The sequence below is a fragment of the Salvelinus alpinus genome, chromosome 30, assembly GCF_045679555.1.
Source record: "Salvelinus alpinus chromosome 30, SLU_Salpinus.1, whole genome shotgun sequence".
In the NCBI taxonomy this organism is placed as follows: Eukaryota; Metazoa; Chordata; class Actinopteri; order Salmoniformes; family Salmonidae; genus Salvelinus; species Salvelinus alpinus.
In genome coordinates this window covers 41,820,587-41,892,675 of record NC_092115.1, presented here as the reverse complement: position 1 = coordinate 41,892,675, position 72,089 = coordinate 41,820,587, and the positions used below count along the sequence as shown (strand labels likewise).

The window sequence follows — 72,089 nt, the reverse complement described above, 5'->3', positions numbered from 1 at the left end:
TCATGACATCCGGCTCAATACTCAATCTAGCCTGGCCGATACGAGGAGCTGGTATGTACCGCACCGGGCTATGCACACGTACAGGAGACACCATGCGCTCTACTGCGTAACACGGTGTCTGCCCGTACTCTCTCTCTCCACGGTAAGTACAGGGAGTAGGCGCAGGTCTCCTACCTGACTTCGCCACACTCCCTTTTAGCCCCACCCCCAATAAATTTTTGGGCTTGACTAACAGGCTTCCTACCGCGTCGTCGTGCTGCCTCCATTCGCCGGTATCCCTCCGCACATTGCTCCATCGAATCCCAGGCGGGCTCCGGCACTCTCCTTGGGTCGATCGCCCATCTGTCGATCTCCTCCCAGGTATTATAGCCCAGATGCCTCTCCATTTTCTGTTTCCGTGCTAGCTCCTCAAAACGCCGCCTCTCTGCTTTCGCTGCTCCAGCTCAGCTTTGGGGCGGCGATATTCTCCTGGTTCTACGCTGTCCAGAATTTCCTCCCAATTCCTGTAATCCTGTTTCTGCCTTGAATCACGCTGCTTGGTCCTGTTGTGGTGGGTGATTCTGTAACGGTCGTCTTGTGGTGAATGAGCGGACCAAGGCGCAGCGGGTGATGAATACATAATGAATATTTATTAACAGAACGACGAAACACGAAAACTCTTTAACAATCTACAAAACAAATAAACGACGTAGACTGACCTAAAACATGAGAACTTACAAATACACGAAGAACGCACGAACAGGTACAGACTACAAACAAACGCTACAGTCCCGTGTGGTACGAACATACATACAGACACGGAAGACAATCACCCACAAACAAGCCTACCTTAATATGGTTCTCAATCAGAGGAAACGTCAAACACCTGCCTCTAATTGAGAACCATATCAGGCAACACCTTAAACCCAACATAGAAACACATAACATAGAATGCCCACCCCAACTCACGCCCTGACCAACTAAACACATACAAAAACAAGAGAAAACAGGTCAGGAACGTGACAGGTGAACAAGGAGTAAAGGAGGGGTCTGAGCACGTACTATTGTGGGGCCCCTGTGTTAAGGATCAGCGTAGTGGAGGGTTTGCAAGTTGAAGTGGGTCTAGGGTGTCAGTCACAGTGGAGGTGATATGATCCTTAATTAACTAGCTCCTCAAAGCACTTCATGATGACAGAAGTGAGTGTTACAGGGCGATAGTCATTAAGTTCAGTTACATTTGATTTCTTGGGTACAGGAGCTATGGTGAATCTGTATTTATTAATCCATTTTCAATTCAGGCTGTAACACAACAAAGTGTGGGAAGTGAATGAGTGTGAACACTTTCTGAAGGCACTGTATAGAGTATTCAGACCCCTTCACTTTTTCACCATTTTGTTACCTTATGGCCTTATTCTGAAATTGATTAAATAAGAACATGTATTCATGAATCTACCCACAATACCCCATAATAACAAAGTGAAAACAAGTTTTTAGAAATGTGGCAAATGTATTAAAAATAACAACAGAAATAGCTTATTTACATAAGTATTCAGACCCTTTGCTTTGAGACACGAAATTGAGCTCAGGTGCATCCTGTTTCCATTGATTATCCTTGAGATGTTTCTACATCTTGATTGGAGTCCACCTGTGGGAAATTGTATTGATTGGACATGATTTGGAAAGGCTCACACCTGTCTACATAAGCTCCCACAGTTGATAGCGCATGTCAGAGCAAAAACCAAGCCATGAGATCGAAGGAATTGTCCATAGAACACAAAGAAACAGGGCAACGTTCCAGAACACAAAGAAGCAGGGCTATATTCCAGAACACAAAGAAACAGGGCTATGTTCAAGAACACAAAGAAACAGGGCTACGTTCAAGAACAAAAAGAAACAGGGCTACGTTGAAGAACACAAAGAAACAGGGCTACGTTCCAGAACACAAAGAAAAAGGGCTACGTTCCAGAACACAAAGAAACAGGGCTACGTTCCAGAACACAAAGAAACAGGGCGACGTTCCAGAACACAAAGAAACAGGGCAAGTTTCAAGAACAAAAAGAAACAGGGCTACGTTCAAGAACAAAAAGAAACAGGGCTACGTTCCAGAACATAAAGAAACAGGGATACGTTCCAGAACACAAAGAAACAGGGCTACGTTCCAGAAAAGAAAGAAACAGGGCTACGTTCCAGAACAAAAAGAAACAGGGCCATGTTCCAGAACACAAAGAAACAGGGCTACGTTCCAGAACACAAAGAAACAGGGCTACGTTCCAAAATACAAAGAAACAGGGCTACGTTCCAGAACACAAAGAAACAGGGCTACGTTCCAGAACACAAAGAAACAGGGCTACGTTCCAGAACAAAAAGAAACAGGGCTACGTTCCAGAACACAAAGAAACAGGGCTACGTTCCAGAACACATAGAAACAGGGCTACGTTCCAGAATACAAAGAAACATGGCTACGTTCCAGAACACAAAGAAACAGGGCTACGTTCCAGAACACAAAGAAACAGGGCCACGTTCCAGAACACAAAGAAACAGGGCCAAGTTCAAGAACACAAAGAAACAGGGCTACAATCCAGAACACAAAGAAACAGGGCTACGTTCCAGAACACGAAATTGAGCTCAGGTACATCCTGTTTCCATTGATTATCCTTGAGATGTTTCTACATCTTGATTAGAGTCCACCTGTGGGAAATTCTATTGATTGGACATGATTTGGAAAGGCACACACCTGTCTACATAATCTCCCACAGTTGCCAGTGCATGTCAGAGCAAAAACCAAGCCATGAGGTCGAAGGAATTGTCCATAGAACACAAAGAAACAGGGCTACATTCCAGAACACAAAGAAACAGGGCTACGTTCCAGAACACAAAGAAACAGGGCTACGTTCAAGAACACAAAGAAACAGGGGTATGTTCCAGAACAACTAGAAACAGGGAAACGTTCCAGAACACAAAGAAACAGGGCTACGTTCCAGAACACAAAGAAACAAGGCTACGTTCCAGAACACAAAGAAACAGGGCTACGTTCCAGAACACAAAGAAACAGGAATACGTTCCAGAACACAAAGAAACAGGGCTACGTTCCAGAACACAAAGAAACAGGGAAACCTTCCAGAACACAAAGAAACAGGGCTATGTTCCAGAACACAAAGAAACAGGGCAACGTTCCAGAACACAAAGAAGCAGGGCTACATTCCAGAACACAAAGAAACAGGGCTATGTTCAAGAACACAAAGAAACAGGGCTACGTTCAAGAACAAAAAGAAACAGGGCTACGTTGAAGAACACAAAGAAACAGGGCTACGTTCCAGAACACAAAGAAACAGGGCTAAGTTCCAGAACACAAAGAAACAGGGCTACGTTCCAGAACACAAAGAAACAGGGCGACGTTCCAGAACACAAAGAAACAGGGCAAGTTTCAAGAACAAAAAGAAACAGGGCTACGTTCAAGAACAAAAAGAAACAGGGCTACGTTCCAGAACACAAAGAAACAGGGCTACGTTCCAGAACACAAAGAAACAGGGCTACGTTCCAGAACAGAAAGAAACAGGGCTACGTTCCAGAACAAAAAGAAACAGGACCATGTTCCAGAACACAAAGAAACAGGGCTACGTTCCAGAACACAAAGAAACAGGGCTACGTTCCAAAATACAAAGAAACAGGGCTACGTTCCAGAACACAAAGAAACAGGGCTACGTTCCAGAACACAAAGAAACAGGGCTACGTTCCAGAACAAAAAGAAACAGGGCTACGTTCCAGAACACAAAGAAACAGGGCTACGTTCCAGAACACATAGAAACAGGGCTACGTTCCAGAATACAAAGAAACATGGCTACGTTCCAGAACACAAAGAAACAGGGCTACGTTCCAGAACACAAAGAAACAGGGCCACGTTCCAGAACACAAAGAAACAGGGCCAAGTTCAAGAACACAAAGAAACAGGGCTACAATCCAGAACACAAAGAAACAGGGCTACGTTCCAGAACACGAAATTGAGCTCAGGTACATCCTGTTTCCATTGATTATCCTTGAGATGTTTCTACATCTTGATTAGAGTCCACCTGTGGGAAATTCTATTGATTGGACATGATTTGGAAAGGCACACACCTGTCTACATAATCTCCCACAGTTGACAGTGCATGTCAGAGCAAAAACCAAGCCATGAGGTCGAAGGAATTGTCCATAGAACACAAAGAAACAGGGCTACATTCCAGAACACAAAGAAACAGGGCTACGTTCCAGAACACAAAGAAACAGGGCTACGTTCAAGAACACAAAGAAACAGGGGTATGTTCCAGAACAACTAGAAACAGGGAAACGTTCCAGAACACAAAGAAACAGGGCTACGTTCCAGAACACAAAGAAACAGGGAAACGTTCCAGAACACAAAGAAACAGGGCTATGTTCCAGAACACAAAGAAACAGGGAAACGTTCGAGAACACAAAGAAACAGGGAAACATTCCAGAACACAAAGAAACAGGGCTACGTTCAAGAACACAAAGAAACAGGGCTACTTTCCAGAACACAAAGAAACAGGGCTACATTCCAGAACACAAAGAAACAGGGCTACGTTCCAGAACACAAAGAAACAAGGCTACGTTCCAGAACACAAAGAAACAGGGCAAGGTTCAAGAACAAAAAGAAACAGGGCTACGTTCAAGAACAAAAAGAAACAGGGCTACGTTCCAGAACACAAAGAAACAGGGCTACGTTCCAGAACACAAAGAAACAGGGCAAGGTTCAAGAACAAAAATAAACAGGGCTACGTTCAAGAACAAAAAGAAACAGGGCTACGTTCCAGAACACAAAGAAACAGGGCTACGTTCCAGAACACAAAGAAACAGGGCTACGTTCCAGAACACAAAGAAACAGGGCTACGTTCCAGAACACAAAGAAACAGGGCTACGTTTCTGAACAAAAAGAAACAGGGCTACGTTCCAGAACACAAAAAAACAGGGCTACGTTCCAGAACACATAGAAACAGGGCTACGTTCCAGAATACAAAGAAACATGGCTACGTTCCAGAACACAAAGAAACAGGGCTACGTTCCAGAACACAAAGAAACAGGGCCACGTTCCAGAACACAAAGAAACAGGGCCAAGTTCAAGAACACAAAGAAACAGGGCTACAATCCAGAACACAAAGAAACAGGGCTACGTTCCAGAACAGGAAATTGAGCTCAGGTGCATCTTGTTTCAAGTGATTATCCTTGAGATGTTTCTACATCTTGATTAGAGTCCACCTGTGGGAAATTCTATTGATTGGACATGATTTGGAAAGGCACACACCTGTCTACATAATCTCCCACAGTTGACAGTGCATGTCAGAGCAAAAACCAAGCCATGAGGTCGAAGGAATTGTCCATAGAACACAAAGAAACAGGGCTACGTTCCAGAACACAAAAAAACAGGGCTACGTTCCAGAACACAAAGAAACAGGGCTACGTTCCAGAACACAAAGAAACAGGGCTACGTTCCAAAACACAAAGAAACAGGGCTACGTTCCAGAACACAAAGAAACAGGGCTACGTTCCAGAACACAAAGAAACAGGGCTACGTTCCAGAACACATAGAAACAGGGCTACGTTCCAGAATACAAAGAAACATGGCTACGTTCCAGAACACAAAGAAACAGGGCTACGTTCCAGAACACAAAGAAACAGGGCCACGTTCCAGAACACAAAGAAACAGGGCCAAGTTCAAGAACACAAAGAAACAGGGCTACAATCCAGAACACAAAGAAACAGGGCTACGTTCCAGAACACGAAATTGAGCTCAGGTGTATCCTGTTTCCATTGATTATCCTTGAGATGTTTCTACATCTTGATTAGAGTCCACCTGTGGGAAATTCTATTGATTGGACATGATTTGGAAAGGCACACACCTGTCTACATAATCTCCCACAGTTGACAGTGCATGTCAGAGCAAAAACCAAGCCATGAGGTCGAAGGAATTGTCCATAGAACACAAAGAAACAGGGCTACGTTCCAGAACACAAAGAAACAGGGCTACGTTCAAGAACACAAAGAAACAGGGCTATGTTCCAGAACACAAAGAAACAGGGAAACGTTCCAGAACACAAAGAAACAAGGCTACGTTCCAGAACACAAAGAAACAGGGCTACGTTCCAGAACACAAAGAAACAGGGCTACGTTCCAGAACACAAAGAAACAGGGCTACGTTCCAGAACACAAAGAAACAGGGCTACGTTCCAGAACACAAAGAAACAGGGCTACGTTCCAGAACACGAAATTGAGCTCAGGTGCATCCTGTTTCCATTGATTATCCTTGAGATGTTTCTACATCTTGATTAGAGTCCACCTGTGGGAAATTCTATTGATTGGACATGATTTGGAAAGGCACACACCTGTCTACATAATCTCCCACAGTTGACAGTGCATGTCAGAGCAAAAACCAAGCCATGAGGTCGAAGGAATTGTCCATAGAACACAAAGAAACAGGGCTAATTTCCAGAACACAAAGAAACAGGGCTACGTTCAAGAACACAAAGAAACAGGGCTATGTTCCAGAACACAAAGAAACAGGGAAACGTTCCAGAACACAAAGAAACAGGGCTACGTTCCAGAACACAAAGAAACAAGGCTACGTTCCAGAACACAAAGAAACAGGGCTACGTTCCAGAACACAAAGAAACAGGGCTACGTTCCAGAACACAAAGAAACAGGGCTACGTTCCAGAACACAAAGAAACAGGGCTATGTTCCAGAACACAAAGAAACAGGGAAACGTTCCAGAACACAAAGAAACAGGGCCATGTTCCAGAACACAAAGAAACAGGGAAACGTTCCAGAACACAAAGAAACAGGGAAACGTTCCAGAACACAAAGAAACAGGGCTACGTTCAAGAACACAAAGAAACAGGGCTACGTTCCAGAACACAAAGAAACAAGGCTATGTTCCAGAACACAAAGAAACAGAGCTACGTTCCAAAACACAAAGAAACAGGGCTACGTTCCAGAGAGGTCACATAGGGGGTCACATCTGTGATTCAAAATAAAGAGGAGGCAATACACACCAAAATAAGTCATGGCTTATTGGAGCTATTTTCAACTAAATGTTGATTCAAACTGTATACTGGTAGAGGGGGGTAAATCAATAGTTCTACACACTGCCTCTTACTTTACAACAGAGTGTGTTCTCAATCACCTACCTGGCTTATTAAATTATAGATAAATAAATAAAAGCAAATCCAGAGAGTCTGACCTCAGTGGTACCATAGCGTCTCCTACCAGCCTCCGGAACAAGCTAAGAAGGTTTTAATGTGGGCCAGATACAGTCCCTGTGCATTGTGAACGCAGTATGTTTTCTCTGTGGCCAACCTGAAAGGTTTGTGAACATAACCCTCAGTCACAGCTCCAGGCCCAGTGCAGGAGGAGGATTGCATCAGAGGTGGAAAGTGGAACAGGACCAGTCCTGGCCAGTAAACTGCTCTTTAATTGCTGTACAACTGAGAACACATTGGTCTGGAAAACAAGGGGCCCATTGTAAGAGCAAGTTCATCTCAACACACTTCATATTTTCATCACACCACTTCTCCCCGGCCCTGCTCTACACACGCACGCACGCACGCACGCACGCACGCACACACACACACACACACACACACACACACACACACACACACACACACACACACACACACACACACACACACACACACACACACACACACACACACACACACACACACACACACACACACACACACACACACACACACACGAGTCCAGTACATTCCCAAGCTAACACAAACAGAACAATTAGGATACAGGAACTCAGCAGTTAACCCTAAAAGCAGCAGCATAAAAAATATAATCAGTTTGAAATCCTTTTTTTTTTATCCTACTGAAATTTTATGACTTTGTCAAGCAAGTGATCCTGTCTTTCTAGGCCATGGTAAAGTCAAATGCTCTCAAAACTCATTTGCACTCATGTGTCAAAGACCTCGCAGACATGCTGCTTATTATCATTCGACCACCACCTTGCTTCTGTATATCGTGAATCAGTTAAGGGAAACAGACAGCTAAAGGGACTCATTGGGACTCACCTGGATAAATAAACACTAACTTGATGGTTACTTGTTCCTGGTTTTGGGCACTAAGCTTCACTTCCCTCCTCTCTGACTGAGTGTCGATTGTTGACTGTGAGATGAGAGGAGCCATCCACATGCATACACACACACACAGCAAGAGTCCAGCAGGAGTCCAGTGCATTTCCAAGCTAACACAAATGGAACAATTAGGATACACGAACACAACAATTAACCCTAAAAGTGGCAACAACAAAATGACATCAGTTTGAAACCCTTTTTTTACCCTGCTGAAATTTTAAGTATTTCCCAACATCACCCCCCCCCCCCCCCCCCCACATACACACATCATTTAATTAAAAATAATCTCTCTTTTGTATAATAGTGGTTAGCGGTTCAGCTGAATATGTTGACTAAATAGTCCACTTTGTGATAAAAGCACCAAATGTAACATAGAGGTAACAGCCAGAATAAAATAAACACCAACATAAAGTATCTTATGGCTTTGGGCCACGAGGACTGTGGCGATCATGACATTTTGTCAGCTGGTCATTGTCATGCAAAAGACTGCCGGTCTCACGGTAATTCCGTTAATTAGCATAAACACGTTTAGAAACTCCAGTCCTCCACACATACAAGCCACATACAAGCCGCTTATGCATGCCTTTGGAACATCTACATTTAAAAAAAGTCTAATAAATATAAACTCGGCAAAAAAAAAGAAACATTCCTTTTTCAAGACCCTGTCTTTCAAAGATTATTCGTAAAAATCCAAATAACTTCACAGATCTTCATTGTAAAGGGTTTAAACACTGTTTCCCATGCTTGTTCAATGAACCATAAACAATTAATGAACACGCACCTGTGGAACGGTCGTTAAGACACTAACAGCTTACAGACGGTAGGCAATTAAGGCCACAGTTATGAAAACTTAGGACACTAAAGAGGCATTTCTACTGACTTTAAAAAACACCAAAAGAAAGATGCCCAGGTTCCCGGCTCATCTGCGTGAACGTGCATTAGGCATGCTGCAAGGAGGCATGAGGACTGCAGATGTGGCCAGGGCAATAAATTGCAATGTCTGTACTGTGAGATGCCTAAGACAGCACTACAGGGAGACAGGAAGGACAGCTGATTGTCCTCGCAGTGGCAGACCACGTGTAACAACACCTGCACAGGATCGGTACATCCGAACATCACACCTGCGGGACAGGTACAGGATGGCAATAACAATTGCCCGAGTTACACCAGGAACACACAATCCATCAGTGCTCAGACTGTCCGCAATAGGCTGAGAGAGGCTGGACTGAGGGCTTGTAGGCCTGATGTAAGGCAGGTCCTCACCAGACATCACTGGCAACAATGTTGCCTATGGGCACAAACCCACCGTCGCTGAACCAGACAGAACTGGTCAAAACTGCTCTTTCATTGAGGGGTGATGGTCGTATTCACGTTTATCGTCAAAGGAATGAGCGTTACACCGAGGCCTGCACTCTGGAGCGGGATCGATTTGGAGGTGGAGTGTCCGTCATGGTCTGGGGTTGTGTGTCACAGCTTGTTGTCATTGCAGGCGATCTCAACGCTGTGCGTTACAGGGAAGACATCCTCCTCCCTCATGTGATACCCTTCCTGCAGGCTCATCCTGACATGACCCTCCAGCATGGCAATGCCACCAGCCATACTGCTCATTCTGTTCGTGATTTCCTGCAAGACAGGAATGTCAGTGTTCTGCCATGGCCAGCGAAGAGCCCGCATGTCATTCCCATTGAGCACGTCTGGCACCTGTTGGATCAGAGGGTGAGGGCTAGGGCCATTCCCCCCAGAAATGTCCAGGAACTTGCAGGTGCCTTGGTGGAAGAGTGGGGTAACATCTCACAGCAAGAACTGCAAATCTGATGCAGTCCATGAGGAGGAGATGCACTGCAGTACTCAATGCAGAGGTTGGCCACACCAGATACTGACTGTTACTTTTGATTTTAACCCCCCCCTTTGTTCAGGGACACATTATTCCCTTTCTGTTAGTCACATGTCTGTGGAACTTGTTCAGTTTATGTCTCAGTTGTTGAATCTTGTTATGTTCATACAACTATTTAGACATGTTAAGTTTTCTGAAAATAAACGCAGTTGACAGTGAGAGGCCGTGGCTCGGGTGGTTGATGTCCTTGATTATCTTTTTGGCCTTCCTGTGACATCGGGTGCTGTAGGTGTCCTGGAGGGCAGGCAGTGTGCCCCTGGTGATGCGTAGGGCAGACCTCACCACCCTCTGGAGAGCCCTTTGGTTGCGTACGGTGCAGTTGCCGTACCAGGGGGTGATGCAGCCCAACAGGATGCTCTCAATTGCACATCTGTAAATGTGTGTGAGGGTCTTAGGGGCCAAACCAAATGTCTTCAACTTCCTGAGGTTGATGAGGCGCTGTTCCGCCCTTCTTCACCACACTGTCTGTGTGGGTGGACCATTTCAGTTTGTCAGTGATGTGTACTCCGCAGAACTTGAAGCTTTTCACCTTCTCCACTGCAGTCCCATCTATGTGAGCAGGGGCGTGCTCTCTCTGTTGTCTCTTGAAGTCCAAGATCAGCTCCTTTGTTTTGTTTTGTTGACGTTGAGGGTGAGGGTGAGGTTATTTTCCTGGCATTACTCCGCCAGGGCCCTCACCTCCTCCCTGTAGGCTGTCTCGTCATTGTTGGTAATCAGGCCTACTACTGTTGTGTCGTCTGCAACCTTGATGACTGAGTTAGAGCCGTGCGTGGCCACACAGTCATGGGTGAACAGGGAGTACAGGAGGGGGCTGAGCACACCCTTGTGGGGCCCCTGTGTTGAGGATCAGCGTACTGGAAGTGTTGTTTCCTACCTTCACCACCTGGGGGCAGTGTGACAGAAAGTCCAGAACCCAGTTGCACAGGGTGGGGTTCAGACCCAGGGCCCCGATTTTAATGATGAGCTTGGAGGGTACTATGGTGTTGAAGGCTGAGCTATAGTCAATGAACAGCATTCTTACATAGTTCTTCCTCTTGTCCAAATGGGATAGGGCAGTGTGCAGTCCATTGCATCATCTGTGGATCTTTTGGGACCCTATGCAAATTGAAGTGGGTCTAGGGTGTCAGGTAAGGTGGAGGTGGTATGATCCTTAACAAGCCTCTCAAAGCAATTAGTCATGACAGAAGTGAGTGCTACTGGGCGATAGTCATTTAGTTCAGTTACCTTTGCTCTTGTTGGGTGGACATCTTGAAGCAAGTGTGGACAGCAGACTGGGGAGGGAGGGATTGAATATGTCCATAAACCCTTCAGCCAGCTGGTCTGCGCATGCTCTGAGTACACAGCTAGGGATACTTCGCTCCGTTCATCTTTCCCTCTATCCTGACTAGTCTCCCAGTCCCTGCCCCTGACAAACATCCCCACGGCATGATGCTGCCACCACCATGCTTCACAGTAGAGAGTTCAATCTTTGTTTCATCAGACTGATGAGTGTCCATTAGGTGCCTTTTGGCAAACTCCAAGCGGCCTGTCATGTGCCTTTTACTAAGGAGTAACTTCCATCTGGCCACTCTACCATAAAGACCTGATTGGTGGAGTGCTGCAGAGATGGTTGTCCTTCTGGAAGGTTCTCCTATCTCCACAGAGGAACTCTGGAGCTTTGCCAGAGTGGGTTCTTGTTCACCTCCCTGACCAAGGCCCGTCTCCCCCGATTGCTCAGTGTGGCTGGGAGGCCAGCTCTAGGAAAAGTCTTGGTGGTTCCAAACTTCTTCCATTTAACCCTTGTGTGGTGTTCATGTTTATGTTATTCCCCCAATGTTCGCGGGTCTGATGCACCCACAACATTATTGTTTTTTTAAAACAATACAACCATAACAACTTATGTAAAAATACTTCATTCTTAGATGTTGACTTATATCAATTACAAGCAATATAGACAGCATACACGGTTAATATTTGCCATTTACCTCTGCTAGATCACATTCGTCAATAAAAGCGCTATTCGTAAAAAAATAATAATAATTATAATCAAGACGGATGGAGTAAATCATGTTTATCTTGAACAAATACAAATGCAGCACTATTGATGTTTATTGCTTTGAACTGAACTAATTGGAAGGACAAATTTTACATACAGTATTTTGAACACAAATTAAGGCCAGTGTCACGCCCTGACCGTAGAGATCCTTTTTATGTCTCTATTTTGGTTGGTCAGGGCGTGAGTTTGGGTGGGCATTCTATGTCTGGTGTTCTATGTTGTCCTTGTTTTGTATTTCTGTGTGTTTGGCCGGGTGTGGTTCTCAATCAGAAGCAGCTGTCTATCGTTGTCTCTGATTGAGAATCATACTTAGGTATCCTGTTCCCACCTGTGTTTGTGGGTGGTTGTTTCCTGTTTAGTGTTTGTTTCACCTTTCAGGACTGTTCGTTTGTCGTTTTGTCAAGTGTTTCATATTTTAATTAAATAATATGAACACTTACCACGCTGCACCTTGGTCCTCTTCTCCTTCTCCCGACGACGTTCGTTGCAGCCAGTCTACACATCACATGAGGGACAGAGTTTTACTGTGTGTGTTTTACAAATGTATTTCTTGCAGTTGATGCATGTGTACTGTGTCTTCTTGTCCTTCTTGGGTCCACACACATCGCAGCGCTTCTTCTTGTGCTACCCAGATGCAATCTAGAATGACGAAAACACTCATATATAGTTACAGCAGACCAAGGTAGGAGAGTCAGACACACACATGCAACAACATCACTCAGACTTACTTCCTGTATTGGAGTTGTTGGTTCTGTGGGTCGGGTGGTTGAGGCACCAGCATCCTCCTCCTTAATCTTCCTCACGATGGCTGCAGAAGCTGGGGTCCTTGGGATATGTTGCCTCCTCTGGAATTGAGGTTTTACCAATGCTCGAGAAAGAGCTGTCTTGTCTGGAGCTTCCCTCTGTTCCAATCTGGGTTCAACGGCATCCAGATGACAAACGTGTTGTACGCCAAGATGTCCAAGATGTTGAAGAATGTCACAAGTGGCCAGTCCTTCTTTTGCAGCTGTAGCCTAAAGGTGTTGACTAAATTGTCCACCCTTCCTTTTGTGGCATTGTAATCCATGATGATTTCTGTTTTTTCATGTTCCTGGTCACAGATTCTCCCATCCCTATGCAGTGTACGCATGAGTACCACATTTTTGTCTTCCTTTGGCACGTAGAACACAATGTAGGTGTCGGCCCTGAACACAAACTCAGGAATTTATAGGCCTGTTCTGTGTATTCAACAGCTAAGGTGGGAGCTCTGGCTTGTTTTTCGTACTGTTCCTACCATCGTCAACTTCCTCTTGAGGGGCTTCTGTCCCAGCTTGTGCGAAGTAAAAACGTTTTTGCATGTGAGTCCCTTTGTCACATCCAGGACAACCCCCATCCCTTGGTTCATCTCAGGGGCTCCTCCATCTGGCTTCCCTGTATACACTTGCAAGTTCCACGCATATGATGAAGCAGCATCACAGGCAGCCCAGATCTTGATTTCATATTTTGCTGGTTTAGACGGTGTATACTACCTGAAGGGGCAGCAAATGGCATAAGCTGCTCATCAACAGTAACGTTGGGCCCAGGGTTGTAAAACAGTCCACCCGCTTGTCCCACACATACCTGATTGCAGCTAGCTTATCTCTCCGCCGTCGAGCTAGTCCGGTGTCTCAGTTATCGAAGCGGAAAATCCTGGAAATATTGTTGCCAGTTTCTTCTTCCAACTGGGATTCTGTGTATTCCAGTTGACGCTCCTTCCACACTAGCTTCTCTCTCTGAAAAAAATATTTCTAAGGCCCTCTGAGCACAGATTATTTTTGCCATAATGATTGATTGTGATAAGGAGCCACACATGCAAAGTTATTTATACATGCACACACATGCAAAGTTATTTATACATGCACACACATGCAAAGTTATTTATACATGCACACACATGCAAAGTTATCCCCCAATTTGCACCTGGCTGAGGTAGAGTGTGGTAAAATACTGCATTTCTTTTTACAATGTATCGAAATAATGTATCGACATATTGTATTGTAATAACATTGTGCAGGTGGAAACAACAGGCGGAGGAATTTTTACTTGTTTTCACCTACACACACACACTTTCCCATGCTTTTTTTTACCCTCGGGCCAGTGGACCCAAACACCACATACTGTATGTAATATAAATGTGTAGTGTGCACTCAATCAAATTGTTTTATTTTTCTTCACAGAAAATGAGCTAAGGCCAATGAGTCTCTTGTTGAAAAAATAATGAATTGTATTATTTTTATTTTAGTAAACATTGAAAATGGGTCCCACAGACCCGAACTATAAGGGCACAAGGCGAGACCCAGATACAGACACAGGAGGCAGATGGTAGAGTCCAAGATGTTTATTAACAATCCAAAAGGGATTGGCAAGAGAATGGTCGTGGACAGGCAAAAGGTCAAAACCAGTTCAGAGTTCCAGAGGTACAGAATGGCAGGCAGGCTCAAGGTCAGGGCAGGCAGAACGATCAGGCAGGCAGGAATGGAGTCCAGAAAAAACAAGCAAAGTTCAAAATCGGGAGGACTAGAAAAGCAGGAGCAGGGGAAAAAACACAGTGGTTGACTTGTACATACAACACGAACTGGCACAGACAGACAGGAAACACATGGATAAATACACCAGGGACACCTGGAGGGGGTGGAGACAATCACAAGGACAGGTGAAACAGATCAGGGCTGACGGGCTGGTCCTGGGGACCAGTGTTGTAGCTGAGCAAGGGAGAGTGTTCCTATGGCATATTCCACCCAGACCAGTTGCTGACTCCAGGTGTTGGGGTTACTGGCAACCAGACACCGGAGTGCCGTCTCCATATCTTGATTGGCTCGCGCCGACTGGCCGTTAGATTGGGGATGAAACCCAGAGGACAGGCTGGTTGACGACCCAATAAGGGTGCAGAACGCCTTCCAGAATTGGGATGAGAACTGAGGACCCCAGTCCGAGACAACGTCAACCGGGAGTCCATGTATCTGGAAGGACGTGCTGCACCATAAGCTGGGCCGTCTCCTTGGCGGAAGGTAACTTAGGAAGAGGGATGAAATTGGCGGCCTTGGAGAATCTGTCCACCATCGTCAGGATGGTGGTGTTGCCATCTGACGGAGGAAGCCCAGCAACGAAATCCAGAGAAATATGGGACCAGGGGTGATGAGGGACATGAAGTGGCTGTAGGGGGCCAGACAGAGCTTGCTGTGAAATCTTGCTTTGTGCGTATACCATGCATGCTGCGACGAAGGCCGAGACATCAGGAAACATGGTGGGCCACCAGAAGCATTGACGGAGGAAAGCCAGGGTCCGAGTACCAGTATGAGAGGTAAGCCTGGAGGAGTGAGCCCATTCCAGGACCTGAGACCGGACCGCATCAGGCACAAACAGACGGTTAGCCCCCCCCCCCCCCCACTCCCTCAAAACATACATGTATTGTGTAACATGAAGTCCTATGAGTGTCATCTGATGAAGATCATCAAAGGTTATTTCTGATTTTGGTGACTCCTCTCTTTGGCTGGAAAAATGGCTGTGTTTTTCTGTGAATAGGTGCTGACCTAACATAATCGTTTGTGGTGCATTCGCCGAAAAGCCTATTTGAAATCGGACACTGTGGTGGGATTAACAAGAAGTGTATCTTTAAAATGGTGTAAAATACTTGTATGTCTGAGGCATTTTAATTATGAGATTTCTGTTGTTTTGAATTTGGCGCCCTGCACTTTCACTGGCTGTTGTCATATCGATCCCGTTAACGGCATCTCAGCCGTAAGAAGTTAACAGGAACAGTGCTGTGGTAACTCTACCAATGGAGCGTCTGTCCAGTGCTCTAGCATCCATGGGAAAAGAGAGAAGTTGAGTGGGAATACCTCATTCAGAAACTAGAGTAGCGTCCATAAAACTCTCATCTTCCCCAGAGTCAATGAGCACCCGTAGAGATTTAGACTGGTCTCCCCACAGCAGTAAAACAAAGGAGGGAGTAAAGTTAATGGGATTAAGAAGATTCCCAGTCTGGCTCACCAGAGTACTTGTGCCTACTATAGAGATAGGTCTCTTAACTGGGCAGGTGGCTATAATGTCCTGCAGCCCCACAGAACAGACAGCTGTCAGCCTATGTGAACGTTGCTTAGGCGATAATCTAGCTCTGCCCAGTTGCATAGGTTCCGGAGTATCTGACTCACCCGTCGCTGATGATTCTTGAGGAAGCTCGGGTGGCTTCGGATTCTTTCAGAAAAATATCCTTCGGGGACTGCGCATGAACGAGTGTGACGCAGGCCAGACCTCCTCTCACTCCTGCGTTTCCTTAGCCGCCCATCTATTTTAATGGTGAAGGCGATGAGGGAATCGAGGTCCACCAGCAATTCCCGAGCGGCTAGCTCATCCTTTATCTCCTCAGATATTCGTGAAGGAAGGTATCAAAAAGGGACTCCGGATTCCAGGCACTCTCGGCAGGCAAGCATGCGAAAGTCAACAGCGCAGTCTGCCACGCTACAAGAATTTTGAAGTAAATCCAGCAGTTTTTGTGCCGCCTCTCTGCCGGATACCGGAGAATCGAAAACCTTTCTCACCTCTGCCATAAAATCCTCCAGATGATGACAAATGGCTGATTGGTGCTCCCAAACAGCCATCGCCCAGGAGATCCCCCTTCCCGACATTAGCGTAACAATATATGCTATCTTAGATCGGTCCGAAGGAAACAAAGATGGCTGTAGCTCAAAAATAAGGGAGCATTGAGAGAGAAAACCCGGCAGGTAGCAGGATCCCCAGAGTATCGCTCCGGAGGAGGTAAGCGAGGTTCTCGGGGAAAAGGTTCACAGGTTCACAGGGAAAAGGTTTCTGAGTTGTTGGGGGTTCTCAGAGGTGGTAGGCTGCCTATGACCTAACTCCCTGATTTGCTCCATAAGAGCATTAAACCCTTGGTCGTAGCGTTCAGTCAGGGAATGAAGCCCTTCCAGAAGGTCCTGAAGTAGCTCCTCATGCCTCCCAGTGGTGGCTCCCTGCAGGGAGACAGCGTGGCGGAGCTGGTCCAGGTCTGCTGGGTCTGTCATGGCCACTCCGTACTATAAGGGCACTAGGCGAGACCCAGATGCAGATACAGAAGGCAGATGGTCCAAGATGTTTATTAACAGTCCAAAAGGGGTGATTCAGATCAGGGCGTGACATGAACACCACACAAGAGTTAAGAACGATGGAGGCCACTGTGTTCTTGGGGACCTTCAATGCTGCAGAAATGTTTTGGTATTCTTCCCCAGATCTGTGCCCCGACACAATCCTGTCTCGGAGCTCTACGGACAATTCCTTCAACCTCATGGCGTGGCTTTTGCTCTGCCATGCACTGTCAACTGTGGGACCTTACATAGACAGGTGTATGCCTTTCCAAATCATGTCCAATCAATTGAATTTACCACAGGTGGACTCCAATCAAGTTGTAGAAACAAGGGTGATCAATGGAAACAGGATGTATCTGAGCTCAATTTCGAGTCTCATTGCAAAGGGTCTGAATACTTACGTAAATCAGCATTTCTGATTTGTATTTATTTCTAAATCCTAAAAACCAGCCCTAGCCACCACGAGCCAGAATAGTTTTAAAACCTCTCTGGGTACGCTTGCGTCCCACTTGGCCAATAGCCAGGGAAAATGTAGAGCTCCAAATTCCAAAAAATTATATAAAATCAAACTTTCATTAAATCACACATATAAGATACCAAATTAAAGCTACACTCGTTGTGAATCCAGCCAACATGTCAGATTTCAAAATGGCTTTTCGGCGAAAGCATAAGATGCTATTATCTGATGATAGCACAACAGTAAACAAAGAGAGTGTAGCATATTTCAACCCTGCAGGCGCAACACAAAACGCAGAAATAAATTGTCCTTTTGTTCGATTAATTCCGTCCATATATGTCCAAAATGTCAATTTATTTGGCGCGTTTGATCCAGAAAAAAACAGCTTCCAATTTGCGCAACATCACTACAAAATATCTCAAAAATTACCTCTAAACTTTGACCAAAACATTTCGAACTACTTTTGTAATACAACTTAAGGTAATTGTAAACGTTAATAATCGATCAAATTGAAGACGGGTCTATCTGTTTTCAATACAGGATGACAACAAACTAACGATACTTTTCTAGTCTTGCACAACTCTCAAACAGTACAGATAACGTTACACTGATTCCAGATGGCCGTTCTTCTTCATTGCACAAAGGAATAACCTCAACCTATTTCCAAAGACTGGTGACATCCAGTGGAAGCGGTAGGAACTGCAAACAGGTTGATTAGAAATCTAGTATCCCAATGAAACCTCATTGAACAGACGGTGACCTCAAAAAAAAAAGAAATCTGAATGGTTAGTCCTCGGGGTTTTGCCTGCTACATAAGTTCTGTGGTACTCACAGACATGATTCAAACAGTTTTAGAAACTTCAGAGTGTTTTCTATCCAAATCTACTAATAATATGCATATCTTATATTCTGGGGATGAGTAGAAGGAAGTTGAAATTGGGCATGCTATTTATCCAAAAGTGAAAAAGCTGCCCCCTATCCTAGAGAAGTTAATGTACCTTGGCATAGATTCTACAAGAGTCTGATACTCTATTGGAGGGATGTGACAACATAACTCAGTCAATGTCTCTATACCAGTCAATATAACTCAGCCAATGTCTCTGTACAAAGCTGAGAGTCTCATCTTTTAGATGCACTTGGAACTGAGTTGATTTGCCATAGCGTTCCAAAGTTATAGCTAAAAGTGTGACGGCACCGGCTCCCATGTTGTCTTTAACGCCCTTATCGGTGGCTATCTTAGGTTGTACCAGTACGTCAGATTAGCTCAATCGCCAATTTCTCAACCTCTGAGTATCACAGAAACACACCACTTTGATTGAATAACAGAAACATTTTCATGACACGTTTCTATGGATGAAATGTATCTAAATAACTGTTAAAAACATAAAAAAACAGCCCAAATCTTCTATTTCTAATAATAAAATGTGACTATAAATGTGTGAAAATGTTCTAATATATGTTTATTTGGGGGAAATAAAACCAATAACTTGTGTTACAAAAACGTAATTAAAGGAAAAGTCTTACTGCTTGACAGACAGCCTCTCTTTGCAATCATTACCAATTTGGGGTAAAAAATTACTCCTGTGGCGCTTTTAAGACAAAGTACAGTAGGTTGGCACTTTTAGAGTTAAAATACAGGCTCCCAATCCAACACACTCACACACAAACACGCACGCTTCCTTGCACACAAACACACACACACACACACACACACACACACACACACACACACACACACACACACACACACACACACACACACACACACACACACACACACACACACACACACACACACACACACACACACACACACACACAGACACACACACACAGACACACACACACAAACACAAACACACACAGGCACAGTCGTTTTGGTCCGATAGCTTACAGCCAGCTCTTTGCCCAGCATGGCGAGGGGATAGAGGTACACAGCTTGGCTCTGTCCTTGGATAATAGGAGACATTGCTTGGGTGTTTCAGTGCACTGGGGAGCTGTATAATGAGGTATGGAATATGGATGAGATGATGGCTGTGTTTGTGTGTGAATGTTTTGCGGTTGGGGAGGTGGTGGTGGTCTGGTAATCAAAGCCAGATGCTGAGTAGACTATCGTCCCCCCGGAGAGAGAAGGGCTGTACGTGTTTCTGTGTCTCTGTGTGAGTGTGAGTGTGGAAGTGTGTGTGTGTGTGTCTAAAATCTAATCTAATCTCATATTTTTCCAAACCATAATGGCAGACCAGGGATGTCATGCAAGCTGGAATGAGCTCATGCCTCGTATGGTTTGATCCGTAAATCAGATGGATTACGTAGAAAAACTCTCCCGACAAGTACATCTTCGCAAAAAACATACATCTATTGATCAATGACTTGTTATTCAGACCTCATGTATGCATTAAATCTATTTAGACATGTTAAGTTAAAAAGTGACCTGGACTTATTTAAGCTATTGGCCCATTTAGATGTAATTTAATTTAGAGCCGTCCATTTAGATTTTTGGAAAGGGCTTTTATTTTTGTACAAATGGTTTTGTGTACCTTTCTTTGTTTACAATGCCATCAGTGTTGCATAGACTGACCTGGAAATCCCCATATAATTTTGTTCGGTATTTAAACTACACTGTAAACCCCAAGGCATTTTTAACTCAAATATTTCAAGTAAGTTGAACTCAAAGTCAGTGAAACTGAACTGAAAATAAAAATACAACTACATGAAAAGTCATCATTATTTTTAAAGTAGATTTTGTTTTTAAATTGTTTTTAATATCTGTGTTTTTGCATGTACATTGAGTGATTGATTGATCATTTTACGCTACACAATGATAAATAACATATATTTATCATATACATACGTATACTAACCATTACTGAAACTGACTTCTCATTTAGTTCTGAATAAATAATGACTTTTCATTGACTTCAAGCTCAACTTACTAGTCGTATTTGAGTTAAAAATGCCTTAGGGTTTACACACTGGGGTTTACAGTGTATGATGAATCTGAAAGTTCTGACAAAAAAAAGTGAATACATTACTAAATCTAATCAACCTATGAATTCTATCCGAAGAGGACATTGTGTTGATCTACAAAATGTAACAAAGTCCCTCCTGTGTGTGTGTGTGTGTGTGTGTGTGCCTGCCATGAGGCCATCTGACATGGAAAAACCTGAACAGTGTCCCAAATCCAGGCAAAGTGATGTCAGTTCTACTAACACAATCACATTCACAGGTGGGAAAGATTAAATATGAAGTAATCTAAGAAATGGAAAGCATTCAACTGCATGGTGCTACCAAGATCTCTTCAGCTATTAAACAACTAAGACTCTCCCCAACAGTTCTTTAAAACCAGACGCCTCTGGTGTAGTGTACACACACACTTCAGAGAGAGATAGTGAGAGAGAGGGAGGAAGGGAGTGACAGACTGGAGTCTGGGGATATCGCTGACATTCTGGAGCTCACACTAGAACTCCTTTTCATTCGAGACCTCTTGTCAGTCTTTGCTTCTTCCCCCTTGGTTACAACTGGGTCCCTCTGTCTCACCTCACCCCTCTGTAACGATGTCCTCCCCCTCCTCCTGTGCCCCCTCACCACTATACCCTCCTCACCTTCTACCCCAAACCTGAGAGGGTGAGTAGTCATACATACCTGACAGAAGGACTCTAGAACCACACGAGGGAATGTGTAGGTTGAACTAACAAAAGAGTAGAAGAAAAAGTGAGTGTTGGGTATTGGGACTATATACTGTCGAGTGAAATGTTCTTCCATTCCCACACCTATTTCTTTATGAGTTCATACTCCTGGTCTTAATGTGAGACAAGATACAGTAGCTGATTTCATCACAGGGAGCCCACCTGTGACCCGAATTAAGCGTCTATGTCCCTATATCTCAGGGTGGCTATAGGAGTAGTCTATAGGGGTGATAGGCTCAGTTGGTAGAGCATGGCGCTTGCAACGCCAGGGTTGTGGGTTCATTCCCCACGGGGGGACCAGGATGAATATGTATGAACTTTCCAATTTGTAAGTCGCTCTGGATAAGAGCGTCTGCTAAATGACTTAAATGTAAATGTAAAAATGATAGGTCCTCTGTGAGTTTGCATACTGTATGACACACTCACACATGCACTTGTGTATGGGGGAAAATACTTCGTGACGTTTTTTAAATGGATCTGTAACAATGTGCTCTACTCATGGGGGACAATGGAAGTTTAGACTTCATCAAGGTGCTTCTTCTCCACCCCATGTGAAAGCCCACTAACCCACCGCTCACCAACCAGCCATTACCATGTATTTCCCCTCTCTCTGTGGAGATCACCAGTGACTCTCTCCTACCAGTCGTGTGTATATCGGGGGTTAATTTATCGCTGTCCATGGTCAGATGTTAACGGCCAGGATTTATAGTATAAGTGAGTGAGGGACCCTTCTTTTCAATTCTCGCCTAAAATGACATACCCAAATCTAACTGCCTGTAGCTCAGGCCCTAAAGCAAGGATATGACTATTCTTGATACTATTTGAAAGGAAACACTTTGTAGCTTGTGGAAATGTTAAATTAATGTAGGAGAATATAACACATTAGATCTGGTAAAAGATCAAACAAACCAAAAAACATGTGTTTTCTATTTTCATCTTTGAAATACACGAGAAAGGCTATACAGTGACCTAGGTATAATTTAGATGTTGTCCACAAGATGGAAGCAGTGTGTATGCAAAGTTTCAGATCCATTGAAGAATAACATGCCTACATAATATTTTGTGTCAAGTCTCCCAGGTGTCCTTCACGAGTATGCCCACATGTACCCAAGTGGCAGAATTGTTCCATTGATACATTTTCAAGTACAGACATGCTCAAATTCTTTGGTACCCCTCCACAAAAAACAAAGAATGCACAATATTCTCTGAAATAACTTGAAACTGACAAAAGTAATTGGCATCCACCATTGTTTCTTCCATATTTAATAGAAATCACACTTTGCTTTTGATTTTTTATTCAACATAATATTGTAAATAATAAAACAAATAAATGGCATGGACAAAAATTATGAGACCCTTAACCTAATATTTTGTTGCACAACCTTTAGAGGCAATCACTGCAATCAACCGTTTTCTGCAGCTCTCAATGAGACTTTTGCACCTGTTAACAGGTAGTTTGGCCCACTCTTCCTGAGCAAACTGCTCCAGCTGTCTCAGGTTTGATGAGTGCCTTCTCCAGACTGCAAGTTTCAGCTCTTTCCATAGATGTTCGATAGGATTCAGATCAGGACTCATAGAAGGCCACTTCAGAATAGTCCAATGTTTTGTTCTTATCCATTCTTGGGTGCTTTTAGCTGTGTGTATATTGAGTCATTATCCTGCTGGAGGACCCATGACCTGAGACTGAGACAGAGCTTTCTGACACTGGGCAGTACGTTTCGCTCCAGAATGCCTTGATAGTCTATAGATTTCATTGTGCCCTGCACAGATTCAAGGCACCCTGTGCCAGGCGCGGCAAAGCAGCCCCAGAACATAACAAAGCCTCCTCTAATGTTTCACTGTAGGTATGGTGGTCTTTCCTTTGAAAGCTTCCTTTTTTCGTCTGTGAACATAGAGCTGATGTGACTTGCCAAAAAGCTCTAGTTTTGACTCATCTGTCCAAAGGACATTCTCCCAGAAGGATTGTCAATATGCATTTTCGCAAATTCCAGTCTGGCTTTTTATGTTTTTCTTTCGAAAGTTGTGTCCTCCTGGGTCTTCTTCCATGGAGCCCACGTTCGCTCAAAAAGCGACGGATGGTGCGATCAGAAACCGACATACCTTCACCTTGGAGTTCAGCTTGTGTCTCTTTGGCAGTTATCCTTGGTTCTTTTTCTACCATTCACACTATCCTTCTGTTCAATCTGGGGTCGATTTTCCTCTTGTGGCCGCGCCCAGGGAGGTTGGCTACAGTTCCATGGACTTTAAACTTCTTAATAATATTTGCAACTGTTGTCACAGGAACATCAAGCTGCTTGGAGGTGGTCTTGTAGCCTTTACCTTTACCACGCTTGTCTATTATTTTCTTTCCGATCTCCTCAGACAAATCTCTCCTTTGCTTTTCTCTGGTCCGTGGTCAGTGTGGTGCACACAGTGACACCAAACAGCACAGTGACTACTTTTCTCCATTTAAATAGGCCGAATGACTGATTACAAGATTGGAGATGTGTGATACTAATTAAAGAAAAAATGTTGTTTGAAATATCACCATAATCCAATTATTTATTATCTTTTCTAAGGGGTACCAACAAATGTGTCCAGGCCATTTTAGAATATCTTTGTAGAATTAGCAATAATTCATTTCTTTTCACAGCTTCTTTGCTTTATTCTATGACATATACAAGGCATACAAGTATACATTATAAAATAGCTTTTAATTTCATCACTTTTCAGGAGGAATGAGGCATTATTTCACTGAGCTGTGAGGGCACCAACCGATTTGAGCACGTCTGTACATAACTATAGAGAACATACACACATTCTATGATAATAAAAATATAAGTTTACACACTCCCAGGAATCTCAGATATGACGGATAATTAGCTTCCCTACAGAAAAGACACTAACCTTCACACATCTAGATGGCCGGGCGGGGTGGGTGTGGAGCCAGAGACAGTGGGCAGTGGGGTCAAACTGTAGAACCCAGTTCCTACATATGAATGTGTGGGGGATGGAGGACTTAAATGTGGTGTTTTTGAAGTTGTCTCCCACGGCCACTATTGAGGATAAAAAAAGATATATATTACTATTACTTATTTTTATTTAACCTTTATTTTAGCAGGGGGTGAACACTGCATCAATACATCAAATACACAACACATCTATAAACACATATATTTAGGATAAAGAGTGTGGGGAACACAATCACTATAATGAAATATGTGGATCAATAGGCAATAACACGCATAGACTATACTAATATATTGTATGCCACAGGTCTATATATTATATATACATATATAGAAATCAAAGACAAATATCATAAATTAATATGCAATCATGTAAACAACTGGATTAGCAAGAGAAGCAAAAACGTATTTTACTTACTGATCTGAAAAAGTCACGTTACTATCTTCTCCTTTCTTGCGAGCAGGACTCCTCGTGTCACTCTTAATTTCTGCATTAATCTCATTCAAATGTGTACACTTGAAGTTCGATTTAGCGTTTATACTCTTAGTAGACATGTTATACTTCTTACATTGGCAGAAAACGTTGTAATACTAATCAAGCTGTGTGTAATGCAAACTCTTCTTCTTTCTCTCAATTTTCAATGGACAATTAATCTTGTTGTGCGCGGGATTAGTACAATGGCTTTTACTTATACAAAGGACCATCACATACTCATGCAAAGCCCTTTTGGCTATCTAGCTAGCTATGTTTCAAAATGATAGGTGGTCATTGGACCAAGATACAGTCAACAAAGTGAACACCGCCCGTCTCATTGGTGCGTAATGATTTCTGTCCTTCGTGGGCTAAGAAAGGTGTTGTGTAGCCAATACATAATGTAGAATGATGCAGCAAATTTTGGTTGCCTTCTAGTGTCTAAGGATTGCACAGAAACCAAACTTGACTGGGTGAAACAAGGTTTAAGGTTTATATTACATCGATTGTTTTGTGGCAAGTTGAAAGTGATGGAATTCAAGAGAAATGCTGTATACAACATGGATCATGTTAGGATATAAAAATTGATTTTATTAAACAAATCTATGCTACATTTTATCTCTGGGACCCTCTGGATGACAAATCAGAGCAAGATTACTGAATATAAGCAAATTATTTACCTTCAGAGGTGAATGTATCATACCAGTTGCCATGATAAAAATGTTTTGTTGTTGTGCACTATCCTCAAACAATAGCATGGCATTTTTCCGCTGTAATACCTACTGTAAATTGGACACTGCAATTAGATGAACAATAATTTAAACTTTCTGCCCATATAAGACATGTCTATGTCCCGGAAAGTTGGCTTTTGTTTCCAACGTCATTCTAGTCACATTATCGCATATTGAGCAACAACTGTCCTGATTTCAGGACACCGATCCTTAATGCATTTATTGTGGTCGTTGATACAAGATTAATGAAAACTAACTTAAGGCTACATGAAAACTAACAATCACATGTGCACACACACGCATACAGTATGAACGCAAGAGCAAACACCCTCCTTCTCCTCCCTTACACACCATGAGGCGTCAATGGCCCATGTCCATTGGCAAAAGCATGGCGAAGGTAACTCAACATACTGTGTCTCCATCTAATAGAGCTGATTGTGTACACACGTAACCCAGGCCAATTGCTTTCCTCTGGCAGCAGCTGCTAACCTGGAGAGAAATCCTCATGCATATGAAATCCACAATAAGTGAAATAAATACTTCCTTTTCCATCTCCCTCTCTTTATAGAGAGCGGGTAATTTCCCAGGTCACTACTTTGAGAATGGATCAGGTGTCTTAACTCTGGGATAAGTGGCTGATGTCACAACCCAGGAATCTAAACTCTCTCTCTCTCTCTCTCTCTCTCGCTCTCTCTAGTAGCTTTATGGCTGCATCTAATAAGATAATGTCCAGTAAAAGTGCCTTAGAAAGAGCCAGTGATGGGTCACAGCAGGGTTAAAGTAATGAAACTAACTGAGTGGTATGCTGTTTCGCTAAAGTGCTTTCATTAAGTCAGTCTCTGGTGGCTCTATCAGCAAAGGACTGCAGTGTGGGTCACATAGCCTACTGTATTGTGGGACCATAGTTGACAGTTGGGCTCAGGGAGTTCTCTAGGCTGAGAAGTCTTAAGTCTGGAATGAATTTCACATCTTCACATTAACAATACAGTAGAAGGCAATACATGGATGCAATCGTTTTGTTTTTTTCTCTCCCCAGTTCTCTTGGATGTACAGTATGAAAACTATTTGGCGAGATAGATAAGCTGTAAAACAGCTGTAAAACTGGATAAAGAGTTACCTGTCTAACAGAACACAGAGGGTGTTTAATGGAAGCCTCTCCAAAATAATCCAGGTGGATTCAGGAATTCCCCAGGACAGCTGTCTTGGCCACTTATTTTTTCCAAACTTTACTAATGACATGCCAATGACATGCTTTACTAATGACATGGCTTTGAGTAAAGCCAATGTGTCAAATCAAATCAATTCAAATTGTATTAGTCACATGCGCCGAATACAAGAGGTGTAGACCTTGCAGTGAAATGCTTACTTTCGAGCCCCTAACCGACGGTGCAGTTTAAAAAAAAAATACAGATAAGAATAAGAGATAAAAGTAACAAGTAATTCAAGAGCAGCAGTAAAAATAACAATATATACAGGGAGATGACGGTACAGAGTCAATGTGCGGGGGCAGCGGTTAGTTGAGGTAGTATGTACATGTAGGTAGGTAATTAAAGTGACTGCATAGATGACAACAGAGAGTTGCAGTGTTGTGGAGAAGGTCGTGGGGGCAATGCGAATAGTCTGGGTAGCCATTTGACTACATGTTCAGGAGTCTTATGGCTTGGGAGTAGAAGCTGTTTAGAAGCCTCTTCGACCAAGGCTTGGCGCTCCGGTACCGCTTGCCATGTGTTAGCAGGGAGAACAGTCTATGACTAGGGTGGCTGGAGTCTTTGACCATTTTTAGGGCCTTCCTCTGACACCGCCTGGTATAGAGGTCCTGGATGGCAGGAGGCTTGGCCCCAGTAATGTACTGGGCCGTTCTCACTAACCTCTGAAGTGCCTTGTGGTCAGAGGCCGAGCAGTTGCCATACCAGGCAGTGATACAACCAGTCAGCATGCTATCAATGGTGCAGCTGTAGAACCTTTTGATGATCTGAGGACCCATGCCAAATCTTTTCAGTCTCTTGAGGGGGAATAGGTTTTGTTGTGCCCGCTTCATGACTGTCATGGTGTGCTTGGACCATGTTAGTTTGTTGGTGATGTGGACACCAAGGAACTTGAAGCTCTCAACCTGCTCCACTGCAGCCCCAGTCGATGAGAATGGGGGCATGCTCGGGCATCTTTTTCCTGTAGTCCACAATCATCTCCTTTGTCTTGATCACGTTGAGGGAGAAGTTGTTGTCCTGGCACCACACGGCCAGGTCTCTGACCTCCTCCCTATAGGCTGTCTCGTTGTTGTCAATGATCAGGCATTTTCCGATGACACCACTGTTGTTTCATCGGAAAATGTAATAATGGTGTTGGAGTTGTGCCTGGCCGTGCAGTCATGAGTGAACAGGGAGTACAGGAGGGAGCTGAGCACGCACCCCTGAGGGGCCCCTGTGTTGGGGATCAGCGTTACCTACCCTCACCACCTGGGGGCGCCCCGTCAGGAAGTTCAGGAACACCTTGAAGAGGGAGGTGTTTAGTCCTAGGGTCCTTAGCTTATTGATAAGCTTTGAGGGCACTATGGTGTTGAACGCAGAGATGTAGTCAATGAATAGCATTCTCACATAGGTGTTCCTTTTGTCCAGATGTGAAAGGACAGTGTAGAGTGCAATAGAGACTGCATCATCTGTGGATCTGTTGGGGCAGTATGCAAATTGGAGTGGGTCTAGGGTTTCTGGGATAATAGCGTTAATGTGAGCCATGACCAGCCTTTCAATGCACTTCATGGCTACAGACGTGAATGCTACAGGTCGGTTGACATTTAGGCAGGTTACCTTAGTGTTCTTGGGTACAGGCACGATGGTGGTCTGCTTAAAACAAGTTGGTATTACAGACACGGACAGGGAGAGGTTGAAAATGTCTGTGAAGATACTTGCTAGTTGGTCAGCGCATGCTCGCAGTACACGTCCTGGTAATCCGTCTGGCTGGTGCTCTCATGCCAGTTTCAGTGTTATTTGCCTCAAAGCGAGCATAGAAGTAGTTAGCTTGTCCAGTAGGCTCGTGTCACTGGGCAGCTCTCGGCTGTTTTTCCCTTTGTAGTCTGTAATGGTTTGCAGTTCCTGCCACATCCGACGAGCATCAGAGCTGGTGTAATATGACTCGATCTTAGTCCTGTATTGTTGCTTTGCCTGTTTGATGGTTCGTCGGAGGGCATAGCAGGATTTCTTATAAGCTTCCGGGTTAGAGTCCCGCTCCTTGAAAGCGGCAGCACTAGCCTTTAGCTCAGTGCGGATGCTGCCTGTAATCCATGTCTTCTGGTTGGGGTACGTACGTACGGTCACTGTGGGGACGACGTCACTGATGCACTTATTGATGAAGCCAATGACATATGTGGTGTACTCCTCAATTGTATTTCAATTTTTATTTTACTTTTATTTAACTAGTCACGTCAGTGAATAACAAATTCTTATTGTCAATGACGGCCTAGGAACATTGCCATTGGAGGAATCCTGGAACATATTCCAGTCTGTGATAGCAAAACAGTCCTGTAGCTTAGCATCTGCTTCATCTGACCACTTTTTTTTATCTAGTCACTGGTGCTTCCTGCTTTAATTGTTGCTTGTAAGCAGGAATCAGGAGGTTGGAATTATGGTCAGATTTACCAAATGGAGGCCGAGAGAGAGCTTTGTATGCATCTCTGTGTGTGGAGTAAAGGTGTTCGATAGTTATTTTGCCTCTGGTTGCACATTTAACATGCTGATAGAAATTTGGTAAAACTGATTTAAGTTTCCCTGCATTAATGTCCCCGGGCTACTAGGGGCGCCTCTGGGTTTTTGCTTATGGAGGAATACAGCTCATTCAACGCTATCTTAGTGCCAGCCTCTGACTCTGGTGGTATGTAAACAGCTACAAAGAATATAGATGAAAACTCTCTCGGTAGGTATTGTGGTCTGCAGCATATCATGAGAAACTCTAGATATCGTGCACCAGCTGTTGTTTACAAATATACGCAGACTGCCGCCCCTTGTCTTACCAGACGCTGCTGTTCTATCCTGCTGGTACATCATATAACCAGCCAGCTGTATGTTGATATTGTCGTCGTTCAGCCACGACTCGGTGAAACATAAGATGTTACAGTTTTTAATGTCCCGTTGGTAGTTTAATTTTCCCAATAACTCGTCCATTTTATTGTCCAAAGATTGCATGTTTGCTAGCAGAATTGAGGGGAGTGGGGGTTTACTCGATGGCCTCCGACTCCTCAGAAGGCAGCCCGCCGTCCAGCCTCTCTTTCTACGCCTCCTCATCACGCAGATCACTGTGGTCGGGGCCTGATCCCGCGTAAGCGGTATGTCCTCAGCCTCGGGGTCGTCAGAGTTGTGAAAGAAGAAAAATACTTCTGCTAGTCCGTGGTGAGTAATCGTAGTCCCGATATCTAAAAGTTATTTTCATCATAAGAGACGGTAGCGTCAACATTATGTACAAAAATAGTATAAAAATAAGTTCCAAACAACGCAGATAAACAAACAAAAAAAAACTATCAGTTGGGGCCACGTAAAACGTCTGCCTTCTGCTCCGACGCCATCTTGCGTCTACCTATGTATGTGGATGACTCAACACTATACTTGTCACTATACTTACAGTGAGTGAAATAACTGCTGCAGTTAGTTTCAGTATGGGTGACAAGGAATAAGTTATTTCTAAATATTGACAGAACTTAAAGCATTGTATTTGGGACAAATCATTCACTAAACCCTAAACCTTAACTAAATCTTATAATGAATCATGTGGAAATTGAGCAAGTTAAGGTGAATAAACTGCTTGGAATAACCCTGGATTTTTAACTGTCATGGTCAAAACATGTTGATACAACAGTATGGAGAAGTCCATAATAAAGCGCTGCTCTGCCTTATTAACAACACTATCAACAAGGCAGGTCCTACAGGCCCTGGTTTTGTCGCTCCTGGACTACTGTTCAGTCGTGTGGTCAGGTGCCACACAGAGACCTCAATTACAATAGGCTCAGAACAGGGCAGCACGGCTGGCCCTTAAATGTACACGGAGTGCTAACATTAACAATATGCATGTAAATATCTCATGGCTCAGAGTGAAGGAGAGATTGGTTTTATCACTACAAGTGTTGACATACTGAATGCACCGAGGTGTCTGTTAAAACTACTAGCAGACAGCTCGGACACCCATGCTACACTATTCCACATCAGGTAACCCATGCATACCATACACCCATGCATACCCTACAAGATATGCCACCAGAGGTCTCTTCACAGTCCCCAAGTCAAGAACAGACTATGGGAGGCGCACAGTACTACATAGAGCCATGACTACATGGAACTCTATTCTACATCAGGTAACTGATGCAAGCAATAGAATCAGATTTAAAAATACAGCTTATGGAACAGCAGGGACTGTGAAGCAACACAAACATAGGCTCAGACACATTCATGCATACACACATGATAACATACGCACTATACACACACGTACACATGGATTTTGTGTTGTAGATATGTGGTAGTGGAGTAGGGCACACACTTAGTGTGTGCTGAAATCTGTTATGCATGTATTGTAATGTTTTTTAAATTGTATAACTGCCTTAATTTTGACAGACCACAGGAATAGTAGCTGCTGCCAAGGGGATCCATAATAAAAACAAAATGATCACGTTTCAGGTAAGACCCAGATGTAGACAACATCGAATTAACAACAGTTTATTAAAAGGCTAGGCATCCCGCTAGCGGGACAACTTCCGTGAAACTGGAGGGTGCGCAATTTAAATAAATAATCATAAAAATGTGGGATATTAAACATTTATGAACGTACAAGTGTCTTATATCGATTAAAATATTAAATTCTTGTTAATCTAACTGCACTGTCCGATTTACAGCAAGCTTTACAGTGAAAGCATGCCATGCGGTTGTTTGAGGACGGCGCCCCACATCAAAATATTTTTACTTCAGCACAGGTTTCATAAATTCACAAATAGCGATTAAATATTAACTTACTTTTTGAAAATCATCCTCTGATTTTTCATCCAAAGGGTCCCAGCTATAACATGTAGTGTCGTTTTGTTAGATAAAATCCTTCTTTATATCCCAAAAAGTCAGTTTAGTTGGCGCAATCGATTTGAGTAATACACTCTTTCAACATGCCAAGATAGGAATCCGAAAATCTTCCCCTAAACTTTGTTTCAACAAGTCAAAATATGTTTCTATTAAATCCTCAGATACCCTAAAATGTTTTTAAACAAAAATATTTCATACGGAAAGAAGTATGTTCAATAGGAAAACGATATTAGCAGGTGCGTGTCCTCTTCCTAGCGCTCACATACAGAAATTTCCAAGTCTGTGTCTCTGTGGTAAAACTCATTATTCTTACCCGTTTTGGAAGAAACAAGCCTGAAACCTTGAATTTTGAGTGCTGACACCCAGTGGAAGCCATAGGGATTGCATCCTGAGAGCTAGATTTCAGAATGTCCGTCTACTTTCCATTGTAAAACCTCATTCAGGTTGGATTTTCTTTGGATTTTTTCCTACTTTATCTATTGTGTTATAGTCTCCTACATTATTTTAACATTCATACAAACTTCAAAGTGTTGTCTTTCCAATGGTACCAATTACATGCATATCCTGGCTTTAATTTGGGCACGTCAGTCAGGCGGAAATTGAGAAAAAAGCACCCTAGCCCTATTAATCCAACAGGGGAAGGCATATATATTATGTCCCCCACTTCTACAACCAAAGTTGCACATCAAGGAATACATCAAATAACATACACTTATCCACACACACCCTTATGCACACGCGCACACTCACGCACACTACTGACAAATGCATGCATTCCATATATAATATCGTTGTATCTCATTGAACCTATTTAATGTTGTTACACAATGATCTCACTGTACCAATATACGTCTTCATTTTTATGTTTTGTTTACTTATCAAAATGCTTTTTAGATCATCACATTATTATAAATAATAGAACATTTAAATTATTTTATTTATATTTACATTTACATTTACATTTAAGTCATTTAGCAGACGCTCTTATCCAGAGCGACTTACAAATTGGTGCATTCACCTTATGATATCCAGTGGAACAACCACTTTACAATAGTGCATCTAACTCTTTTAAGGGGGGGGGGGGGTTAGAAGGATTACTTTATCCTATCCTAGGTATTCCTTAAAGAGGTGGGGTTTCAGGTGTCTCCGGAAGGTGGTGATTGACTCCGCTGACCTGGCGTCGTGAGGGAGTTTGTTCCACTATTGGGGTGCCAGAGCAGCGAACAGTTTTGACTGGGCTGAGCGGGAACTGTACTTCCTCAGAGGTAGGGAGGCGAGCAGGCCAGAGGTGGATGAACGCAGTGCCCTTGTTTGGGTGTAGGGCCTGATCAGAGCCTGAAGGTACGGAGGTGCCGTTCCCCTCACAGCTCCGTAGGCAAGCACCATGGTCTTGTAGCGGATGCGAGCTTCAACTGGAAGCCAGTGGAGAGAGCGGAGGAGCGGGGTGACGTGAGAGAACTTGGGAAAGTTGAACACCAGACGGGCTGCGGCGTTCTGGATGAGTTGTAGGGGTTTAATGGCACAGGCAGGGAGCCCAGCCAACAGCGAGTTGCAGTAATCCAGACGGGAGATGACAAGTGCCTGGATTAGGACCTGCGCCGCTTCCTGCGTGAGGCAGGGTCGTACTCTGCGAATGTTGTAGAGCATGAACCTACAGGAACGGGTCACCGCCTTGATGTTAGTTGAGAACGACAGGGTGTTGTCCAGGATCACGCCAAGGTTCTTAGCACTCTGGGAGGAGGACACAATGGAGTTGTCAACCGTGATGGCGAGATCATGGAACGGGCAGTCCTTCCCCGGGAGGAAGAGCAGCTCCGTCTTGCCGAGGTTCAGCTTGAGGTGGTGGTCCGTCATCCACACTGATATGTCTGCCAGACATGCAGAGATGCGATTCACCACCTGGTTATCAGAGGGGGGAAAAGAGAAGATTAATTGTGTGTCGTCTGCATAGCAATGATAGGAGAGACCATGTGAGGATATGACAGAGCCAAGTGACTTGGTGTATAGCGAGAATAGGAGAGGGCCTAAAACAGAGCCCTGGGGGACACCAGTGGTGAGAGCACGTGGTGCGGAGACAGATTCTCGCCACGCCACCTGGTAGGAGCGACCTGTCAGGTAGGACGCAATCCAAGCGTGGGCCGCGCCGGAGATGCCCAGCTCGGAGAGGGTGGAGAGGAGGATCTGATGGTTCACAGTATCAAAGGCAGCCGATAGGTCTAGAAGGATGAGAGCAGAGGAGAGAGAGTTAGCTTTAGCAGTGCGGAGCGCCTCCGTGACACAGAGAAGAGCAGTCTCAGTTGAATGACTAGTCTTGAAACCTGACTGATTTGGATCAAGAAGGTCATTCTGAGAGAGATAGCAGGAGAGCTGGCCAAGGACGGCACGTTCAAGAGTTTTGGAGAGAAAAGAAAGAAGGGATACTGGTCTGTAGTTGTTGACATCGGAGGGATCGAGTGTAGGTTTTTTCAGAAGGGGTGCAACTCTCGCTCTCTTGAAGACGGAAGGGACGTAGCCAGCGGTCAAGGATGAGTTGATGAGCGAGGTGAGGTAAGGGAGAAGGTCTCCGGAAATGGTCTGGAGAAGAGAGGAGGGGATAGGGTCAAGCGGGCAGGTTGTTGGGCGGCCGGCCGTCACAAGACGCGAGATTTCATCTGGAGAGAGAGGGGAGAAAGAGGTCAAAGCACAGGGTAGGGCAGTGTGAGCAGAACCAGCGGTGTCGTTTGACTTAGCAAACGAGGATCGGATGTCGTCGACCTTCTTTTCAAAATGGTTGACGAAGTCATCAGCAGAGAGGGAGGAGGGGGGAGGAGGGGGAGGAGGATTCAGGAGGGAGGAGAAGGTGGCAAAGAGCTTCCTAGGGTTAGAGGCAGATGCTTGGAATTTAGAGTGGTAGAAATTGGCTTTAGCAGCAGAGACAGAAGAGGAGAATGTAGAGAGGAGGGAGTGAAAGGATGCCAGGTCCGCAGGGAGGCGAGTTTTCCTCCATTTCCGCTCGGCTGCCCGGAGCCCTGTTCTGTGAGCTCGCAATGAGTCGTCGAGCCACGGAGCAGGAGGGGAGGACCGAGCCGGCCTGGAGGATAGGGGACATAGAGAGTCAAAGGATGCAGAAAGGGAGGAGAGGAGGGTTGAGGAGGCAGAATCAGGAGATAGGTTGGAGAAGGTTTGAGCAGAGGGAAGAGATGATAGGATTGAAGAGGAGAGAGTAGTGGGGGAGAGAGAGCGAAGGTTGGGACGGCGCGATACCATCCGAGTAGGGGCAGTGTGGGAAGTGTTGGATGAGAGCGAGAGGGAAAAGGATACAAGGTAGTGGTCGGAGACTTGGAGGGGAGTTGCAATGAGATTAGTGGAAGAACAGCATCTAGTAAAGATGAGGTCAAGCGTATTGCCTGCCTTGTGAGTAGGGGGGGAAGGTGAGAGGGTGAGGTCAAAAGAGGAGAGGAGTGGAAAGAAGGAGGCAGAGAGGAATGAGTCAAAGGTAGACGTGGGGAGGTTAAAGTCACCCAGAACTGTGAGAGGTGAGCCATCCTCAGGAAAGGAACTTATCAGGGCGTCAAGCTCATTGATGAACTCTCCAAGGGAACCTGGAGGGCGATAAATTATAATATTCATAAAAATATATACAGTACCAGTCAACAGTTTGGACACCCACTCAATCAAGTGTTTTTCTTTATTTGTACTGTTTTCTTCATTGTAGAATAATAGTGAAGACATCAAAACTATGAAATACCACTTATGGAATCAGGTAGTAAGCAAAAAAGGGTTAAACAAATCAAAATATATTTCATATTTCATATTCTTCAAAGTAGCCACCCTTTGCCTTGATGACAGCTTTGCACGCTCTTGGCATTCTCTCAACCAGCTTCATGAGGTTGTCACCTGGAATGCATTTCAATTAACAGGTGTGGCATGTTAAAAGTGAACTTCTTGAAATTCTCTACTTCCTCATTTGCTTGAGCCAATCAGTTGTGTTGTGACAAGGTAGGGATGGTATACAGAAATACTAAATAGGGCTATCTTCTGTATACCATCCCTACCTTGTCACAACACAACTGATTGGCTCAAGCAAATGAGGGGGTAAAGAATTTCAAGAAATTCACTTTTAACATGCCACACCTGTTAATTGAAACAAATTGAAAAATAAAGAAAAACCCTTGAATGAGCAGGTGGGTCGAAAATTTGGACTGGTACTGTATATTGTATTATTTATACGTGTGTATATATCTATATATATATTCCCCTTTCTCTAATCACCAATTTTATTATTCATTTTTTACTGTTATTGTTGATGTCATATAGCTTTAGCAACAGTGGCCTTGTCATTCATGCTAATAAAGCTTATCTGAATCTGAGAGAAAGTATGGGGTTGTTCCCCTGTGTCTGGGCTGGGTAGCATTTCAGGGCAGGGCTAAGGGTAGGGGTAGTGGCTGGGGCTGGGGTTGGGGGGCAGGCCTGTCAGCCTGCCCCCTCATAGTCAGTAGTACAGCACGCTGCTCCACACACACCCTCACACACACACAGAGCACAGAAGACGGAGGAAGCTGAATCAGAAAAGTCGCCCCTTTCACACACACACTCGCATGTGTATATGGATATGTGGCATTCCTAGACACCCTCTCTATCTCTATCTCTCTCTCTCTCTTTTACTTTACCTTTGGTTGTGCTCTCTCCCTCCCTCTTTCCCTCTTCCCTTCTCCTTCTCTAGTTTTCCTTCTGCTCTGCCTGTCGCTGGCAGTTGTCTGAGAGAGTGTGTGTTGAAGAAAACAGAAGAGAAGAGGTGCAGGACGGGCCAGGATGCTGTGCACTCTGCAGATGTACGCGTCTACAGGTTTCCCTCAGGGCTGACTGAAGACAAGACAAAAACCCTCGAGGCACCAGGATCCTAACACACAGCTTGTCTATTTTTTTTGTCTTTGGTTCTCAATCTGTCCATCAGTTGTTCATCTTTGTCCTCCTTTTTGGTGCTTTTCCACGGGTGCTATTTTGGAAGCCACCCAGAAGAGAATATGAGGTCCAGGTTACCTCAAGCCGCTTTGCAGCCCTTTCTTCTAGGACTGTTGCTGTCACTGGTGGACGCCAAAGGAACCTTCTATGGAACAGGCCATGGGAACCCGTTCTATGGAGGAGGCCATGGCAACAGATACAACCTGTACAAGTCTGGAGTCAACTCACACTACACCCCGGGCAAACCCATGGGCCGCCACAAGTAAGTGCACCTCCTGAAACGGTCTCTAGCCTCACCTGTACAGGGAATACTTTGTAATGACTTGGATTGATACAGCATCTCTCCAAGTGCTCAAAGTGATTTACATGGCAATAGGGATTTCCATTGCAAATAGAAATATGGACTTATAGATCTTATCCAAAACAATTTACAATACTACAGGGGAACCCACCTTCAGCTGTATTTTCACTTGAGCAACACATTGCGAATGGGTAATATTAGTATGGTTAGCGTATCGCTTCAATAACACTGTCTGAATTGACTATCATACACTGTCAGCCTCTCTATCATACACTGTCAGCCTTTCTCTACGGTTCACATTTAAAAGCGTCTGTGACTGAGGATAAACATCATGGAGAAACAATGACACGCTGCATTATGGCGACAAAGAGCTCATTATAAGGTTTATGGTACGGTGGAGGGGAGAGCTGAGCTGATGACAGGGGTATCGATCTTCTGAGCTCTGTGTGTGCCAGTGTGTGCGTGTGCGTGCATGCCTTTTTGTGTGTGTATGCGTATATAGAGGGGGGGGGGGGGGGGGGGGGGGTGCTCAATTAGAGGCAGAACTAGGAAGGCTAAACTAGTCCCAGGGCTTGTTGCTTTACGATCCTGTTTTAGTCGGGTAGTAATTATCAATTCAATCAAACCCATATTTTTTGGTCATCAATTGTTTTTATTGATAATGTTTAGACAAGTACACGTGAACAAAGAAACATGCATGGTCTGAGAGTCTTTAGGTGCCTTTTGGCAAACTCCAAGTGTGCTGTCATGTGCCTTTTACTGAGGAGTGGCTTCCGTCTGTCCTCTCTACCATAATGGACAGATTGGTGGACTGCTGCAGAGATGGTTGTCCTTCTGGAAGGTTCTCCCATCTCCACAGTGATACTCTGGTGCTCTGTCAGAGTGACCAACGTCTTCGTGGTCAACTCCCTACCCAAGGCCCTTCTCCCCCGATTGCTCAGTGTGGTCTTCTTCCACTTAAGAATAATGGAGTCCACTGTGTTCTTGGGGACCTTCAATGATGCAGACATTTTTGGTACCCTTCCCCAGATCTGTGCCTCGACACAGACCTGTCTCGGAGCTCTACGGACAATTGCTTCAAGCTCATGGCTTGGTTTTTGCTCTGACATGCATTCTGACACGCAGTCTCATAGCAAAGGGTCTGAATACTTATGTAAATAAGGTATTTCTGTTGTTATTTTTATTTCATTTGCAAAAAAATCTAAAAACCTGTTTTCACTTTGTCATTATGGGTTATTGTGTGTAGATTGATGAGGAAAACAATATATTTAATCAATTTTAGAATAAGGCTGTAACGTAACAAAACGTCAAGGGGTCTGAACATTTTCTGAATGCACTGTAAAGCAGGCAGACAGGCATCGAGGGGTTCAGTTACTGTTAACGTCAGAATGGGCAAAACGAGTGACCTTAAGCGACTGTGAGCTTGGTATGATCGTCGGTGCAGGTTTCAGTATCTCAGAAACGTCCGGACTCTTGGGCTTTTCACGCCGATCAGTGTATACGGTTTACAGAGAATGCTGCGACAAACAAAAAACATCCATTCAGCGGCAGTCCTGTGGGTCGAAAACACCTCGTTGATGAGAGGTCAAAGGAGAATGGCAAGAATCGTGCGAACTAACAGGCAGACCACCAACAGGCATATAACGGCGCAGTACGACAGTGGTGTGCAGAACAGCATCTCGGAATGCATAACTCGTCGGTCCTTGTCACGGATGGGCTACTGCAGCAGACGACCACACCGGGTTCCACTTATATCAGCTAAAAACAACAAGAAGCGGCTCCAGTGGGCACGCCATCACCAACACTGATACATTTTGGAGTGGAAAAACATTGGCGGTTCCTGTTACGTCATGCAGAGTCAGGATTTGGCGTAAGCAACATAAGTCAATGGTGCTGTCTGGTGTCAACAGTATAGGCTGGTGGCAGTGGCGTAGTGGTGTGGGGTATGATTTCCTGGCACACGTTAGGTCCCTTGATACCAATTGAGCGACGTTTCCATGCCCAGAATAATTTACGCTGTTCTGGAGGCAAAGAGGGGTCTGACCAGGTACTAGATGGGTGTAACTAATAAACTGACCACTGATTGTATTTTGGGTACGTTAAAACCTTCCCACTACCAGGCAGGATCTCCTCAATGTCAGGCGTGAGGCTTGTGACAAAATGACAACCCACTGGGCAAACTGTGTCATTTCAAATGTGGATAATTGGGTAATATTTGGTTGAGACATTGATCGATGAGATTACAACATGGGAGACCAAAGGGTAGCTGTAGATAAATCAATTCTCCACTAGGCATTGCTGCCCAGCCTATTGTATTTTTTTCTAATAGTGGATATAAGGCTGAAGATCTGACCTGATCTGTCTTAATTTGTCGGGGCATGGACTCTACAAGGTGTCGAAAGCGTTCCACAGGGATGCTGGCCCATGTTGACTCCATTCCTTCCTACAGTTGTGTCAAGTTGGCTGGATGTCCATTGGGTGGTGGACCAAAGGACACACATGGGAAACTACTGAGTGTTAAAAACCCAGCAGCACTGCAGTTCTTTTCACAAACCGGTTTACGTGGCCCCTACTACCATACCCCGTTCAAAGGATTTTATATCGTATTTTCTTGCCTATTGACCCTGTGAATGGCACAGATACACACACACACATGTCTCAATTGTCTCAAGGCTTTAGAAATCCTTCTTTATTCTGTCTCCTCCCCTTCATCTGCACTGATTGAAGTGGAATTAAGAGGTGACGTCAATAACGGACCATAGCTTTCACCTGGATTCACCTGGTCAGTCTATGTCATGGAAAGAGCAGGTGTCCTTAATGTTTTGTATTTTCAGTGTATTTTATAGGCTTGTCTATGTTGACATTTGGTTACCATGATGACATAATCCTGTGGTTGAAATGTCACCCTCAAAACAGCACATTATGTTGATTCCACGTCACAATACGTTGAACATTACGTTGAAACGAGTTTGTGCCCAGTGGGAAGTGTGTGTGTGACTTAAGTTTGTCAATGAAGACATGACTATGGTCAACTTGACTGGAATTCCAGCCTCAGAGTAATTCAACAGTGCAGTAGATCTACGGCAAGGGGCCAGAATGTGGCTACATTCTTTGTGCTCTAATGCTAGTAACGCTTTTAATATTTTCTTGTCACCACCAAATACTTACTCAAGTGATAACATACAGTAGCTGGATCTGGGGTTTTTTCTCCCTTTTCCTCATTTGATCATAAAACTTAAAAGGATTGTCATTGCAAATCAATTATTACATACAAGAAGAACATAGGAATTGTTAGGAGTGACCCATGCTGAAAGATGAAAGGACTGTGAAGAACATCGCGATGTTCTGCATTGAGAGAAAGAGAGTTCCACATGGCAGGTTGTTGTTTGGCCCTGGGGGTTTTCAGTTCGGTCATTTTCCCCGTTCTGTTGCTTGGCTTCCCCTGAGAGCTGTACCACTCTGGACAGCAGCCCAGCTACCTGCTGCTTTCCTCTACCAGCCCCAGCAGACAGACCTTGACCTGGCCCTACTTAGTCTTTACCCTCCCCCTCCCTCTCCACCCCTCATCACCCTAATTCTCCAGGGAGACAAACCTGACCCGGCCCAACGTAGCCTTTACCCCGTTTTACCCGCCTCACCCTTACTTCTCCTCATCTTAATTCACTCAGAGAGAGGGTCTGATTTAACAGTTTTCATCCCGACCCTCACCTACACTATATACTCACCATACCATTGCTCACTATATCTCACGCACCCAATCTCCCCTTCCTCAGTCACTCTCTCCCCTCAACCTCTCCTTCCCCCATCACTCGATCTCACCCTCAACCTCCCCCTTCCTCCATATCCCTCCGTCTCAACCTCCCCCTTCCTCTCTATCCCTTCATCTCACCCTCAACCTCCCCCTTCATCTCACCCTTAAGCTCCCCCACTACCTCCATCTCACCCTCAACCGCCCCCTTCCTCTCTATCCCTCCATCTCACCCTCAACCTCCCCCTTCATCTCACCCTTAAGCTCCCCCACTACCTCCATCTCACCCTCAACCTCCCCCTTCCTCTCTATCCCTCCATCTCACCCTCAACCTCCCCCTTCATCTCACCCATAAGCTCCCCCACTCCCTCCATCTCACCCTCAACCTCCCCCTTTATCTCACCCTTAAGCTCCCCCAGCCCCTCCATCTCACCCTCATCCTCCTCCTTCCTCCCTATCCCTCCGTCTCACCCTCAACCTCCCCCTCCATCTCACCCTTAAGCTCCCCCACTCTCTCCATCTCCCCCTCCCCCTTCCTGCATATCCCTCCTTCTCACCCTCAACCTCCCCCTTCATCTCACCCTTAAGTTCTCCATCCCCTCCATCTCACCCTCAAACACGCCCTTCCTCCCTATCCCTCTGTCTCAACCTCCCCCTTCCTCCCATCTCACTCTCATCCTCCCCCTTCATCTCACCCTTAAGCTCCCCCACCCCCTCATCTCACCCTCAACCTCGCCCTTCCTCCATATCCCTCCGTCTCACCCTCAACCTCCCCCTCCATCTCACCCTCAACCTCCCCCTTCCTCCCTATCCCTCCATCTCACACTCAACCTCCCCCTTTATCTCACCCTTAAGCTCCCCCACTACCTCCATCTCACCCTTAACCTCCCCCTTCATCTCAGTTTAATAACAAAAAAACACCAGAACAACAGAACAATCAAATAATGGATACATAACCCGACGCACACCAGGACAGACATGCACAAGCACTTATAATAAACAATCACCGACAAGGACATGAGGGGGAACAGAGGGTTAAATACACAACATGGGATTGGAACCAGATGTGATGGAAGACAAGACAAAACCAAAGGAAAATGAAAAGAGGATCAGCGATGGCTATAAGGTCAGTGACTTCAACCGCCGAACGCCGCCCGAACAAGGAGAGTGACCAACTTGGGCGGAAGTTGTGATAGTACCCCCCCCACCCCCCCCACCTGACGCGCGGCTCCAGCAGGGACAACCCGGGGGGAGAGGCGCAGAGCGATCCGGATGAAGACGGTGGAACTCCTGCAGCATCGATGGGTCCAACACGTCCTCGACCGGAACCCAGCACCTCTCCTCCGGGCCGTACCCCTCCCACTCTACGAGATACGGAAGGCCCCACGCCCGACGCCTCGAATCCAGTATTGAGCGAACGGAGTACGCCGGGGCCCCCAAGATGTCCAGAGGGGGCGGAGGTACCTCCCGCACCTCAGACTCCTGGAGCGGGCCAGCCACCACCGGCCTGAGGAGAGACACATGGAACGAGGGGTTAATACGGTAATTGGGTGGAAGCTGTAACCTATAACAAACCTTGTTCACTCTCCTCAGGACTTTAAATGGCCCCACAAACCACGGACCCAGCTTCCGGCAGGGCAGGCAGAGGGGCAGGTTTCGGGTCGAGAGCCAGACCCGGTGACTCACTGCAGTGGCGATCTGTATTCCAGTCGCCCAGCGCAGGAACCTCGGTCTGACCCTGATGCCAAGGCGCCAGAACCGGCTGGTACCCCAGTACGCACTGGAAGGGAGATAGGTTAGTGGAGGAGCAAGTTCTGTGCCATCTCGGCCCAGGGCACGAACGCCGCCCACTCCCGCAGCCGGTCCTGGCAATAGGACCGCAGAAACCTACCCACATCCTGGTTTACTCTCTCCACCTGCCCATTACTCTCAGGGTGAAACCCTGAAGTAAGACTGATCGAGACCCCCAGACGTTCCATGAACGCCTTCCAGACCCTAGATGTGAACTGGGGACCCCGATCAGACACTATATCCTCAGGCACCCCGTAGTGCCGGAAGACGTGTGTAAACAAGGCCTCCACAGTCTGTAGGGCCATAGGGAGACTGGGCAGAGGGAGGAGATGACAGGACTTAGAGAAACGATCCACAACGACCAGGATCGCGGTAATACCCTGTGAGAGTGGAAGATCAGTCAGAAAATCCACCGACAGGTGCGACCAAGGCCGCTGTGGAACGGGTAAGGGGTGTAGCTTACCTCTGGGTAGGTGCCTCGGAACCTTACACTGGGCGCACACCGAGCAGGAGGAAACATAAACCCTCACGTCCTTAGCCATGGTAGGCCACCAGTACCTCCCGCTCAAACAGCGCACTGTCCGATCGATCCCAGGATGACCCGAGGAGGGTGATGTGTGGGCCCAATAGATCAACCGTTCACGAACAGCAGACAGGACATACAGATGCCCAGCGGGACACTGGACGGGAGCGGGCTTTGCACGTAACGCCTGCTCAATGTCCGTATCCAGCTCCCACACTACCGGCGCCACCAGGCAGGAGGCGGGGAGTATGGGAGTGGGATCCATGGACCGCTCCTCTGTGTCATACAGCCGGGACAATGATTATGCCTTAACGTTCTGGGAGCCTGGTCTGTAGGAAAGGGTAAACACAAAACGGGTGAAAAACATGGCCCACCTTCCCTGGCGAGGGTTCAGTCTCCTCGCTGCCCGGATGTACTCCAGATTGCGGTTGTCAGTCCAGATGAGAAAAGGGTGTCTAGCCCCCTCAAACCAATGTCTCCACGCCTTCAACGCCTTGACGACAGCCAACAGCCAACAGCCTCCGGTCCCCCACATCATAGTTCCGCTCCTGAGAGAGCACAGCTCCTTTCCCAGCCTCGGACGCATCCACCTCCACTTTGAACTTCAAAGAGGGATCCGGATGGGCCAACACGGGAGCCGAGGTAAACAGAGCCCTCAGGTGACTAAAGGCCCTGTCCGCCTCAGCTGACCACTGCAAGCGTACCGGGCCCTCCTTCAGCAGTGAGGTAATGGGAGCCGCTACCTGACCAAAACCCCGGATAAACCTCCGGTAGTAGATGGCAAACCCTAAGAACCGCTGCACCTCATTTACCGTGGTGGGAGTCGGCAAATTACGCACGGCTGAAATGCGGTCACTCTACATCTCCACCCCTGAGGTGGAAATGCGATACCCTAGGAAGGAGACGGACTGTTGGAAGAACAGGCACTTCTCAGCCTTGACGTACAGGTCATGCTCCAACAGGCGACCAAGCACCCTGCGCACCAGGGACACATGCTCGGCGCATGTAGCACCACACCCTGCCCGTACAGGTCCCTGAAAATCTTGTCTACAAAGGCTTGGAAGACCGATGGCGCATTCATCAACCCGTACGGTATGACGAGGTACTCATAGTGCCCTGAGGTGGTACTGAAAGCCATCTTCCACTCGTCTCCCTCCCGGATACGCACCAGGTTGGTAGCGCTCCTGAGATCTAGTTTGGTGAAGAAGCGCACCCCGTGCATTGACACAATCACTGTGGCTATGAGCGGTAGCAGGTAACTATACCTCACAGTGATCTGATTCAGACCCCGATAGTCAATACACGGGTGCAGACCTCCCTCCTTCTTCTTAACAAAAAATAAACTCGAGGAGGCGGGTGAAGTGGAGGACCGAATGTACCCCTGACGCAGGGATTCGGTTTCCATAGCCTCCGTCTCCGCCTGTGAGAGGGGATACACGTGAATCCTGGGAAGTGCAGCGTCTACCATATTCAGGGGGAATGCGCACGGTGGAGACCTGGTCTGGACTCTGCAATGTAGTAGCACCAACGGAAACCCCTAAACACCTACCTGAGCACTCTCGCAGTTTGTGAGTGTTTTCGGTGACAAGCCAAATTTCTTCAGCCTTCTAAGGTTGAAGAGGCGCTGGTGCGCCTTCTTCACCACGCTGTCTGTGTGGGTGGACCATTTCAGTTTGTCCGTGATGTGTACGCCAAGGAACTTAAAACTTTCCACCATCTCCACTACTGTCCCGTCGATGTGGATAAGGGGGTGCTCCCTCTGCTGTTTCCTATAGTCCACGATCATCTCCTTTGTTTTGTTGACATTGAGTGTGAGGTTATTTTCCTGACACCACACTCAGAGGGCCCTCACCTCCTCCCTGTAGGCCGTCTCGTCGTTCTTTGGTAATCAAGCGTACCATTGTAGTGTCGTCTGCAAACTTGATGATTGAGTTGGAGGCGTGCATGGCCACACAGTCATGGGTGAACAGGGAGTACAGGAGAGGGCTGAAAACGCACCCTTGTGGGGCCCCAGTGTTGAGGATCAGCGGGGTGGCCCGTCACCTGGGGGCGGGCCGTCAGAAAGTCCAGGACTCAGTTGCACAGGGAGGGGTCCCTTTGTATCTCTGTTCTTTACTGACCAGATCAGTCACTCAATACAGTCTTCGTTCACAGTCGCTGCTGTCCTTGTTTGTTCCTAAGGCAAGAACTGAGATGGGGAAACAATATTTTTCCCATAATGCCCCTTCATTCTGGAACATGCTTAAAAAAAATTCAGTTAGGAGAGTTAGTGTCCTTGCCTGTTTTTAAGACTCTGATCGACAACACTGTTTGTGACAGCTGCAGTTGTTTCTAATCTTCAGTTATATCTATCTATAACTTGTGACACTTTGTCTTTTGTGTGTATTTTGTATTTTTTGGTAATATTTTATGGACACGCTGCTATTTCCCTGTTTGGCCTTCTTGCCAGGTTGCCCTCGCAAAATAGGTTTTTAACCTCAATGGGTTTTACCTTTTTAAAAACTCCTCAACCTCCCACTTCCTCCACATCCCTCCATCTCACCCTCAACCTCCCACTTCCTCCATATCCCTCCGTCTCACCCTCAACCTCCCCCTTCCTCCATATCCCTCCATCTCACCCTCAACCTCCCACTTCCTCCATATCCCTCCGTCTCACCCTCAACCTCCCACTTCCTCCATATCCCTCCGTCTCACCCTCAACCTCCCACTTCCTCCATATCCCTCCGTCTCACCCTCAACCTCCCACTTCCTCCATATCCCTCTGTCTCAAACTCCCACTTCCTCCATATCCCGTCGTCTCACCCTCAACCTCCATATCCCTCCATCTCAAACTCCCACTTCCTCCATATCCCTCCGTCTCACCCTCAACCTCCATATCCCTCCGTCTCAAACTCCCACTTCCTCCATATCCATCCGTCTCACCCTCAACCTCCCCCTTCCTCCCTATCCCTTTTAACCTACTTCACCTATATACTCACCACACCTCACTATTTCTCACTCACTCTCTCTCCCCTTCCTCAGTCACGCTCTCCGCTCACCCCCCTCCCCCTTCCACCCTATCCATCCATTTCACCCTCAACCTCCCCCTTTCTCCCTATCCCTCCATTCCAACCTCAACCTCCCCCTTCATCTCACCCTTAATCTCCCCCTCCATCTCAACCTTCCCCTTCCTCCCTATCCCTCCATTTCACCCTCAACCACCCCCTTCCTCCCTATCCCTCCATTTCACCCTCTACCTCCCTCTTCATTCCTAGCCCTTGCTCTCACCCTTGCCTTACATCTCCATAGAGATAGTAGGATTTATTGTGAATGGCTTACTACACTGTCATGAGACTGGGCTTACCAACACACTGCCTAGTGCCCATTTATAGTGCCAGATTGTTTGGTTTATTACAGTGGCACTGACACCATTTTGTTTATACACACACACACAGTTCATGGTGGCATAGAAGTATAAAAGGCACGTGAACCCCTGCATCCAATGAGTCTATACAGAGTTGAGCATGGCAATCTTTAATTCTACTATGCCTTTAGCAGCAGTGGAGCCTGACAGAGTTCAAGGTACGCAGACAGAGACATCTATTCTCCAGGTAATAACAGGCCTCCTAACTTACCCAGGTCACACAGGACCCTGGGGATATGTCACAGGCAGACCACCACAGCAGATATATGACTTGTGTTAGCTGTTTCCAGGGCAGTGGAAATATAGGGGGGGGGGGGGGTTCTTCTATCCTTGTGGGGACTTAAAATCCCCTAATGTCCCCACAAAGATAGTAAAACAAGGAAAACCATAACCCCTAAGCTTATGGGACAAAGGCTATAAGCTAAGGGGTTAGGGTTAGGGTTACAATTAGTGTTAGGTTACAATTAGGGTTAGGGTAAAGGGTTAGTGGTTAGGTTTAGGGTTAGGAGTTAGGGATAGGGTTAGGATTATGGTTAGGTATGGTTAGGATTTTGAATGGAAATCAATTTTAGGTCCACACAAGGATAGAACAAAACATGTGTGTATGTGTGTGATTATCTGGAATTTCTAACACATACAAACACAACCAAGAACACAACACACATGTACAAAGCTAGGTAACAAAATATGTAGCCGAATAATCACCACATAGAATTAACAGATCAGAGCATTCTCTGTCAAGTCTTCAGCTGTGGGTTTGTTGGTGTTCTTTTCTTGTTTGCTTTTTTCATTATCGTTGCAATGGAACATGTGATTCAACAGACGTTCAGCCCCATTCATGCAGACTATTTCGTGGTGGGAGGGAATGTGCCCGCTCCTCATTGTTAGTGACAAGGCAGACAATGATCACAATGGCTACAACTCAACTGCATGTGACTTGCACGAACCACAGAGGGCTACAGGGGGGAGTATTGGTGAAAGGTTGTGTTTTTCACTACGACCCTGCTCATTTGGATGTTGTCGGAGTCAAACAGACAGGCCTGGGTGAGATCTTTAAAGATCTCACAAAATAATTTTAGATCCAAGCCACCCCCTGTACTCACTTTGAACTACTCCCCTCTGGGCGCAGATTTTAGGCACCCCTCGGCAGGAAAAACAGAACTAGACATTAATTTGTGCCAGGTGTGATATCCCTCCTAAAAAGCTCAGGCTATTGTTCCTATCAACCCAGTAAGGCCAGCAGGCTAGTCTCTTTTTATTGGTATTTGCAGTTGAAGTCGGAAGTTTACATACACCTCAGACAAATACATTTGAACTCAGTTTTTCACAATTCCTGACATTTAATCCTAGTAAAAATTCCCTGTCGTAGGTCAGTTAGGATCACCACTTTATTTTAAGAATGTGAAATGTCAGAATAATAGTAGAGAGAATTATTTATTTCAGATTTTATTTCTATCATCCCATTCCCAGTGGGTCAGAAGTTTACATACACTCAATTAGTATTTGGTAGCATTGCCTTTAAATTGTTTAACATGGGTCAAACGTTTCGGGTAGCCTTACACAAGCTTCCCACAATAAGTTGGGTGTTTTTTGTCCCATTCCTCCTGACAGAGCTGGTGTAACTGAGTCAGGTTTGTAGGCCTCCTTGCTCGCCTACGCTTTTTCAGTTCTGCCCACAAATTTTCTAAAGGATTGAGGTCAGGGCTTTGTGATGGCCACTCCAATACCTTGACTTTGTTGTCCTTAAGCCATTTTGCAACAACTTTGGAAGTACGCTTGGGGTCATTGTCCATTTGGAAGACCATTTTGCGACCAAGCTTTAACTTCTAGACTGATACCTTGAGATGTTGCTTCAATATATCCACATAATATTCCTCCCTCATGATGCCATCTATTTTGTGAAGTGCACCAGTCCCTCCTGCAGCAAAGCACACACAACATGATGCAGCCACGCCCATGCTTCACGGTTGGGATGGTGTTCTTTTGGCTTGCAAGCCTCCCCCATTTCCTCCAAACATAACGATGGTCATTATGACCAAACAGTTCTATTTTTGTTTCATCAGCAGTGGCTTCTTCCTTCCTGATTGGCCGTTCAGGTTATGTCGATATAGGACTCGTTTTACTGTGGATATATATACTTTTGTAGCTGTTTCCTCCAGCATCTTCATAAGGCGATTTGCTGTTGTTCTGGGACTGATTTGCACTTTCTGCACCAAAGTACTTTCTTCTCCAGGAGACAGAACGCGTCTCCTTCCTGAGTGGTATGACGGCTGCGTGATCCCATGGTGTTCATACTTGCATACTATTGTTTGTACAGATGAACGTGGTACCTTCAGGTGTTTGGAAATTGCTCCCAAGGATGAACCAGACTGTGGAGGACTACAATTGTTTTGCTGAGGTCTTTGCTGATTTCTTTTGATTTTCCCATGATGTCAAGCAAAGAGGCACTGAGTTTGAAGGTAGGCTTTGAAATACATCCACAGGTACACCTCCAATTGACTCAAATGATGTCAATTAGCCTATCAGAAGCTTCTAAAGTCATGACATCATTTTCTGGAATTTTCCAAGCTGTTTTAAGGCATAGTCAACTTAGTGTATGTAAACTTCTGACCCACTGTAATTGTGTTACAGTGAATTATAAGTGAAATAAACTGTCTGTAAACAATTGTTGGAAAAATTACTTGTGTCATCCACAAAGTAGATGTCCTAACCAATTTGCCAAAACTATAGTTTGTTATCAAGAAATTTTTGGAGTGGTTGAAAAATGGGTTTTAATGACTCCAACCTAAGTGTATGTAAACTTCCGACTTCAGCTGTAACTGTTATGAAAGTGGTATTGTCAACTTGTTTTGTATTTAAACACCACTTTAAACATGTACATGACACTGCAACAACATTTCCCCATGGGGATGTCGTGTCTTTGGCATCATTAAAAGTGAAGACTTATTTTATCAAATCAATTCTCTGTAATTATTATTACGTGATTAAACGAATCATTTAAATGTAATTAACAAGGAAGTCGGGGCACCATGGAAAATCTTCAGATTTCAAAGTTATAATTTTCTGAATATAACTCTTCAGATATTTTAATATTTTATCAATTAGTCTTCTATTAATGAATTATTCTTTACCTCATATCAGTCTCCTTCCAAACTTTGTAAATTGTTGGTTATCTGCACGAACCCAGCATTTACTATAAATCATCCATACACCATTTGGCTTAATTAATTATTTACTAACTAACTAAACAATCACAGAAATGCATAAACAAACAGTAGATATGGTTACAGGGAAATGATAGGGAATATTCCCTAGTGGGCTATGCTGATATGACGGCTTGGTGGACAAAGGGAAGTGGGTGTGGACTGAGAAAGAGTGGGAAAGACAAAATGGATTCATTACACAGTCTATCATTAGATACATTGAGATGCTAATCCTTCGCACATGAACGGCCGGTCATTAGAGAATAATTGCAATCAATATATATTTACGCTCATGTGTCGTGATCTTTTCTGTTGGAATCCGGTCTGTCTGCTGGAGAGTTCATCCAAGTCTCTCTCTCTCTCTTTCTGTTTCCCTGAAGATCAAAGTCTTTCGTGGTTAGAATGGATACTTCAGAGTACCATTCAGAAAGGTTCTCATAGAGGAGATGTTTCGGCGGTTGTCGTTATTCACATCCCAGGTTTACATAATTTCTAGCTGCAGACTAGTAATTAGTATCTAAGATTTTCTCTTATTCTGTAGGGATCGATAGTCTCAGAGTTTAACCATTTCCAGCCGTGTAGCCAATGCTCCATGTGGTATGGTTAGAAATTCAATAACTATTCACGATCACAGCTCACGCTGTGGGTTTGCTCAGTCTTGGTTCTCAAACCTGTGCCACCTCAGCTCACCCCGAAGTATGCGTGGTCTGAAGAGTATTTCCTCAGGAGGGGGGTTTATTCGTAACAATAGAAAAGGCGGTTCTATGACGCCTGATCATGTCTGTGCTCACGGGTGCGGGCCAATGACTTAGTTAAAGGGAATACAATTCTCTCACATTAACAAATATCACAGAGTGTAGCTTAAAGGGGCAATCTGCGATTGTTAAATACATTTTGGGACATTTAAATTAATTTTATACAGTGGGGTCCGAAATTATTGGGGGAAATTATATAATTTTATACTAATACAATTGCTCAGAGATAGAGATTTTGTTTAACGAGTAATATTTTTTTTCTCAAAAAGGTAGGGGGTAAAGGTTATTGACACCCCTGTTTTCAATTCCTTTCAGTACCTTACCTTGCAAAGATAACGGCACTGATCCTTTTTCTAAAATGTTTTGTGCGATGAGAACACATTGAGATGAATCATTCCTCCGTACAGAATCCTTCCAGATCCTTGATATCCTTTGTCTGTGCTTATGGACTGTCCTCTTCAATTCAAACCACACATTTTCAACGGGATTCAAGTTGGGAGACTAAAATGGCCATTTCAAACGGTTGATTCTGTGAATTTTGATGTGTGGTAGGAGTTATTGTCTTGCTGAAAGACCCACTTGCGGCAAGGTAGGGCTGACCCCAATTAGTTGACTGGTCAATTATTTGGTCGATAGGCTGTTTTTCTTATTCGAGCAGTGGCAAATATATTTCTATATATTTTACAGGCACATGAGACACCGGTCTTATTTGTGCCGATCTCAGTGAACAAATCCATTGAAGAGGCCCAGACTAATATATTGCGGAGGCTGCAGGAATGGCACGGTCCAAGAAGAAGGGGAGTGTTGCTAAAATGCACATCTCTCTCCAGAATGTGCTCTCTCCCGTCAAACAATTCATTGTTTCATAACTTTATTGTGTGAATTGTTTGCGTTTGATTGTTAGTGTCTATCAATTCCACATTACATACAGTGCCAGTCAAAAGTTTGGACACATCTAGTCATTCCAGGGTTTTTCTTTATTTTTACCATTTTTTTTACATTGTAGAATATTAGTGAAGACATCAAAACTATGAAAAAACACATATGGATTCATATAGTAATCAAAAAAGTTTTAAACAAATCAAAATATATTTTTTATTTGAGATTCTTCAAAGTAGTCACACTTTGCCTTGAAGACAGCTTTGCACAGTTAATTTGTGGAATTTCTTTCCTACTTAATGAGTTTGATCAGTTGTGTTGTGACAAGGTAAGGGTAGTATACATAAGATAGCCCTATTTGGTAAAGTCCATATTATGGCAAGAACAGCTCAAATAAGCAAAGAGAAACGACAGTCCATCACTACTTTAAGACATGGTCAGTCAATCTGGAAAATGTTAACAACTTTGTAAGTTTCTTCAGGTGCAGTCACAAAAACCATCAAGCGCTATGATGAAACTGGCTCTCATGAGGACCGCCACAGGAAAGGAAGACCCAGAGTTACCTCTGCTACAGAGAATTAGTTCATTAGAGTTAAATGCACCTCAGATTGTAGCCCAAATAAATGCTTCACAGAGTTCAAGTAACAGACACCTCTCAACATCAACTACTGAAGGAAACCAATGAGAAGAAGAGACTTGCATTGGGCCAAGAAACATGAGCAATGGATATTAAAAAGGTGGAATCTGTCCTTCGGTCTGATGAGTCCAATTTTGAGATTTTTGGTTCCAACTGCCATGTCTTTGTGAGAGGCAGAGTCAGTGATTGATTATCTCTGCATGTGTGCTTCCCACCGTGAAGCATGAGGACGAGGTGTGATGGTGTAAGGGTGCTTTGCTGGTGACACTGTCTGTGATATATTTACAATTCAAGGCACACTTAACCAGCATGGTTACCACAGCATTCTGCTGTGAAATGCCATCCCATCTGGTTTGCGCTTGGAGGAACCATCATTTCTTTTTCAACAGGACAATGAGCCAACACACCTCCAGACTGTGTAGTGGCTATTTGACCAAGAAGGAGAGTGATGGAGTGCTGCATCAGATGACCTGGCCACCACAATCCCCCGACCTCAACCCAATTGAGATGGTTTGGGATGAGATGGACTGCAGAGCGAAGGAAAAGCAGCTAACAAGTGCTCACCGTATGTAGGAACTCCTTCAAGACTGTTGGAAAAGCATTCCTCATGAAGCTGGTTGAGAGAATGCCAAGAGTGTGCAAAACTGTCATCAAGGCAATAGGTGAATATTTTGAAGAATCTAAAATCTAAAATATACACTACAAGTCAAAAGTTTTAGAACACCTATTCATTCAAGGGGTTTTCTTTATTTTTACTATTTTCTACATTGTAGAATAATAGTGAAGACATCCAAACTATGAAATAACACATATGGAGTCATGTAGTAACCAAATAAACAGATCAAAATATATTTTATATTTGACATTCTTCAAATAGACAGCTTTGCACACTCTTGGCGTTCTCTCAACCAGCTTCATGAGGTCGTCACCTGGAATGCATTTCAATTAACAGTTATGCCTTCTTAAAAGTTAATTTTGTTACACCCTGATATGTTTCACCTGTCTTTGTGCTTGTCTCCACCCCCCTCCAGGTGTCACCCATCTTCTCATTATCCCCTGTATATTTATTCCTGTGTTCTCTATTTGTCTCTTGTCAGTTCGTCTTGTGTTGTCAGGTCTTAGCAGCATGCTTTCCTGTCTTCCCTTTTCTCAAGTCTGTTTTCCTAGTTTTCCCGGGTTCTGAGTATTCTGCCTGCCCTGACCCCGAGCCTGTCTGCCGTCCTGTACCTGTCTGACTCTGACCTGATCACGAACCCCTGACTGTCCTTGACCTGCCCTTTGCCTGCCCCGTGTTTTAAATAAATCATCTGAGAACTGTACTATCCACCTACTTTGTCTGCATCTGGGTCACATCCTGAGTTGTGTTAAATTTGTGGCATTTCTATCCTTCTTAATTAATGCATTTGAGCCAATCAGTTGCGTTGTGACAAGGTGGGGGGGAGTATAGAGAAGACAGCCCTGTTATGTAAAATACCAAGTCCATATGAAGGCAAGAACCACTCAAATAAGCAAAGAGAAATGGCAGTCCATCATTACTTTAAGACATGAAGGTCAGTCAATATTGAACATTTCAAGAACTTTCAAAGTTTCTTCAGGTGCAGTCGCAAAAACCATCAAGCGCTGTGATGAAACTGGCTCTCATGAGGAACGCCACAGGAATGGAAGACCCAGAGTTACCTCTGCTGCAGAGGATTACTTCATTGGAGTTACCAGCCTCAAAAATTGCAGCCCAAATAAATGCTTCACAGAGTTCAAATAACAGACACATCTCAAAATCAACTGTTCAGAGGAGACTGTTTGAATCAGGCCTTCATGGTCAAATTGCTGCAAAGAAATGGACATTAGACGGGTGGAAATTTGTCCTTTGGTCTCGAGTCCAAATTGGGAATTTTTGGTTCCAACCGCCGTGTCTTTGTGAGACACAGAGTAGGTGAACGGATGATCTCCACATGTGTATTTCCCACCGTAAAGCATGGAGGAGGAGATGTTATGGTGTGGAGGTGCTTGCTGGTGACACTGTCAGTGATTATTTAGAATTCAAGGCACACTTAACCAGCACGGCTGCCGAAGCATTCTGCAGCAATACGTCATCCCATCTGGTTTGCGCTTAGTGGGACTAGCATTTGTTTTTCAACAGGACAATGACACAAAACATCTCCAGGCTGTGTAAGGGCTATTTTACCAAGGAGAGTGATGGAGTGCTGCATCAGATGACCTGGCCTCCACAATCCCCCGACCTGAACCAAATTGAGATGGTTTGTAATGAGTAGGACCGCAGAGTGAAGGAAAAGCAGCCAACAAGTGCTCATCGTATGTGGTAACTCCTTCAAAAGCATTCCAGGTGAAGCTGGTTGAGAGAATGCCAAGAGTGTGCAAAGCTGTCATCAAGGCAAAAGGTGGCTATTTGAAGAATCTCAAATTTAAAATATAATTTGATTTGTTTTACACCTTTTTGGTTACTATATGATTCCATATGTGTTATTTCATAGTTTTGATGTCTTCGCTATTATCATGCAATGAAGAAAATAGTAAAAATAAAGAAACTCTTGAATGAGTAGTTGTGTCCAAACTTTTGACTATTACTGTATATTAGCAGTAGTACATTTGCCGTGAATTCCTGTAATTTCTACAAAATGAATTATCTACCATGCTTGTTTGGTTAAGGTCATTTCTGTTAATGCATTCAATGTGTTATTGTTGTTCTCATTGTCGGAGTGGACACGTTGTTTGCAGACCGCACAACCTATGTTACGCTTGTGAGAAACACGTTTTGGTTTATTTTATTCTATTTGCAGTTTTTTTCACATTTTGTCAATTTATTCATTGTCTTTTGTTTGCAGCGCTCCTGTCAATGTTGATTACGCTCACCTGATTTCGCATAGAAGTAGGCCTATTGGCCCATTCGGGGATCTGATAGAATTTCTGATTGGCTTAACGCACCACCACTAATGAGCTGTGGAGCTTCTCAAATAGCAAGCAAACAAAGTCTATTTTACATCCATTGAGAATGACAATCGTTCCTCAATGTGTTTGAAAAATCTTTCCAGCTCTCTCCCTTTTGATAACCACTCAGCGTGAAAGGGGAAAATGTCATGCTCTGATCCAGTGGAAACATCATGAAATAGGCCTACCTGATTACTTCTTATCCCTTGCGCAAATAGCCTACAGCTGTCTGTCCCGAACTCACTGGCAAGGGAAACTCTGAGGGCCCAGATTATTTTATACAATGTTGCAAGTTTGCAGGAGCAAGCTTCAGGCCAGACCCAAATTAAATCAAGTTTGTTGCAGACAGGCCATGCATAGCCAATGTGATTTATAGGGCATTTATTTTTATCAGGATATTTTCTACCTGCAGGCTGAAATGTTTTTATTTGAAGGCTTTATGTAGGCTATTTTTACATAGTTGGTAATAACAATAGAAGTTACTTTTTAGGTTTCTACATTACATGACCAAAGTATGTGGACACATGCTCGTCGAACATCTCATTCAGAAATCATGGGCATTAATATGGAGTTGGTTCCCCCTTTGCTGCTATAACAGCCTCCACTCATATAGGAAGGCTTTCCACTAGATGTTGGAACATTGCAGCGGGGACTTGCTTCCATTCAGTCACAAGAGCATTAGTGAGGTCAGGCACGGATGTTGGGTGATTAGGCCTGGCTCGGAGTCGCCGTTCCAATTCATCACAAAGGTGTTCGATGGCGTTGAGGTCAGGGCTCTGTGCATGCCAGTCAAGTTCTTCCACACCAATCTCGACAAACCATTTTTGTACGAACCTCGCTTTGTGCACTAGGGCATTGTTATGCAAAAACAGGAAAGGGCCTTCCCCAAACTGTTGCTACAAAGTTGGAAGCACAGAATCATCTAAAATGTAATTGAATGTACTATGCATTCGGGCAGGTAGCGTTCTCATGGCATCCGCCAAATCCAGATTCGTCCGTCGTACTGCCAGATGGTGAAGCGTGATTCAACACTCAAGAGAACGCATTTCCACTGCTCCAGAGTCCAATGGCGGCGAGCTTTACACCAGTCCAGCTGACGCTTGGCATTGCATATGGTGATCTTAAGCTTGTATGTGGCTACTCGGCCATGTAAACCCATTTCATGAAGCTCCCGACGAACAGTTATTGTGCTGATGTTGCTTCCAGAGGCTGTTTGGAACTTGTTAGTGAGTGTTGCAACCAAATACAGATGACTTTTACACACTAAGCGGTTCAGCACTCGGCGGTCCCGTTCTTTAAGCTTGTGTGGCCCACCACTTCGCAGCTGAGCCGTTGTTTCTCCAAGACGTTTCCACTTCAGAATAAAAGCACTTACAGTTGACCAAGGCAGCTCTAGCATGGCAGAAATTTGATGACCTGACTTGTTGGACGGTGCCATGTTGAAAGTCACTGAGGTCTTCAGTAAGGCCATTCTACTGCCCATGTTTGTCTATGGAGATTGCATGGCTGTATGCTCAATTTTGTACACCTTTCAGCAACGAGTGTGGCTGAAATAGCCGAATCCACAAATTTGAAGGGGTGCCCAAATACTATGTATAGTGTATGTACATATAGGTAGGTGTAAAGTGACAAGGTAAGAGGATAGATAATAAACAGTATTAGCACGTATATGATGACTCAAAAGAGTTAGTGCAAAAAGGGTCAATGCCGATGTCTAGATGCTGCCTAGAAGGCCAGCATCCCGGAGTCGCCTCTTCACTGTTGACGTTGAGACTGGTGTTTTGCGAGTACTATTTAATGAAGCTGCCAGTTGAGGACTTGTGAGGCGTCTGTTTCTCAAACTAGACACTCTAATGTACTTGTCCTCTTGCTCAGTTGTGCTCCGGGGCCTCTCACTCCTCTTTCTATTTTGGTTAGAGCCAGTTTGCGCTGTTCTGTGAAGGGAGTAGTACTCAGCGTTGTACGAGATCTTCCGTTTCTTGGCAATTTCTCACATGGAATAGCCTTCATTTCTCAGAACAAGAATAGACTGATGAGTTTCAGAAGGAAGGTCTTTGTTTCTGGCCATTTTGAGCCTGTAATCAAACCCACAAATGCTGATGCTTAAAAAAACTAAACTAGTCTAAAGAAGGCCAGTTTAATTGCTTCTTTAATCAGTACAACAGTTTTCAGTTGTGCTAACATAATTGCAGAAGGGTTTTCTAATGATCAATTAGCCTTTTAAAATGATAAGCTTGGATTAGCTAACACAACGTTGCTGATAATGGGCCTCTGTACGCCTATGTAGATATTCCATTAAAAAATCTGCTATTTCCAGCTACAATAGTAATTTACAACATCAACAATGTCTACACCGTATTTCTGATCAATTCGATCTTATTTAATGGACCAAAAAATTACTTTTCTTTCAAAAACAAGGACATTTCTATGTGGCCCCAAACTTTTGAATGGTAGTGCACTTTGCAATTATTTTGAATGAGCGTCAGTTCATGTGCAAAGTACTAGCATTTCCATGAGCATAGTTATCAACTGTATGTAGTGGGTCCATTCTGTCTTTCCCGCTCTTTATCTGTCCCCACCCGTTTCCATTGTGTTTCAAGCCGTCATAACGGGTTTAGTCCACTAGGGACTTTTCATTGCATTATGTAGTAATCAAGGTGTACGCTATTCTGTTCGTGTGTTTATGTAATTCTATGTGATTATTTAGTTAGTTAGTAAATAAATAAATAAGTAAATTTGTATATCGCTGATTCATCATTTATGCTAGGGTTCGTGCAGATAATCAAGGATTTTGTGCCATTCAGAATGAGACTGAAGGTAAATAATAATTAATGAATTGACTGTGATTGATGTAAGAGATATTTATGTCTTTATAGTTTAGTTGGGAGATAGTAACTCGTTAAATAACTTTTTCTGTGGTGCCCCAGATTACTACTTAATTAATTGTTACATGAGTAATTTAATTGAATAATAATTTTACATGGTATGTAATTATTTTATAAAATAACAGTCAATCACATTAATGATAGTCAAGACACGACAATGGCTACCGACGTGAGCGCTACGGGGTGGTAATCATTTAGGCAGGTTACGTTCGCTTCCTTTGGCACAGGGACTAAGGTGGTCTGCTTGAAACATGTATTACAGACTCGGTCAGGGAGAGGTTGAAAATGTCAGTGACGACACATGCCAATTGGTACGCACATGCTTTGAGTACACATCCTGGTACTCAAAATATACAACGAACTGTATTCAGGAAGTACACAGAAATTCCAATTCTAATTCCCATAGAATGTCAAAGAGGATTTTGGTTTACTTTCTGAATTGACTGGAACGTAAATGGAACTGACCTCAACATTGGTTAGCACACTTGGACGCAACCACACCTGGGATTTGAACTCATAACCTCTAGGATGCCATTAAGAGGAATTTCCTGCATTGCCAGCAGGTATGTGGCCATGACAGAGATCAACCACAGATTTATTGGCAAGAATACTTTTCCTCATTTTGCAAGTTGCCCGGAATCAAGTCAATAATTGTGTGATTGTCACGTGAAGTTTCATGTTATCAGAAGTTGAGATTTTGCATCCCCATGTTGTCACATTTATTTCACATGAGATCATGTTCTCACACGTGCTAACATGTTGTCACGTGTATAGTTTTATGTTAACATATTAACTTCACATTAAATCACTCGATTAGTATGTTTTATTTTCATAAGGGAAATCTCAATGACACATACATGTCTCACATTTGATTTTGGCCTAAAGTATAGTGCACTGAATGTGGGAATCAAGTGTCATTGGACATTTCATCACTATACTTTCAGAAAGTGTGGTACGAAATTATTGAATTTCAACTTTGGTCGTTATGAAAAGCAGCTGTGTGTGTGTTGGATTAGCAACGGTCTCTAACGTTGTTATAGACAGCTTTAGTAGACAAAGTCCCACAGGAGACACAACGTCGGATTGAGGACTTGATGGTGTTGTATTTTGTTGTTGTTCTCTTCTCTCGTTCTATCTCTAACAGAAACCACTGTGCACATGTGGTCCAGAAGAACATCACGTGTACGATTGAGGACGGCATGGCCACCTACGTGAAGGCAGAGTACACCACCAAGTGCATCTGGGGGCAGAAGTGTCCTGTCGTCATGTAAGTCTACACTCGTTGAAAAGATATTCAATTCCAATTTAATTCAATTCCAAAGATGTTTTGTTTTTACAATTCAATTCCCATTCAAAAAGTCCAAACAGTTTAATTCCAATTCAATTCCATGAGTTGAAGATTTTTAATTAGAATGTAATGCTATGTAAATTCTTCACTTCATGAGTGAATTCAATCATTTAATTGGAATTTCAAATTCAATTGGAATTGACCCCAACCCTGATAGTTACTGTAGCTAGGCTAGTCTAGATGATGATATTATGGATAAGAGCCAGAATGTTTTTATTTGTAAAAACAGGAGCCAAGCATCGATCCTCATGTCACTTGAATAAGACCCTCAATATTTATTGGAAAGGAGCATCAAGCTCATCACCTTGCACTTTCACCACCCTGTGAAGTTCATCATAACCTATTTCATCTGTAGCCTAATAAACTGCATGTTAGGCCAATCCCTAGTCGTAGTAGGAGGACCACACACCATGACTCCAGATTTACTTCGATATGATAATTATTATATCAATATTTGTGCATAATATGAGACTCACCCCACTGCTGTACACTTTCCATATAGTTTTGACAGGCACAACAAAGTAGGTAGTGTACTAAGCATTGGGACTCATGTATATGTGCTGCCCTCTGGTGGTGTCAGTTTGTATTACAAGTTAACTCCACACTGTCCCTCCAGCTGCACTTCCAGCTGTGTTTGTGGTCAGTGGCTCTGTGACTCTGCTCAGGCCTCAAAGGTTGGAAAGTGTTAATGGTCTGCTAGTTTTCATAATAATTGGATTCTTATCAAATTTGACAATTTATTTCCATCTCAGTGGATTATAAACAAACATATTATGGTTATTACAGAGGCTACCTTTTCAGTATAAGTTTACAGTAATCTGTCAGTGAAATTGTGCTGTGTCCGTTTGTGTGCATGCATGAGTGCGTGTGTTTGTGTGTCTATAGCTCATCTCTGTAATGAGTGTGCAAGCTGGGATGTCGGATTCTCTCTGATGTGACCGGAGCCTCTCAAAGGTCCTCTGTAGTGATATTACAGAGAGAAAGGACTTATACTTTTAACAAATGTAGGGAAAGAGATAGAAGAGAGAGAGGAAAGAGATAGAAGAGATCACTATTCTTCAGAAGAGTAGACACCTTAAGAGACATAACAGTCTCAGTGAGGTCAATGACCCCTGTAACAATCCTTCATCTGAGCATGCATCATCATCACACTAAAGCGTCTCTTTATCTCATAATCTACTGTTCATACCCTCCCCAATCTCATTATACAAACAGTGATCCTTTGATCTATCCTTTTCTCTCCTCCCATCTGACTTTCTAAGATAGTAACTGACCTCGTGTTATCTTCTCTCTCCTCTCCATCCACTCCAGGTACCGGACCTTCTACAAGCCTAAGTATAAGGTGGGCTATAAGAGAATTACTGAGCTGCAGTGGAGGTGCTGTCCTGGCTACTCTGGGGAGAACTGCTACGATGGACCCACCTCTCTGCCCCCCTTCAAAGGGGGTGCCCCACACCGACCAGGGATCAAGTACCCCTATGGGCACCCCCAACCTCCCCTGATCCACAAACCTGTCCCTGGTGGGGCTAATCTGGAGCCAGGGAGCCCCTTCCCAAATCAGCCGGATAGCAGACCCATCCCCACTGGACAACTGCCCACCGGGAACGGCAAACCCAACTATGGTGAGTCCAGACAGTGGGTGAAATATTTGCCAATTTATATTTTCAAACTGTGATTCACTTTTCCCCTCTCCCTCCCTTGCCCTATGTAATAACGTTTTCTCTTTCTCTCTGGGTAATAAAGTTGGTGGAGACCGTCTAGATCGTATGGAGGAGGACCTGCTTCGTCTGACCCAGGATCTGGACATCCTGAACGGGGTGATGGTCAGCCTAGAAGACCGCCTGCGCCTCTCTCTCCAGGAGGACACAAAGAATATGCTGGGCTCCCTGCTCTCCACCGTCCCCCGTCTTTCAGACTCCTCGGTTGGCTTTGGGGTGATCCCAGACGGGACCCCAGATGGCCTGGAGGGAGGAGAGGGACTCCCTGGGTTTGGAGACCTGGCTGGGAGGGTGACAGAGGTGAAGGATGAGCTCAAAGCCAAAGGACATGTGCTTGAGGAGATACAGGTGGGTGCTACGGTTTTGTTAATGTTATTAGACTGGTTTGTGCTAGCTTATGGAAATGTAGAGAAACAAGGAGATGTCTAAATCAATAATATAACTTTTGCTGATTGGTAACATTCTGAATCTCACACTGAGATTCTGTATATCTATGGCTCTGGACTGGGCTATTTCCACACAATGGTCATTCACTTACGGTGTCAAAGAATTTGAGGTGTTCCTGAAGCCAAACCATTGTCTTTCCTCAGGGCATGGTTCTGGGCCATGAAGGGCAGCTGAAAAAGCTGTTGGAAGCTGCGACTGGCAGGCCCATCACTGGGTCAGTCTCTCCCTCCATCCTGGAGGAGCTGCTGGATGCTAAACTAGCAGGTGTCCGCGCTGACATCCTGGACGGCTTCGAGAGGCGTCTGTCTGGCCTGGAGAGCCGCTGTGAGGAGAGGATAGGAGAGGTCCAGAGGCAGTGCCATAATGAACACATGAACGGCCAGGAGCACATACAGCAGTCTCTGGACGGCAGAGAAACTGGACTGAGAGAGGAGCTGGGTACTCTGCAGGCACAGATACAGGGACTCACCCTCACTGAGAGCTGCTGTGGACAGGTAGCAATGAACGTTGGTGTTTCTCAATGCTACTGGACATGTTTTTATTGAGGCAACAGAAATTCATCAATATTTCACAAACTAGCTACCACATCAAATGTTATGGGCATACACACCTTGAAAAATGCAGTATGAAAATTGGGTTACAGTTATTCAATGTAAATATGAAATATTCAGGTAAATATGATCTGCTAAATGGCTAAAACGTGTGTATTACTAAAAATATTTGCAAAATGTCTTGTTGCTACACTATATGCCTGACATGTGACTGTCCCAGCAGGTGAACAGCCTGTCGCAGAGAATGTTGATGCTGGAGGAGTCAGTGAAGGGCTTAACAGAGTCCCAGCGGGAGCTTCAGGCTGCTCTCACTGACCAGACCATCCACATTGAGACCCTGATAGAGGCCCATCTGGAAGACATAGATGCCAGGCTCAATGTCACCGAGTCTGGGGACGTAGGGGTTGGCAAGGTGCCTGGGGGTCTGGACGGCTTCAAGACCCTGCTGAAGGACAAGCTCAAGTCCCTGGAGGAGAGGGCGTTTGTGGCTTTGGAGGAGCTGAGTAACGCCACCGCCCCAGCTCTGCTGGAGGGTCAGGTGATGCCCGCCTTGGAGACAGTCAGGAGGAGGGTGGAAGGAGACCTGGACTGCATCCAGAGGAAACTCACAGACCTGGAGCTCCTCTGCACCTCCTCCTGCTCCCACGCCACTCCCACTGGAGGAGGCGCACGGACAGGCCTAGTGGAGGAGTGTGAGGCGGTGGAGAAGAAGGTGTCAGGCCGTCTGGACTCCCATGCTGACCAGCTGGACCGTCTCAATACCACCCTGCAGACCCTACTGAACCGCATTGCCCAGGAGGACGAGGAAGGCTCTGTCCAGGGAGAGATCACCCTCCTCAAGATCAAAGTCAACTCAGTCAACCGCACCCTGAAGGGCCTGAGGAACTCTGTTAGCCTGTTCACTAAGGAAGTGGGCCATGCTAACGCCACATGGACACACAAGGAGAATCAGCTAGCCACCCAGGTCCAGGGTATCACCCAGCTGGTGGGGCGCCAGGCCTACCTCCTGGGGGCCGGGGAGCACAGACTAGCCCAGCTGAAGGGGGAGCTGGTGAGCCTGAGGAGGAGACTGGCTGGGGAGCTGCAGGGCTGCCGGAGTACGGCCCTGGGGGTGCAGAGGGAGGTGGAGGAGGTGGATAGTCGAGTGGCCCAGGTGGAGGGACAGTGTGGTAGCCTGGGGGAGCTGGCGGACAACCTAGAGAGGATCAGGACAGAGCTGGAGAGACACTCAGACTTGCACCTGTCACAGGTCAAAGGAAGGATGGCCAGTCACACTACACAGCTGGCCGAACTGAAGGGAGAAATTAAAGACTGTGTCGGAAAGGGCTCAGCCAATCAGAGGGGAGACCAGTAACACTTGTGCTACGGAGAAAGACGTGTGTATGTCCTCTCATCTTCTGCTCTCCTTCATCTGCTCAAATGGGAAACTTGAGAACAAGTTTACTTCACCTATCCTGCATTTTCAGATCAGTGAAGGAGAGGAGATGAGTAGAATAGGCCATTTGAAGCTATTGAAATGCACCCTTGGTTGTATAGGGCAATATTTTCCCTCAAGTTTTTCTTCTAAAGGGGCATTTCGTTTTTTTCTTATAGTTTTGTTTTCACATTTTATATTGATATTAACTGACTTTTTAACTTATATGAAGAAAAGATGACTGCATTGATGTACTGTATTAGAAATGTTTGTGAAAAATGAATAACAAAAACAAAGCACAGACGTCTATTCCACATTTGTTCAACGTAATTTGATTGAAGTGACGTGGAAACGACGTCACTTCAGGCCAGATTCTCCTTTCTCTAATATCTCTGGACAAGCATAACCAAGGATGTACTTCCGGCTTTATGCAACGTCACATAAAGCAAGAAGTGTAAAACACCAACGGTAGTGTCTTATCATATTAACATATTATAACGTGCGCCTACGCCTTGATTTTGTTAACAAACCATAAGCTAGTATCTAGCTCAAACAGAACGTACGACCACAGATAGTGCTAACATTTCATCTGTTGTGTGACTGTTAGCTAGCAAGCTACTTACTAGCATGTCGGCAAACCATAAGCTAGTATCTAGCTCAAACAGAACGTACGACCACAGATAGTGATAACCTTTCAGCTGTTGTGTGACTGTTAGCTAGCAAGCTACTTACTAGCATGTCGGCAAACCATAAGCTAGTATCTAGCTCAAACAGAACGTACGACCACAGATGGTGATAACCTTTCATCTGTTGTGTGACTGTTAGCTAGCAAGCTACTTACTAGCATGTCGGCAAAAGCACACTATGTTTTGACTGGATGCCATAGTGTACAATGAACCTTCCGCTATTTTCCCGAAGAATGAAGACATCAAGATAGCAGTGGCTGCTTTTCATTTCGGGTGGACAGGCTGCAGCTTTACCAATTGGGGAGAACAGTCGATGAGTCGTGCCACGAAGCTAGTCCTGAATACGGATGCTGTATCATCATTGCAAGCGCTGACCGTAATGTAAGTATCAGAGTTTGATGTGTCTGACACGTTAGCCAACATTTTTGGGGATCGTAGGGCTAACGTCAAATAATGCAACTGTGGCTGTTTTGACTTGCAAACAGTATATTTTCCATAACACAGCTGAGTCACTACAGTATATGGTTTTTATCTTTCATCCCTAAGCTCCCTACATTTAGTCTTAGAACACACAGCTGCCCCGAAGGAATGTTGTCCACAAAAGGAATTTAATATTTTGCATTTCATTGTGCAGTTGTTGTTTTACAGTTGATGTATCTTGTCATTGGGGCTAGTCATGATGATGTGGGGGGGGATTATAGTTATTCATTTCAAATCTGCCTCAATTGAGCAATTCACAATACAAACATTGAAAAGTTTCACAAGAACTGCACAACCAAATATTGCATATTTCAAATAAAAAAACACCAGAAAACACATTGTAGAATGAGTAGATTGCTACATTAACGAATTTATAGAACCATAAAATACAATTAAATTCACTACCCATTTAACAAACATTTCCCTTTTCAAAAACATGACAGGCTGCGTAGACGGGCTCCTGGGTCTCCTCTTCAATGAGATCACCTTTGATCCAGCTCCATAGGTGAGGAAGCTGTGCGAGCTGTCCATCGCAGGACACTTGTCTGCCCGGTGTGAGCTGTTGTCTCCCGCTTCAATCTTTAGGGTGACTGAAGACAAGTGGGTGACTGAAGCCTGCTTGATTGAAGTGGGGGTATATGGGTTCCTCTCGCCTCACAACTACAGAGATTGATGGGATTTCCCTGAATCATAAGTAATTAACTTTCACGTGATATGATATCACATTTTGTTATAAAAACAAAAACCATTCGGACAAGAGATGAGTGTTACAAATTACACAAATCAATGGGTCATGCACACTGTAGGGTGGCCGGGTGCCTATATCAGGCGCTTATCTAATGATGTATCTCATGTCAAATTATGTCTCACCATTATTTCTCACCTTTATTTCTCATGAGTGTTCTTGTTGATCTTTTTGCTATGCTGGCCTATCATAGAATATAAAATAAATGTCTGATCATTACATACAATCCTGACCATATTGTCATTTATAATGCTAATGCAGAGGCACCAATAAATTGTCCGGTCCGCTTATTGTATGCTGTTCTCATGTACATTCCCTTATGTCTATGGGTTGAGGCATACTATTTAGGCTTGGAATGACTTGTCCCATTGTTTACCTTGTTACCTGGCAGTGACCACAAGGGCATTTCAAAGAGCTGTCAATCAAGGAGAGGTCATATGAGTATATAGAATCTCTCTGCCTGTTCTTTCAGGCTTCCTGATAGTTAGAGATGAGAGAAAATGGATGTCATTTCTTCAATTCTGAGATTTTAATAGCGTGAAAATATTCTGGGTGATGTTTTGGTCGTTCAAAGGCTATTTTTACTTTTAAAGTGTTGTGGTTTATTGTCTGGTCATTGTGATGTCTAAGACATAATATTAGTATGCTGAAGTGTTTTGTTAGTAGCTTGGTCCGGATCTGTTTGTGCTCTTTCCAGGGAGTTGACATAATAGCAAAAACAGACTGGCACTTGTAAAAGAAAGAAAGAAAAAAATATATTTCTAATTTCTCATGTTCTGATTAACCAGCAGGAGGCATCAAATCCTCTGATAACAGAGATTTTATGGTTTGTTCTTTAGTATTTCAGTGGTATTTCCAACACAAAGGGACAGTCAGGGACTAATCTCCCCCACTTCACAGAAGAAGACCATTTTAACATGTCGGGTGGACTAGAGAGTAAACAGAGGGATAGGATTTGACTCAGCGCACGAGAGCTGCACTGTCAGCAGGTTTACTGCATCAGCACGTATCACAGACCACTGGTTAGAAGTCGCCAAAGATGAACTGTCAATCCTTGTTTTAAAGAATCGTTGGAAGTTGCCAAGATACAATGAGAACCAAAGATTAACTGTGAGTCCTTATTTTGGTGGAATGAGAGAATTTGCATTTTTTTATCTAACCTTTATTTAAGGATGCAGTCAGAGAACGGATGGGCAGGCTACAGCTCTGAACACTCTCCCTTCCTCCTCCCCTCTTTCTAGCCCTTTTCTGAACCAATGCCCCCCCCCCAAACTACACTCTTAGAAAAAAATGTCCTTGTGTATAATCTAGAACCTAAAAGAGTTATTCAGCTGTTCCCATAGAAGAACCCTTTGAAGAACCCTTTTGGGTTCCATGTAGAACCCTGTCCACAGAGAGTTCTACAAGGAACCAAAAAGGGTTCTACCCGGAACCAAAAGGATTATGCGATGGGAACAGCCTATCGAACCTTTTTTTCTACGTGTGTACAATAATTTCAGGGCAACATGGATTAATTTTATTAGCTTACTTTGACAATAACAACGATGGTAAAAAATAAATCTCCATCAGAAATGGACAATAATCAAAAGATACGTTAATCTGTTTGTGTATCTGCATTAGTAAGGCTGACATGAAGTTGGCTTCAGATGGCTTCAATTCAAGGAGAAATAAACTCTATACAATTATTTATTTTTTCTTCTATTATTTTTAAAACCTTTATTTAACTAGACAAGTTATCCCCTAACCCGGACCACGCTGATCCAATTGTCAGAGAAAGACATCTTTATAATGTAGTTGTGTATTCATCTTTTAATTTGCTTTAATAGAAACACCTTTTGGGGATGTGGGATCTGGAGTTGGTCGTGTTTTAAGCTGATGTAGTACCGACTTTAAGCTACACCTTAACCCTTTAGCCTGCTGAGTTGACCCACTTATTTAGATTCCATGCAATATCTTCTACTGCATGACAAGGGGAAAGCATTTGTAATACCAAACTATTCAAGAATTCTGATAGGCTCTAAAGCTGATGGACTAACCCTTCACATTAGTCCTTATTTAAAATGAGTGAGGAACTAATCATGTGAAAGTGCCTACAGTAGGTAGCTGGATGAGGTTTAGTAGTTCCATGACACCAGATACTCCTCAGCGAAACCATTCTAAACTCTTGTTCGTTAAGGTAGCATCTTTTGTCATTTAAGACCTTTTTGTTTATCTTTTCTAAAACACAAGACACAATAATATTGGACAATACAATTGGCCATTTATATGATATGAAAATGTTTGTATTTAATTTAAATAGATTCGCTTTATGAACCATTTAAACTTGTTTGAAAACACAGAAATAAATGAAAGAGGTTTTTAAGGCTTGCCAGTTAGTCAGTGCTGACCTCTGCAACAGGTCACCTACCAGATTATCCAATATATCACATGTGTAATAACAGAGGTTAGCTATACCAAGGCTGAGCAGCACTGGGCCCTTCGTTTGGACTGGCACAGAATGGATACGAATGGGTCAGATGAGTCAGATCATGGCTCTGCTAGGACAGAGTGGAGCCTGACAAGACAGGGGCCTTAGAGCACAGCTACTCACCTGGCTAAGCTCTGGGTTTACAAGATACTAACACAAGATCAGTAAGAACAACAACCTAAACCCAGGTGTCCCCAGTCCTCGTCCTCGAGGGCTGCAGCACTGTAAAGACCAACCAATTTCACTGACAGGCCAGAGAATACTGCATGTTCACTTTGTTTCCCAGGTCTAAGTCACTCTCTGGTTCAAGGCAAAGGAAGAGAACCAGTGGCTACAGGCCTCAAGTGCTGGGGTGGGGTTTACCTAGAGCTGACACCAGGGGGATTCAAACCCAGGCCTTCAGGTCAGTACCACTGCTGCGTTTTATTCTACCTCTTCCATCAGGCTTGTAAACCTTTCGACTTGTATTGGAACATTCTGGCCTACAAACTCAGTCTAAGCCATTCTGAGCAGGTCTCATATCAGTGCTTGAAAACAAACCATATTTTCATGCAAAAACAACAGTCTCTTGTGGATGGCCCCTGGCATTGACAGGCTCCGCCATTTCAATCAAACACACTCAGAGAGGAAGACTTTAGAAACTAGCACCTCCAAATTGGCTACAATAGGTAAACACGTGCTTCAGGTTGGGTGATGTTAAAAAGAGGAAGGTTTGATGAACCAATAAGAGGGGTACTTCCTGTAGCTATCTAAGTGCAGATTGGTTTCCATGTCGCACGTAATTAGTGACTCCCCCAATCAGAGGTCGAGCAGATCAGCACCACTGATTACAGATCAGGAACTTGAAGGTGCTTGGTGGGAGGAAGTGACATCAAGCACTTTCTGATTAGGCATCTCCTTCCACAATGTCTGTTCAGCAGATTAATAAACCTGTCAAATCCCAAATCAACCCATAGACCCTAATCTCTATGGACGTTCGTAGATCTGACAGGATTGGAAAGGTTTAAGCAATATGGCAGACAATCCAACTAGCAAATTAAAAGGCATGGTGGAGCTGTTACCATTTTGGTTATACTTATACAATTCTTTAAGATCTAAGTGTATAGAGTTTAGGTGCTAGCAGTTGATTTGGAACATCCTTCCACACAGTCTGGACTCTCACAGTCTCACACTAACACTACGTTTCAGTGCTTCTAACACAGCCTGTCTCACAGCAAGTCTCCTCATCATCACAATATCAACCACAACAAAATCCATCACAGGAAGTAATCCATAAAATAAATAAAAGGAGGTCCCGCCTCGGTCATATTACCATGGGAACTGAAAATGAACAGTTATTTCAACTGTTGTCTTTTTCCCCAAACGATACATCTGAAGAAAGTCAATGTTTCCACATGGTGATGTGTGTGACATGAAGTAGCTGTATATGGAGGCTAAGGGAACACAGAGAGACATGGTGATGTGTGTGACATGAAGTAGCTGTATATGGAAGGTAAGGGAACACAGAGACATGGTGATGTGTGTGACATGAAGTAGCTGTATATGGAGGCTAAGGGAACACAGAGAGACATGGTGATGTGTGTGACATGAAGTAGCTGTATATGGAGGCTAAGGGAACACAGAGAGACATGGTGATGTGTGTGACATGAAGTAGCTGTATATGGAGGCTAAGGGAACACAGAGAGACATGGTGATGTGTGTGACATGAAGTAGCTGTATATGGAGGCTAAGGGAACACAGAGAGACATGGTGATGTGTGTGACATGAAGTAGCTGTATATGGAGGCTAAGGGAACACAGAGAGACATGGTGATGTGTGTGACATGAAGTAGCTGTATATGGAGGCTAAGGGAACACAGAGAGACATGGTGATGTGTGTGACATGAAGTAGCTGTATATGGAGGCTAAGGGAACACAGAGAGACATGGTGATGTGTGTGAGATGTAGTAGCTGTATATGGAAGCTAAGGGAACACAGAGAGACATGGTGATGTGTGTGAAATGTAGTAGCTGTATATGGAAGCTAAGGGAACACAGAGAGACATGGTGATGTGTGTGAGATGAAGTAGCTGTATATGGAGGCTAAGGGAACACAGAGAGACATGGTGATGTGTGTGAGATGTAGTAGCTGTATATGGAAGCTAAGGGAACACAGAGAGACATGGTGATGTGTGTGAAATGTAGTAGCTGTATATGGAAGCTAAGGGAACACAGAGAGACATGGTGATGTGTGTGAGATGAAGTAGCTGTATATGGAGGCTAAGGGAACACAGAGAGACATGGTGATGTGTGTGACATGAAGTAGCTGTATATGGAAGCTAAGGGAACACAGAGAGACATGGTGATGTGTGTGACATGAAGTAGCTGTATATGGAAGCTAAGGGAACACAGAGAGACATGGTGATGTGTGTGACATGAAGTAGCTGTATATGGAGGCTAAGGGAACACAGAGACATGGTGGGTTGGAATATAGGGCTTTTAAGAGACAACACTAAGACTACATCTGATATTATTACTACCACTCAAATAAAGACTGCCAAACACACACAGGCACAAAAACAAACGTGCACGAGCACACACGCATCTGAGAAGACGACGAGGAGCTTGAATTGCTCAAGATATTTTGTGCGGTGAATGCACTTTCAGCTTATGTTAGTGTGTGAGTTATTATGTAGCAGCATACCACCCAAAAACAAAAGCCAGTATTCAGACTGTTCCCACACACAGACATACACACAAAGGCAAAAAATGTGCCACTCGCTAATGACTTAATCTGTGGCCGCAATCCTTATATTTACCACTACCAGCTAAACCAGTGGTTCCCAAACCTTTTATAGTCCCGTACCCCTTCAAACATTCAACCTCCAGCTGCATACCCCCTCTAGCACCAGGGTCAGTGCACTCTCAAATGTTTTTTTGTTGTTGCCATCATTGTAAGCCTGCCACACACACTATATGATACATTTATTAAACATAAGAATGAGTGTGAGTTTTTGTCAGAAACCGGCTCGTGGGAAGTGACAAAGAGCTCTTATAGGACCAGGGCACAAATAATAATCATCAATAATTTTGCTCTTTATTTAGCCATCTTACATATAAAATATTATTTGTTCATCAAACATTATGAATAGCTCACCACAGGTTAATGAGAAGGGTGTGCTTGAAAGGATGCACATAACTCTGCATTGTTGGTTTGTATTGGAGAGAGTCTCCGTCTTAAATCATTTTCCACACACACACCGTGCCTGTATTTCATTTTCATGCTAGTGATGGCCGAGAATCCACTCTCACATAGGTACGTGGTTGCCAATGGCATCAGTGTCCTAACAGCGTGATTTGCCAAGGCTAGAAACTCTGAGTGCAGCACTATCCAAAAATCTGGCAGTGGCTTCTGATTAAATACAATTTTCACAGAACCGCTTATTTCGATGAGGCTCTCTGTTCAGATATCGGTAAGTGGACTGGAGGCAGGGCATGAAAGGGATAACGAATCCAGTTGTTTGTGTCGTCCGTTTCGTGAAAGTACCTGTGTAATTGAGCACCCAGCTCACTCAGCTGCTTCGCTAAATCACATTTGACATTGTCTGTAAACTTGAGTTCATTTGCACACAAAAAATCATACAATGATGGAAACACCTGTGTGTTGTCCTTCTTAATGCAGACAGAAAAGAGATACAACTTCTTGGTCTTAGCCTCAGCTTGTCCCGCACATTGAAAATAGTTGCGAGAGTCAATGTAATCCTAGATTCAGATCATTCAGGCTAGAAAAAACATCACCCAGATAGGCCAGTCGTGTGAGAAACTCGTCATCATGCAAGTGGTCAGACAAGTGAAAATGATGGTCAGTAAAGAAAACTTTAACTTTAAAATGTGCCAATACTTTGTCCCTTGATAACCAGCGCACTTCTGTATGTTGTAAAAGCGTTACATGGTCGCTGCCCATATCACTGCATAATGCAGAAAATACACAAGAGTTCAGGGGCCTTGCTTTAACAAAGTTAGCCATTTTCACTGTAGTGTCCAAAACGTCTTTCAAGCTGTCAGGCATTCCCTTGGCAGCAAGAGCCTCACCGTGGATGCTGCAGTGTACCCAAGTGGCGTCGGGAGCAACGGCTTTCACGCGAGTTACCACTCCACTATGTCTCCCTGTCATGGCTTTTGCGCCATCAGTACAGATACCAACACATTTTTATTTTACTAGGCAAGTCAGTTAAGAACAAATTCTTATTTTCAATGACGGCCTAGGAACAGTGGTTAACTGCCTTGTTGAGGGGCAGAACGGCAGATTTGTACCTTGTCAGCTCAGGGATTCGATCTTGCAACCTTACGGTTAACTAGTCCAACGCTCTAACCACTAGGCTACGCTGCCGCCCCGTCTTGACCACCAAAGTCCATTTGATGTCACAAAGCTGTCCAGTACTTTAAAATATCCTCTCATGTCCTGGTTTCCAGTGGTTTGCCAGATGTCTTCCTTAATTGACCCCCCATAAACGTAACAGACTTATACCAGGAGCTGTGCCTGGCCCGCCACGTCTGTTGACTCATCCAGCTGTAACGCATATAATTCACTGGCTTGTATGCGAAGTAGTAATTGTTTCAAAACATCTCCTGCCATGTCACTGATGCGTTGTGAAACCGTGTTGTTTGATGAAGACATTGTTTGTATAGTTTTTTTTGACCTTTTCCCCCAGCATTGTCCCAGCCATATCCGTGGCAGCCGGAAGAATTAAGTCCTCCACATAAG

General features: G+C 44.4%; 1 protein-coding gene across 3 annotated transcripts; it reads left to right on the top strand.

Annotated features, from left to right (window-relative positions):
• The first annotated feature begins 19,305 nt into the window (after nt 1-19,305).
• On the top strand, nt 19,306-65,106 carry LOC139559853 (EMILIN-3-like). 3 transcript variants are annotated; one of them, XM_071376235.1, is made up of 9 exons: nt 19,306-19,607; nt 36,185-36,685; nt 58,636-58,758; nt 60,151-60,461; nt 60,583-60,905; nt 61,148-61,498; nt 61,776-63,437; nt 63,888-64,036; nt 64,579-65,106. In XM_071376235.1, exons 2-7 carry the CDS (start codon nt 36,486-36,488, stop codon nt 62,907-62,909), a joined length of 2,442 nt encoding a protein of 813 aa, XP_071232336.1. In that variant the 5' UTR covers nt 19,306-19,607; nt 36,185-36,485; the 3' UTR covers nt 62,910-63,437; nt 63,888-64,036; nt 64,579-65,106. The 3 variants fall into 3 exon arrangements, with proteins under 3 accessions (XP_071232336.1, XP_071232335.1, XP_071232337.1); XM_071376234.1 differs by having other exon boundaries at nt 61,776-64,036; XM_071376236.1 differs by having other exon boundaries at nt 19,307-19,607; nt 61,779-64,036.
• Nucleotides 65,107-72,089: the final 6,983 nt, after the last annotated feature.

Excerpts from the sequence above, each read along its gene's own strand:
- LOC139559853 (XM_071376235.1), top strand. The coding sequence starts at position 36,486 with ATGAGGTCCAGGTTACCTCAAGCCGCTTTGCAGCCCTTTCTTCTAGGA. Across the intron at positions 60,906-61,147 it reads ATGTGCTTGAGGAGATACAG|GGCATGGTTCTGGGCCATGA; the intron begins GTGGGTGCTACG and ends GTCTTTCCTCAG. Across the intron at positions 61,499-61,775 it reads CTGAGAGCTGCTGTGGACAG|CAGGTGAACAGCCTGTCGCA; the intron begins GTAGCAATGAAC and ends TGACTGTCCCAG.